The sequence below is a fragment of the Muscardinus avellanarius genome, assembly GCF_963383645.1.
Source record: "Muscardinus avellanarius genome assembly, chromosome: X".
Taxonomy (NCBI): domain Eukaryota; kingdom Metazoa; phylum Chordata; class Mammalia; order Rodentia; family Gliridae; genus Muscardinus; species Muscardinus avellanarius.
Genome location: NC_137792.1, coordinates 129,735,501 through 129,796,448, shown reverse-complemented (window position 1 = coordinate 129,796,448; position 60,948 = coordinate 129,735,501). Strand labels below are relative to the sequence as shown.

Sequence of the window (60,948 nt, the reverse complement as noted above, 5' to 3'; positions counted from 1 at the left end):
AAGAGGTTCTTATGGGTGATAGCATATTATGTGGTATTCACTGAAGGGTTAAGTACCTGATTCCAAATGACCGACGTTCCTTTAATAATTTTCCTGTAAGTTCTCCATGGTAGAACTGATCCCAGTTATCTAAAGTTATTCTGGAAGGCCTGTAACTCATGCCATAAAATGGGCTCCTCAAGAGATGAATTGGCCACAGTAGAAATGTAAATGCCTGGTCTGTATATGACACATCTGTACTTTCAAGTTTTTTGTTTATATCTTCCTCCTACCTCAGTGACTGTATCCTGGACTAATACATTACCAGATTGACTCAAGGGATTATCACATAATCCAAGAATAGGCAACTCCACCCAAGAGAAGCTCCACCAAGCACTGTCACTGGAGTAGAGATGGGGAGAGAGAGGCAGAGCTTGCTTACAGAGGTGAGAGGGGAAGGCCTCCATAGAAAGAACAAAGAAAAGGCCGGCGTGGTGGGCACGCTTGTCATCCCCGCGCTTGGGAGGCGGAGACAGGAGGATCGCGCAGGTTCAAAACCAGCCGCGCCGGCTTAAGAGACCCTGTTTCCAAATAAAATATAAAATAGGTCTGGGAGTGTAGCCCGGAGGTAGAAGGGCTTCCAGGAACCCCAGTACCACCACACAAAAAGAGAAAGAACAAAGAAAGTAAACCTGAAAGTAGCCCCTTTTCCCCGCTGTTGTCCACTGAGTTGGGTGTGTTGAGTCACCGCGGTGAGAAAATAAGCCACAGAAAGTGGGGAGCCCCACGGGAGCCTGGAGGGAGAGCGAAGAGGGTGTGAAAAGAGGACGGTGCGCTCTCCTGTTACACTTGGGCCCTGGAAAGAAAACACCGTATCTTATTCGTGTTTGACTTCCTCCCACCTTGCATAGGACAGATATCCCATGAATATGGAATATAAAATGCAGTTCTCTCTGACAAAGACAAGCCGTCAACAAGATCAGAGAGCATAGTTTGGTAGATGCCAACCTTTCCATCACCCAGGACTTTTTTTCTTACATTTTGCTCCATAGGTTTTACATTTTGAAAAATATTGTCTAACATGAATTAAGTGGTAGTATTTTTTAAAATGATGGTGAACTCTATTAAGTTTTATACTGTAGAGTCCACAAGAATGCTTAGATAAATGATTAGAATTAAGAAGAGTTGAGCTAGGTTCCGGAATACTAAATAAGAATATCCATCAAATCCAAAAGACACTTGCAATCCTGGTACTTGGGAGGCTGGGACAGGAGAATCCGAGGGTCAAGACCAGCCACGGGAACTTAGGGAGACCCTCGACAACTCAGTGAGACCCTGCCTCAAAATAAAATGTCAAAACTGTTCAGGATGCATCTCAAAGTAGAATGCCTCTGGGTTCAATTCGCAGCACCAAAAAAGTTATCTATTTAGATGAAAAACAGATAAAAATAAAATGAAAAGAACCATTTTAAGTGTCAGGCAATGATAAATCTGAACTATTAGCAATAGAAAAATACAGAAAAATAGACTGTAGAGAGTTAAATAACACTTCATAGAATGAAAGTCTAAAAGACCATATTAATGTGTTCCCGCCCTGGGCTTTAAGCTTGCACAAACTCTTTCAGGACAGATGTGGAAGCTCACCCTCCCTCCCCTGATAGATGTCAAGGTCTGATGAGTACCAAGAACTGTAGGACCCAGAGCTGAGCATGCCGACACACATCTGTGTGCCGAGCCATTGAGGCTTTCCCCTAGATCGGTGTCTCTGACTCAGCTGACTGGCCTTCGCCCAGAGTCAACAAGGTTTGGGGAGAAGATCAGGTGGTGATGACACGAGGGTACTGATAGGCCTATCTGTAATGTATGTGTTGTGTATTGGTCTTTATTGTATTCCGGTGGTGATAGCACGAGAATGTCGATTGACCTGTAGCTGTGTATAAATACCTCTGGAAAAACAAACCCAGCGTCGGCGCAATGAAGATGAGATTGACCCAGAAGTAGGCATCGGCCAGGAGCGTCAGTGCAATAGAGAATACTGACCCAGGCGTAGTCGTCGACCAGTAGGAAATATTGACCCAGGAACAGGGGTCGGCCAGTAGAGATAGTAGGCTGGCGGCTCCCCCACGTTAGGGTTAAAAACTCTTCATCCTCACGCCTCACTTCAGAACCCCTACTCTTGCCGGCTGGCTCCGGCACATCTGTAATCCCAGTACTTAGGAGACTGAGAGGAGGATCACAGGTTCAAGGTCAGCCTCAGGATTTAGTGAGACCCTGCCTCAAAATAAAAATGAAAAGGAAGGACTGGGGTGTAGCTCAGTGGTGTAACACTCCTAGGTTCGATCCACAGTACTGCAAAACAAAACGAAGCAAAACAACCGGACATCTGGGGTTTTATCTTCCTTATAAGCTCGTGAGCGAAACTAACTACCCATACCACGGATGCTGGCAAAGACACAAGACTCCTGGATCAAAGATGTAGGACTGACCGAAGGCACAGCGAGCAGCGTGAGCTTCGAGTCGGTTTGCACTGGCACCCCTGCCTTTCTGATCCTACAGGGAAAGATGGCAGCTGGGTGGAGGAGGGCTCCGTGGTGCTGTGCACAGAAGGGGTTGCTTGGTGGCAGAGGAACACTCAGCTGGAGGGACTCACTGGTCTACAGCCAGCACAAATGAGCCCACTGTCTCTTTGTGGGGAGATGTTCTCATCTCTCCAGGCTGCTCACTGCAAATAGAACCTGTGCAATATCATGAGTAAAGAGTGCTTTGAGCCAGCTGGTGGCGAAGCAGACCTTTAAGCCCAGTACTTGGGAAGCTGGAGCTGGAGGGTCATGAGTTCAAGGCCAGCCTCAGCAACTTAGTAAGAAAGGGCTTGGGTGTAGTGTAGAGGTATAGTGCCCCTGGGGTCAACCCTCAGTTGCCCACTCCACACACGATCTTTTTTTGATAGCAAGGAGAGCTCAGTCTTCAAAATTCAAGCAGTTCCATCTCCCCATTTCTCTGGAAGGAAGCGTAAATGTTTGCTTTCTGTTCTGGGAGGGGGCCTTTCCCTCAAGTATGAGCTAAGTGCTGCTGATACAAGAGAAGGAAATGGTTTTCTAAAAAGCAGTTGCATTTCCTTATTTAAAAGGTCTGTCATTTGCATCCTGCTTTACATACAACCCAAACACTTCTATTTTGTTATTCTATCTACTTACTTATTTTGCGGTACTAGGGATCGAACCCAGGGGCATTCTACCTCCGAGCTACACCCCCAAACTTATTGTGTATTCTTTATTTTGAAACAGGGTCTTACTGAGTTGCAAAGGGCCTCACTAAGTAGTAGCTGAGGCTGCCCACAAACCACAATCTTCCTTTCTCAGCCTCCTGAATGCTGGGGTTACAAGTGTGTGTGCTACCAAGTCCAGCTTTATTCTATTTATTTTGAAAAAGAGTCTCACTAAGTTGTGGAGGGCCTTGCTAAGTAGCTGAGGCTGGCCACGAACCACGATCCTCCTGTCTCAGCCTCCCAAGTACTGGCATTACAAGTGTGCGCAACCACACTCGGCTCTGTTTTTATTTTGTGAAAGAGGTTTTCACTAAGTTGCAGAAGGTGTCCTGAAACCTGCTCCTTCCTCAGCCCCCAAATTCTGGATTACAGCTGTGTGCCACCACACCTGGCTGGAATCTATATTTCTAAACTTCATTCCCCTTTGGCGTGTTGAAAGGGGGGCAAAGTGTATTTTGTTGTATTTGTTTTATTGTTTGCAATTCTTTTTACTTTGGAATCTGTCTGATCCAGATGTGCCCACGCTCCCATACTGCCTTGCTGCCTTTTCCTTCCCCACTCTGCCACCTGCCCCTTCTCTATGGAGAAGTTGGGAGCTACCCAGCTTTACTACACTGTAGTGTCTTTGAGAGGCTACTTGGATGAGGTCTGCTTCTGTTTCAACATAGCAACAAGAATTGATTTTAAATGATTTGACCCATTCTAGTTGGAGTCAGGTGAAATCTCAGGGTAGTTTTGATTTGCATCTCTCTGCCAATGATGCAGCAACAGATGCTGGCGAGGGTGCGGAGAGGTGGGAACGCTAAGACACTGTTGGTGGGACTGCAAATTAGTGCAACCACTTTGGAAAACAGTATGGAGAATCCTCAGAAGAATGGGAACAAATCTCCCATTTGATCCAGCAATACCACTTCTGGGTATCTACCCAAAAGGAAGGAAACCAAACTACCAAACTAATGCATGTGTATCTATGTTCATAGCTGCACAATTCACCATAGCCAAACTATGGAACCAGCTAAGGTGTTCATCAACAGATGAATGGATTACAAAACTGTGGGATATGTACACAATGGAATTTTACTCAGCCATCAAAAAAAACTCAATTACATCATTTTCAGGGAAATGGATGGAACTGGAGGACATTATGCTAAGTGAGATTAGTCAGTCACAAAAAATAAGAAATCAGATGCTTTCCCTAATATGTGAGAGCTAGTGAGAAATGGGTCATAGGAGGAACTCTAGATGAAAAAGGAAATCCTATAGAGGAGCAAACAAGACAACCTAAAGGAGGAGAAAGGAGGGGGGAAAGAGGAAAATCTCTAAAACACACAATGTACTTAAACATATCGAAGTCAACCACTAAGCCGAGCAAGGGAAGGAGGGATAGGGAGGGAATGGGGTGGGAATTGGGTAGGGGTTAAATCAGTGATGTGTACATGTATGCACACACAAGTTTTTTACCCCAATATGATGTTTGAATATAATGCACCAATAAAAAATTTTAAAAAAATGATTCGACCCTGGGCATGGTGGCACACGCCTATAATCCCAGTAATTGGAAGGCTGAGACAGAAGGATCATAGGTTTGAGACCAGCCTCAGCAGCTTAGCGAGACCTTGTTTCCAAGTCAAAAAATAAAAAGGGATGAAGATACAGCCTGGGTGTACAATGTCCCCGGGTTCCACCCCAATGCACCCCAAAATGACTTCACATATCAATTGCTCTTATCATTATGGAATGCTTCCTTTGGGGACTCTGTGATTGAGGCCAGACGAATACTTTTAAAGGCTTTAAGTCTAAACAGAAATGTAAGTCCTCCCAATACCATCTTTTATGGATTCCAATGAAACAATAGAACACATAGAACAGAGCACCACTCTTTCTTCATCATGACTACATGCAATTTTCTTTTTAAAATACCAACCATTGAGCTGGACATGGTGGTGCGCCCTTGGAATCCCAGTACTTGGGAGACTGAGACAGGAGGACTGCAGGTTCGAGGCTAGCCTCAGCAAGTGGTAAGACTCTCATCAACATAGTAAGACCCTGTTTCGAAATAAGAAATAAAAAATAAGGTTGGGAGTTTAGCTTGGAGGTAGAATGCTCTTGGGTTCGATCCCCAGCACCGCACACTCAAATATAATAACAAAATTAAAATATAAATATAAAAATAAAATAAAAATAAAAATATAAAATAAATACATAAGATACCAACGCTTGCTGGGTGCGGCGGCACACACATGTGGTGCCGGTACTTGGGAAGCTGAGCCGGGAGCACTGCAGTTAGGGGGACTGTCTCGGCAAGTGCGCAAGACCTCAGCCACTTAGCAAGACCTTGCTTCAAAAAGAAAAGTACTAGGGTGTAGCTTGAAGGTAGAATACCCTTGTCTTCAATCTCCAGTACTACAAAATAATATATGATAAAACCAAATACAATACCAACCATCAGATTCTTTTAAAAAGAATAATTTTTGGTGTCCTAAGCACATGTTTAAACTGGAAAGTAATTCCACAGTGTCCGTTACACATCAGTGCCCGTAAAGGTGTGCGGGAATGGCCACTGCAAAGGTCAGTCTAGAGCAAGCGATGATCCAGATAAGTGACCAGGAAGAAGCCAGGGCAGGAAAGGCAGGGAGGAGCTCTGTGCTACAACTTAGAAGAATTTACGCAACACGGGTGGCAGCATCGCCTACCGGAAGTCTTCCCCGAACACTGTCTACGTTACGACTGTGGAGCGCTTACTGACGATGTTTAAGTGCTCACCGGGTCCCTCCAGGAAGCGGCCGACTGCAGATTTAATCAATGTCAATAATCTATAAACCTGGGAAATGCAAACACTGGGGCATTTGGGGGAAATAACACAGGGTATAATGTCTGCAAGCAACAGAAGGAAAGCAATTCTTATATAATTTATAGAAAACGACATTGACAGTAAAAAGTAATGTTTCAAGCATCACCCGGGGGAGAGGGGTCTCGGATTTGAGGCATGAATATTTTATTTGCATTGACTGGTATAATCTTAGTTCGGAAAGGGTCAGCTGATGCTGCTGTGGCATTTTACTGATAATTTTCCATTAAGATAATCTGACTAGCTAGAAATGGCGACACATTCCTGTAATCCCAGTAGCTGGGAGGCTGAGACAGGAGGACTATGAATTTGAGGCCATCCTGGACAACTTAAATGAGACCTTGTCTCAAAATAAAAAATAGCCTGAGACTGGAGAAATGCAGGTTTGCAGCCAGCCTCAGCAACTTAGTGAGGCCCTCAACAACTTTAGAGAGACTCTGTTTTAAAAAAAATAGCTGGGAGTGGTGGCATACACCTGTAATCCCAGTACTTGGGAGGCCGAGACAGGAGGATAGCAGTTCATGGACAGCCTCAGCTATTGGTGAGGTCCTCTGCAACTTAGTGAGACCCTGTTTCAAAAGAAAGACTAAAATAGAGCTGAGAGTATAGCTCAGAGGTGGGGTGCCCTGGGTTCCACCCTCAGTATCACAGGATAAGGAAAATAAAGTAGGGATGGGGGTATGTCTCACAGTTAGCGTGCCCCTAGTTTTAATCCCCAGTCACACACACACACACACACACACACACACACACACACACACACACCATGGGACTTCGATTCAGTTCAATGCTCAGCAGCTTGTCAACTGACTTCCTAGAAGTGGGACAGCGGGAGTGGGCCCACCACAGACACAAGGACACTTTTAGTATGGCATGTGTAATCATCTAGATAATACAGAAGGTCTCAGAGGGAGTTTATGTCATTCTTTTACAAATCATAGGATCTGGAGGCTAGAGGATCCTTAAACGATATTTAACGAGCCTTCCATCTGGTGCCGATATTTCTGTTGTGAAATCGCTGGCCAGGGACTGAACGTCTCTCCCTGAACACTTCAAGTAACAGGAAACCCATCATCTCTACTTCTTTAAACACGTGTGTTAGAATAGTTGCTTTATTCCGACAGGAATGTGTTACGTTAGAGCTTCCTCTTGTAGGCTGACTCCTTGGGTCCACAGACAAAACTCTCTAAACCTCTGAAAATATTACACATAATCTCATTTTTTAAAATTTTTTATTGGTGCACTGTATTCATACATCATAGTGGGATACAAAAAAAACTTTTGTAGACATACATGCACACATCGCCCAGTCAGCCCCCACATGATCCCCAACCCTTTCCCTCCCCATCCCTCCTTCCCATGCTTGGCTTAGTGGTTGACATCTAGTATTATAGCAATTTATCCAAAATTAAAAATGATAATCTCACATAACAGTTTCATTTGTCTGATACCAAGCTTTTGATAACTTAAAGATAACATTTCAATATTTCTTTTTGCTTTCTTTCTTACCAGAGAATATTTTTTTAGGTGAAACTATCATATATTTATATATTTATTTTTCAGAAAAAAATCTTTCCTAATATGGAATATGGACTCTAGATACCCAAAACGATCTTGAAAAAGAACAAAGCTAGAAGATATATATTTTCTGATTTCAAACCATATAAAGCTACAATAATTGAAACAGTGTAGTACTGTTATAAAGGCAGATATATAGACCATTGGAGTTAAATAAAAGCCTAGAGCTAAATTCTTCCATATATTGTCAAGTTATTTTTGACAAGGTTTCCATGAACATTTGGTGGAGGAAATAATAATCTTTTAACTAAATATTGTTGAAAAATAATAATTACATGAAAAAGAATAAAATTGGACCCTTACCTAATCCCATATACAAATATTAACTCAAAATAGATAAAATACCTAAATATAAATCTTAATACTATAAACTTTTAGAAGAAAATCTGGGTCATAAAACCTCACAACATTGAAATTGGCAGTGATTTCTTGGATATGATTTCAGTGGCACAGGCAACAGAAGGGTACACAAACTCCCTAAAAAATACATAAAAAATATTGTATATCCAAAGACAATGTAAACAGAGTTAAAAATTACTGATAGAATGGGATAAAATATTTCCAAATGCTATATCTGAAGGTATATTAATATTCCAACTAGAAATCCTAAAAATTAACAACAATAAAGGCAAACAATACCCTTTAGAGATAGGTAAAAGACTAACATAAATAATGAATCTCCACAGATAACCAATCTTAGTTGTTTGTTGGATGGAAAATCTTGTTTCTCTGGTTCTGATGTGTGTTACCTATTTCTTCTTTGTAGTTAATCTCTTTGAGTATTTTCTCTAGCGCTGGTTTTGAAGACATAAATTCCTTCAGTTTCTGTTTGTCATGGAAGCTTCTTATTTCTCCATCTAATTTGATAGAAAGTTTTGCTGGGTAGGAAATTTTTGGCTGGAAGTTGTTTTCTTTAAGAGTTTGGAATATGTTACTCCAAGCCCTTCTGGCTCTCGTGACTTGGTTTGGGAAGTCTGGAGTGATTCTAATTGGTTGGCCTCTGAATGTCACTTGGCCCTTTGCTTTTGTTGCCTTTAAGATTCTCTGCTTGGCTTCCACATTGGTCATTTTGGCAATTATGTGGCGTGGGGATCCTCTTCTCTGATCCTGTCTAAAGGGAGTTCTATAAGTTTCCTGGACCTGTGTATCGACCTCTTGCTCTATGTTTGGAAAATTTTCTGCTTTTACTTCCTTGAAGAGATTGTTGATCCCTTTGGTTTCACCTTCTTTTCCCTCCTCTATTCCAATTATTCTTAGGTTAGCTCTCTTAAAATGGGTCCATATTTCTTCAATGTCAGATTCCTGCTGTCGGATATTTTTTTCTAGATTAGAAACTATGCGTTCATTTTTGGGTTGCTCATCTTCTAAGAGCGAGATTCTATTCTTCATGTGGTCTAATCAGTTGTTTGTACTTTGAATTGAGGCCTTTACTTCATTAATTGCATCCTTTATCTCTTTTTGGCTCTCTCTGAATTCTTTTCGAAACACTTCTACTATTTCTACAGTTATTTTCCTGATTTGATCTTCTAGAAATCTCTGAATTTCTATTTTATCGGGTTCTGATGTTGTGGGGTTGTGGGCATTCATTGCTCCATTGTTATTCCTCTTTCCCATGATTTCGGAAGTTTGTGCCTTCTCTGGGTTCTTTGCTGGGTCACTACGACTTCACTTAAGGTGCTCTGGATCTCGAGTCTGTGGTATCTCAGTCACCACTACTCCTTTACTGGGTTGTATGGCAGAGTCTCAGACCCAGGGAGTCAATCGATGCTGTTTCAGACCATGGGGGGTGACAGGTTGGGTGTTCTCCTATGGTGTGATATCTCTGCCACCACCACTCCCCCACTGGGTCAAGTCCCTGGGAGTCAGTACTGGGATTTCTCCTCTGGGGCCCGCAATTTGACTCACTGTCGTTGAGTGCGCAGATGGAGCTGTAGTGGACTCGGTGAATTCGCTGCTGCTGCCACTGCCGCTGGTGGCAATATGGCGCTGCTGCCACGCCCTCGGCCGTGAGGCTGGCGTATTTCTTCTCTGTTTTTGAGCTCCGCTCTGAGTCCCAGCAGTGTGTGCTGAGCCCAGCCACTGGGAGCATCTAAAGCTCTGATGAATCCCGCCGGGCTCTTCTGCAGCGGCTCACCTCGGCTCGCTGTCCGCCGCTCCTCTCTGGAGCCTGGTGGGCTGTTGAGCGCGTTGGTCTGTAGCCGTAGCCGTCCAGTGAACTCGCCGTCGGCAGTAAGGTGCTGCTGCCGCGTCCTCGACCGTGAGGCCGGCGTATCTCCTCTGGCTCTGAGCTCCGTTCTGAGACCCCCTCCTCTCTGGAGCCTGGTGATTTTTTTGTTTCTCTGGAGATGGTGTTTTCTGGCTATGAAAGGCGCTGATTTTGTGGTAATAGAGATTGGTTGTTAGCGGGCTCTTAAGCCCCGCTTTTCTCCGTCGCCATCTTCCCGGAAGTCTCACATAATCTCATTTTTAACTCAAGCCTCTTTTCCAGGCCAGATTCCCTAAATTCGTTAACTCCTAATATAGGATATTTTATATTATTACACTATAGGCTTTAGTTGCTTTTCTTTTCTTTTCTTTTTGTGGTACTAGGAATGGAACCCAGGGGCATTCTACCTCCAAGCTCCACTCCAGCCTGATTTTTTATTTTTATTTTTTGGTGGTACTGGGGTTCCTGGAAGCCCTTCTACCTCTGGGCTACACTCCCAGACCTATTTTCACATTTTTATTTGGAAACAGGGTCTCCTAAGCCAGCACGTGCGGCTGGCTTCGAACCAGCATGATCCTCCTGTCTCTGCTTCCCAAGCACGGGGATTACAAGCGTGCGCCACCATGCCCGGCTTTATTCTTTATTTTGAAACGGGGTCTCCACTAAGTTGCAGAGGGTCTAAGTAGCCGATGCTGGCCTCGAACCTGCAATCTTCCTGTCTCAGCCTCCCGAATGCTGAGCTGACAAGCATGCGCCACCACGCCTGGCCTCTTTTTTCTTTCTTCTTCTTTTTCTTTTTTTTTTTTTTTTTGTCATCTTTGGCATGTCAAATGTTTTGATTCAATTTGCAAAAGTATGATTTTTTTTCATGACAAAGGGTTGAAAATCCCTATCTCTTTCCATATCAGCCTCCCTCTGGCCCTGGCCCTCACATCGAGTGACCTTGGGGCAGCCATGAGCACTGCAGGATACAGCTGAAGGAAACTGTACAGATGATACCTTTAGTTTGGGTTTAGGGGATATACACTTTGTGGGTTTCTGACACATCTGCATATGGCTAACAGATTTCTAGCTACCTTAGTCTAAAACTGGCTTCCAGAAAGCTGGGGGTGGTGGCACATGCCTGTAATTCCAGTATTTGGGAGGCTGAGACAGGAGAATCTCAGGTTTGAAACCACCTCCAGCAAATTATCAACATCCTAAAGCAGCTTAGCAAAAAAAAAAAAAAAAAAAAAAAAAAAAAACCCTTATTAAAAAAAAAATGCCGGGCATGGTGGTGCACGCTTGCAATCTCAGCATCTGGGAGGCTGAGACAGGAGGATTGCAGTTCGTGGCCAGCCTCAGCTACTTAGTGAGCCCTTGTTTCAAAATAAAGAATAAAAACTGGGGCAGGGGGTGTAATGCCCCTGGGTTCCATCCCCAGTACTGAAAAAATAAAATAATAAATAAATAAATAAGGTCTGAAAATATAACCCAGAGGTAAAATGCCTTGGGTTCAATTCCCAGGACAAAACAAGCCAACAAACACACATCTCCCACAGCACTCCTCCCACACCTGAGCCACTTTGCTTTGTGTAACGCTAAGCTGCAGGTGTGTTAGGCACCAGCAAAACAATGTTATTTTATGGGTTTTGATGTTGAGATTTTTCAGGTTTTAAAAATAAATATAGCATGTATTGTGTATTGAGCTGACTCCTACACTGAAAAAAATTTAAAGTATATAAATTATACCTTAGTAAAGCTGTTAATGTTGTGGTTTCTCTTCTTTTTAAAAATAAATATTCTCTTTTGTGTCCAATGCAAAGTAAAATAAGACTAAGTAGTTGCAAAAACCTGCAGGAACGTTCTATTTAAGGGTGAGCGGGGTGTGGTGGCTGAGGCTATAATCCCAGTTATTGGGAGGCTGAGACAGGAGGATCGTAGGTTCACAGCCAGTCTCGGCAACTTAGTGAGACCTTGTATAAAAATAAAAATCAAAAGGGCTGGGAGTGTAGCTCAGAGGTAGAATGCCCCTGGGTTAAATCCCCAGTAACACAACACACACACACTCACACAGAAAAAGAAACATTCACACAATACATAAAATATCAACTCCAGGTGGATTTAAAACATAAATGTAAAAGGCAAAAATATAAAATTTTAGAAAAAATCTAAATACCAAGCCAGGTCTGATGGCACATGCTTGTAATCCCAGTACTTGGGAGGCTAAGACAGGAGGATCGAGGTTTGTGGCCAGCCTCAGCTACTTAGTGAGGCCCTCTGTAACTTAGTAAGACCCTGTTTACAAATAGAGAATAAAAAATAAGTCTGAGGGTGTAGCTTGGAGGTACAATGCCCCTGGTTTCAATCCCCAGTTCTATGAAAAAAAAAAAAAAATATATATATATATATATATATATATATATATATATATATATATATATTTTCCTCCTGAGGTAATCTTAGTATAGCTTCAGCTAGTGGTTTTTGCCATGCAAATCTCTTATCAAGGAGATTCAAGCTTCCCCTTAAGTCTTGTTGATAAGGTGAGAACCAAGACTGTTTTCTCTCCAGAAGACTGCTATTTCCTGCAGGCGTGAGCTACAGGGAAAACCCCTTCTTCTCGGTAGGGCTGGTCTGCGGCAGCTGGAAAGAGGGATCCAGAAGAGGGCTGGGCACTCTTAGTCACTCTGCGGCCTTGCTAGGAGGCTTGGCTGGGCAGCGTCCACATCTTAAAGCCTCACAGCCTCCGAGCGCAGAGGTCCCAGCCCTGAAGAGCTCCTCCGCATCCAGGTCACCCAGTCTGCCCACTGCCTGCCCCAGCCCGGCGCTCACATGGGGAACTGGGTGGTCAACCACTGCTTCTCAGCTCTGTTTCTGGTAAGTGGTGTTTCCCATCAAGTAGAAATGTCAATGGACTAAAAAGACAGCATGTTTGCTAATATTCGTAAAGCTGGTCAAGACGAAAAGGGTTCCTGGCAATTATTGGGCTCATCAAGGCCAGTTCTTACTTAACAACCCAACCTTTGCCCAGGCAAGAGGACCAGACGACGCGCGGTGATTGTGCTGCCACACGGGTGCTGGGCGCTTCAGCCTCTCACATCCTGTCTTTTCTCTTCGCTTCAGTACTGTCGCCATGGAGTGCCAGGTTCTTTCTATTCTGACTCTATTGCTGGCATCAAAATTCTATGGCCTAGTTGAATAGTTGAGATGAAAATGATTTTAGAGATCATCTTGACCCAGCACTGCCCACTAGAAATACACGGTGACCCACTCGTGTAATTTCTAAATGATCTAATGCCTACACTGAGAAAGGTAAATGAAACCGGTGAATTCCCTTTCACTGGATAATTCACTTAACCACATATGTGTGTGTGTATATATAATTTTTCCAGCATGTAATCAATTGAAAATATTGAAATATTGATGAGGTCATTTCTATTCTATTTTCCGGAGTCTTTGAAATCCAGTGTGGATTTAAGTGCCCGCAGGTGTCGGGCAGGAGAAGCAGTCGCACGTGGACAATGGCGAGCGTGTCGCACAGTGCAGAGAGGCGGCAGCTCGTGGATTCCACGGAGACAGTGGATCGCTTGATGCGCCATCGCTCAAAGCCAGCTCCCCAGTGCGGGGCCAGAACTCGATCACCTGCACGCAGTCCTTTCCTACACAGACACACGGTCTTCCTCCTTGAGCCAATCCAAGCCCGGGGCTCCCGTGTCCTTTCGTATTTCCTCAAATCCCACTCACTGGTCTCCCGGGGCTCTTTTCTCTCGCTTTTCCTGGGGGCCCACAGGACTGGCCAGGGCTCCAGGAAGAAAGCGTGGAGCCCCCTGGAGGGTGGTTTGTTTGGCATTTAACGAAAGGTCAAGTTCTTATTTCGCCAGGTTATTTCATGACCTACATTGAGTATTTTCCATATGCAATGTCTTATATTTAGTTCCTTTTTGTCACCGTAGCAGAAAGAGCAGTTTAACTCGCCTGTACTCTGAGTTCTGCTACCGAGAGACCCGGATCACAGTCTTTATTCTCGCTGGACTCCAGTCCTGCGTGCTAGGGGGAGGCGGTGGGTGGGCTGGTGGGCACCCAGGGATTACTGAAGCCGCTGGAGCAGCTGCAAATGGAAAGGCATTCCTAGCTCTGAACACCACCCTCATTTTTGTCGACGGAATTCATCACCCATGGCGGTGACTCACACTTAACTCTCAGGCTTTGAATTTCCGCCCACCCTCTGAAACTCACTGGCAGGCTCAGACTTCTTGCTATTTCTGACATACACTTCTATGCACTATTTTTTTCTTTTTCTTTCTCTATTTCTTTCTTTCTTTCTTTATTTTGTTCTTTCTTTTTTTTGGGGGGGGGTACTGGGGATTGAACCCAGGGGCATTCTGCCTCTGAACATGCCCCCAGCCCTTTTTTTTATTTTTTTATTTTTGGTTTTGAAACAGGGTTTGGCTAAATTATTGAAGCTGGCTTCACACCTGTGATCCTCCTGTCTCAGCCTCCCAAGGACTAGAACTATAGGCCTGTGCTACCATACCTGGTTCTTTGTGCTATTTTTTAAAATAAAGGAAAAGTTACTAAAAAACTGTCCTCTTCTTTTCTCTCAGGTCTTGTGCTGCTCTTTCTTTTTCATTCCTAGTGGAGGTGATGATGGCCAAGGTGCGCAGCTGCACTGGAGTTCATCACTTGCCTTTCCTGTAATCGATGATGGTCTGCTGCAGGGCTCTGCTCCTGGGTCCCTTGCAGATCCTGGCAAACTTCTGTTCTTTCTAAGTGAGCTTCTCTCCTGTCTTCCAAATTCCTGAGGTATTTGGTGGCTTTCAACTCGCATTTTCCACTGGGGTCAGAGTCTCTAACAGACACTGGACTCTGAAAAAGGAGTCTGAGAAAAAGAGGTCAAAAGAAATGGATTGATAAAGCTTAACTCTACCAGATGGGTGTGGTGGCGCACGCCTGTAATCCCAGTACTTGGGAGGCTGAGACAGGAGGATCGCAGGTTCCAGGTCAGCCTCGCAATTTGGTGAGATTCTGTTTCAAAATTTAAATGTTGAAAACGTGCCAAGGATGTAGCTCAGCAGCCAGCAGTAGAAGGCTCCTTGGACTCAATCCCCAGCAACACACACACACACCTCTGCAGCAAGCATTTATGTTGAGCTCTTAGTGTGCACCAAGTATTACACTTTCCATGCATTATTTTATGTCAGCCTCATAGCATGGCTGCGCAGTCGATTCTATTATTACTCTCCTTTTACAGGTGGAGAAATTGCTTTTTGGAGGATTTAAAGCTAAGATTTCAGGGCCAGTAAGCGGTGGTGCTAGAAATGGGGAATCACTGCACTGTGGCGTGCTGCTAGAGAAGACCCAGAGGCCTAGAGCGCACGGCCAGGCTGAAGGCCCTTTCCCAGGGGGCTCAGGTGGCCCTCATCCACCCAGATGCGGGCGCGGTGCCATAGAGACCTGGGGATTCCAGGCCAGCGCCTCCAGGTTCGGGCTGGAGCTCGGGTGGCTGGTCTCCAAGGCAGTAGGCGCTGGGTTCCAAACTGCCCTTAGCCATCGCAGCTGAGCTCAGAGTCTGGGACGGGCAGAAGCCGTCTTCAGAGCTCTGGAAGACTCCCGGTCTAAGAATGGGCAAATGTGGCAGGGTGTCATTAAAGAGGCAGGCCCTTCCAAAAGAGGGGCGGCCCTTTCCAGATGCTAAATTTGTTCTCTGTTCCTTCAGAAAGCCACTTACTCACCTCCATCTTTTTGGTGCAATCGTTTGAAAGCTCTAGTCCAGGAGCCGGCAGATGCACCTGGAAAGAGCTAGATAGAACAGATTTTTTTTTTTTTTTTTTTGGTGGTACTGGGGGTGGAACCCGGGGGCTTTCTCCCTCCGGGCTATACTCCCAGACCTATTTTTTATACTTTATTTGGGAACAGGGTCTCACTAAGTAGCAGAGGCTGGCTTCAAACCTGTGCGATCCTCCTGTCTCAGCCTCCCAAGCACGGGGATTCCAAGCGTGCGCCACCACGCCCGGCGGTAGTACAGATTTCTAACTGTGCGAGCCACATGGTCTCTGTCCAGCTACCCAACCCTGCATTGTATCAACAAGACAGCCGCGAACAATATGCGAATGAGTAGGTGTGGCCAAGTTCCAATAGCACTGTATTATGGTCACTAAAATTGGAATTTCATCTAATTTTCATGTCATAAAATAATCTTCTCCCGGTATTTTTAACCATTTAAAGTGAAAAAAAGCTGGGCGTGGTGGCACCTGCTTGTAATCCCTGTACATGGGAGGCTGAGACAGGAGGATCTCAGGTTCACAGCCAGCCTCAGCTATTTAGTGAGGCCTCTGCAACTTAGTGAGACCCCACTTCAAAATAAAATAGAGCTGGGCGCGGTGGCGCACACTTGCTGTCCCAGCACTTGAGAGGCTGAGACCGGAGGATCGCAGTTCGCGACCAGCCTCAGCTACTTAGCGAGGCCCTCCCTGTTTCAAAATAAATACAAAATAGGGTAGAGGGTGGAGCTCAGAGGTCAGCTGCCCCTGCGTTCCATGCCCAGTACCTATAATAGTCATTATAATAACGTGAAAGCACTCAATGGCAGATTGCTTGCCTAGCTGGCATGAGGCCCTGAGCCTGCAAGCTCTGAACACATTTGGCCCATGGGCGGTATCATTGGTGTCTAAGGCATGCCCCAAAGCGCCCGCTCTCTTCCTCCGAAGCAGCTTAGATACTGGTAAGATTGTGCTCGCTGAAAATGCAAACAGTTTAACATAAATCAGTCAAAATGGCGCGCGTTTCCCACCCCTTACAGACTCTTCGCCTTACTTGCTGTCTCTGCCAGGTTGTTTGGTTGGGGCTGAACGTCTGCCTCTTTGCGTACGCCTTCCTGACGTTTGAGAAGGCTGACAAGTACTACTACACGAGAGAGCTCCTTGGCGTGAGTATTGCAGTCACGATACGACAGTCTTGTGTGTGTAAGTTGCCGAAACTGGTTTCAAACCTGCGATCCTCCTGTCTCGGCCTCCCAAGTACCAGGATTCCAGGCCTGTGTCCCCACACCTGGCTTCTACTTATTATATTTTATTATGTTTTTTTCGATAGGGTCTTGCTGAGTTGCCTAGGCTGGCCTCAAACTCACAGTCTTCTGTCTCCGCCTCCTGAGTAGCTGAGATCATAGGCATATACCAGCACGCACACCTGGCGTGTATGTGTACATGTGTGTTTATCTCTGATTCCAGTTCCTTTGTGACCCAATGCTCTGATTTTCTCTAAGGCCAGGATTGCCAGGAACAATACAGGGTGTTCACTTAAATTTGATTCTCAGATAAACAACTTACCATGTTTGATAGAAGTATGTTCCGAATATTGCATAGGACACAGGTACAGAAAAATATTTTCTCTTGATTCTTGAGTTTATCTGGGCATACCGTAGTCTTAGTCAATCCGAATCCTTCCTAGGGCACATTCCCAGGCCCCATAAGGAAAACTTACAATCAACTGTCGGGCAGTAGTCGCCAGCTGATTCCCACACCCTCAAGTGCTCCTATACGGCGTGAGAGGAAGTCTACTTGCAGGGCTTCTGACCCTGCCGCCCCCTCAGCTAGCACGACCCCTTACAGCCTGACCCCAAGCTTTCAAGTTTTGTAGCCTGTGTGGTGGCGCACACATGTAATCCCTGTACTTGGGAGGCAGAGACGGGAGGATCACAGGTTTGAGAACAGCCTCAGCAATTTGGAAATTAAGCCCTCAGTAACGTAGGAAGACTCTGTCTCAAAATAGAAAGTAAAATTTTAAAAAGGCTGGGTGTAGCATACCCCTGGGTTCAATCCCCAATACTAAAAAAATAAAGTTTGGTTAGGAAAGCGAGAGCGCCGGGCGTGGTGGCACTTTCTTGTAATCCAGCATCTGGGAGGCTAAACAGGAGGGTCACGGTTGGTGGTCAACCTCCGCTATTTTGTGAGGCCTTTTGCAACCCAGTGAAATCCTGTTTCAAAATAAAGAATAAAAATAGGGCTGGGGGTGTAGCTCAGAGGTCAAATGCCCTTGGCTTCCATCCCCAGTACCATAAGAGAGAGTGGGGAGGGAGGAAGGGGAAGGGAAGGGGAGAGGACCGGCCAGCCTGGAGTGGTGGTGCATGCCTGTAACCCCAGTACTTGGGAGGCAGAGAGAGGAAGATCACGGGTTCGAGGCCAGCCTCAGCAGCTTAGCAAGACTGTAAGTAACCTAGCAAGACTATTTCAAAACAAAAAATAAAAAGGGCTAGGGGCAGAGCTCACAGGTAAAATGGCCCTAGACTCAATATCTCTACTACAAGGAAGGAAGAAGAGGAAGGAAGGAAGGGAGGGGGGGGGCAAGAGAACAGTCACCTGTATGGAGCAGAGGGCTCTTTGGGGTCAGCAGGGCTGGGTGGTGCTCACGACTGGAGGCCCGCAGAAAGTGGAGGTGCTGGAGGTGCAGGCAGCATAGGGAATGCGGGAAGCCGGGAGAGCGGCCCTCGGGAGGGCGGCAAGCGGAGGGCGAGCCGGGCGCAGAGAGGCGCGGGAGGAGGCTCCAGGTGAGGCACAGTCCGGCACGCAGGCACGGGTAAGGGACTTGAGTCACTTTCATCTTAATGCGCTTTTTTCAATAGCTTTCCACAAAGACTCGCTCACTGTACATATTTAAAGGTAGCTTTTCCTTTTCCAAGTCTGCCTTTTCTCCCCAGCATCAAAGGATCCGTGTTGAGATCACAACGAATTTGAACGTTTTGTTCAGGACTTATTTTCCCTGCTGTGTTCCACTTCAGATGTTCATCCTTGATCTCTCTTTAGAAATCAAAACTCCAAAGCAAGTGTTAATTTGTTTTAAAAATAGCTGTTTATTAAGGGAAAGATGCAATAAATGTGACTAGTTATTAAGAACTCGATAGTCAGCAGCAGGGAAATGAATCATACCAATATCCTGTAGATGTTTTCTTTTTAAAGCCTTCCTTTAAAAGTTAATGATAAATAATGCTGCTTTCAAAGAGATCGACCCCCATCGAAGTATAGAGGTAAAGTACGAACCCCTCCTGCCCCAGCCTCCGGAAATGAGCACGGTCAACAGTTTGGTGTGTACAGGCATGCTGGCACGGGCGCACATTGCTTTTGAGATGGGCACTCTCTTATTCACTATTGAATCGCCATGTTAACACTTGCTCTCCTTTGGTCTGCGGTTCTGAGCTGTGATAGACCCCACAGACTTTTCTGCATTACTATTACTTTTCCTCATGCATTTAGTGTCCATGCTAGCGAGAGTCCTAGTGACGCACTTGCACACGCACATAGCATTTGGCTTGCTTCCTTCCCCGCGCTGCCCTTTCCCTCCCTCTCCTCCCAGGACACACACGTCTCCTCATGCTTAGCCTATCTCAGGTATCTTTCTGTGTGAGTATCTAACCAGGGCCGTGCTGGAACCAGCTCACACTAGCGCACCACGGCCAGTTGTGCCCACGTCCTCCCAGCTGTGCATTCGGTGGCGTCACCTGACATCCTGAGATCTGCTCTGATAGGAGTCGGCACATCATTAAACTAAGAACATGCCGGCCACTGGGGAGCTTTCTCTCCTCCCAAGGGGTGGCCAGTTAAAGCACAGAACTAGCTCTCAGCCTGAGAAGGAAAGAGCACTCCCGGGCTCCGAGGCGCCACAATTGATTTAATCATCCCGCCGGTTATTTCTGAAGTCCATGCTCACGTGGGAGAAGACGGCGAGCACTTGGACTCACTGGGAAGCGGAGCGATAGAATAGCAAGGCAAGCGTTCAAATCCATAAGTCGGCGAGGCCTTAATGGCAGCACGGTTTTAATTAGAACGGCAGCAAGAGCTGATATAGAAATGAATAGTCCTTGGGATGTCGAAATGTGCAACGGGAAAATCAGAGTTTCTCTAAAGACAATTCCTCCCATGTATGGGCCGCGAAATTACAGTCCTGTTTTTTTTTTTTTTTTTTTTTTTTGTGTGTGTGTGGGTCTGGGGATGGAACCCAGGGGTATTTGACCTCTGAGCTACACCCCTGCCCTATTTTTTATTCTTTATTTTGAAACCGGGTCTCACTGAGTTGCAGAGGGCCTCACTAAGTAGCTGAGGCTATCCGCGAGCCGCGATCCTACAGGTGTCAGCTTCCCGAATACTGGGATTACAAGCGTGTGCCACCACGCCCGGCTTTACAGTCCCGTTTTTTTTCAATTCACTTGCCATTTTTAGCTTTAAGCAAACTCTGTGGCTCAAATAAGCACGCTGCAGGAACCAATGTGGAAAGGCAGGATGTCTGCGAGGAGCAGAGAGAATTCGCTCTGGAATGGAACAGGCTGTCTCCACCAGAAGCCGTGAGAGCGTGAGTCAGCGGAGGGGGAGCACGAACCCTGCGGAAGGGCAGAAACAAGAAACAGCGGGGCAGCCCTTGGCCATCGCCCTGCCTGCGCTGAGGGCCATGGACACTGGGCAGATGGTGACCTGGGCTAGCAAACGGATGTCACATTGTTCTGAGTTTCAGTTGTATGGAAAAATGGGTTTTGCACCTTCAAAATTACTAAGCAAGCCATGCATGGTGGCATGCTTGTAATCCCAATACTTGGGAGGCTGAGACAGGAGGATCACAGGGTCGAGGCCAGCTTCAGCTGCTTAGTGAAACCCTCTACGACTTAGTGAGACCCTGTTTCAAAATAAAGAATAAAAATAGGGCTAGGGGTCTAGTTTGGAGATAGAATGCCCCTGGGTTCCATTCCTAGTAACCGCAAAAAAAAAAAAAAAATTATAATTATTGGCAAAGGCTGAGAAATCATTAACTTAGCCCACAGATGTCTTTTCAGCGAGTCTTTGGCAGGCACACCTGTAAGATGGGCCGGTTAACCCAAGTGCAACACAAAGCGCTTGCACAGCTGCGTCCCATGGCACACACCTGTGAGCCCAGCACTGGGGAGGCTGAGGCAGGAGGATCTTGGTTCGTGGCCAGCCTTAGGTACTTAGTGAGGCCCTCTGCAACTCAGTGAGACCCTGTTTCTAAATAAAGAATAAAAAATCAGGCTGGGGTGTAGCCTGGAGGTAGAATGCCCCTGGGTTCCATCCCCAGTTCCACAAAACACCTTGAACATATTCAGACCAGCCTATACCTAGTTAGGCTTGTTTTTTTCTTATCTCCTTTTCTAGCAGCTTCTACGGCTGGACCAGGTTGTTCTTGGTTCAGGATGCCTGGCCACCTGAGGAAGTTCTCGAAGTCCTGCCTTCGCAGGGGCTGGGGTTGGAGTGGAGCGCCTGCCTAGATGCGAGGCCCTGGCTTCGATCCCCGGAGCCCCTCCCCCCAAGAAGTTCTCTTTCTCAAGTTTCTACTTAAGTTCGGATTTGACCCCAAGTCAGTGTGCTGCTCTTGCCTAAATTCCTTCACTTTCAAGACATCATAAGTATTATACAATGATCACATGCTTATAATTTCAATATTAGAAAACCTAGAAGGCGGCCACGCGGCGGCTCAGGCCTGGGCTGTCTCGGTGGGAGGCTGAGGCGGTTTTGAGACTGGCCTCGGCAGAGCCTAGTTTGCAATTTAAAAAAGGGGGAGCTGGGGCGGAGCTCAGTGATAGTGCACCCCTGGGTTCAGGTTCCAGTACCATAGCCACGTACACGTACAAAAGGAAAATAGAGAAAAGAAAAAGTCGCCATCAGTAATACCTTTAACGTGAGCTTTATCTAGCGTGAATGTAAAATTATACATGGTCCTCAAGGTCTTTTGTTTTTGTAGTAGTGAATGTGGAACTCGGGGCACTCTACCACTGAGCTACACTCCCAGCCCTTTTTATTTTTTATTCAAGACAGAGTGCCGGCCTCCCAAGTACCAAGATGACAGGCGCGAGCCACTGCACCTGGCTCTTGAGAATGTTTTCATGAATGACGTAGAGTAAAATCATAATTAAGTGTATTAAAATGCTCACTGTAAAATGTTCCAGCCCTAGAATATGTTTGCAAGCACGGTATCATTCGGTCCTATCTCTTTCATATTAATAAATATATAAACAGATCCTAACCACCGTCTAGGGAGTTTCTCGTCAGTGTTAAATCCAGCGCACCTTCTGCCTCTTGCAAACAGACTGGCCCGATTGTGCAAGTGAGGAGCGCGCGCTGTCCCTCTGCCCCCTGCAGCGTGGGCTGGCCAGCGCTCACGCCAGCCTCTCTTCTCTACCCAGACGGCGCTGGCTGTGGCTCGAGCCTCTGCTCTCTGCTTGAATTACAACAGCATGCTGATCCTGGTTCCCGTGTGCCGCAATCTGCTGTCTTTCCTGAGGGGCACATGCTCAGTGAGTCCCAGCTGCTCCCGGGTCAGCGTTCACCTTGAAGAAAGGCGTGGCGGCGTGCACCTGCCTGTAACCTCAGTATTTTAGCCGGCCTCGGCAGCTAGGTGACGCTCCCAGCCACGAAGCGAGACCCTGTTTCAATATTACAAAGTCAAAACAAAGGCCGAGGGTGTAGCTCACTGGTCGAGTGTCCCTGCAATTCAACCCTCAGTACAGGAAGGAAGGAAGGAAGGAAGGGGAAGAGGGAGGGAGGGAAAGAGGGAGGGAGAGAGGGAGGAGGAGGGAGGCCGGGCTGTGGTGCCAGCCCACCCCTAGCTAACGGCAGCCAGAGGTGTCCTTTGGTGACTCGGCGGTAAGGAGGGGCTATTGGCATGCTACATCTGAGGCGTGCTGGCTGCGGCTTCGTGAATCTCTTGGCCAAGCCTGAACACGATCGCTTGGCATTTGTAGTTTTGCAGCCGCACATTGAGGAAGCCATTGGACCAGAACCTCACCTTCCATAAACTGGTGGCGTATACCATCTGCATCCTCACAGGTAACAGGTCAACCCTGAAACGGCAAGCTCCGGGCCATCGGGAGTCGAGATCTGCTCATCTTAGCCCGTGGACATTGGACGAGCTGGGAGCACCAGTAGTCGATCCTCCTGTCCCAGCCTCCCAAACGCTGGGATTACTGAGCATGCGCCGCCACACCCGGCTTCCACGCTCTTTTTAAAAAGACCGACTCAGTTCCCCAAGGAATAGAAGGGCAATCAGGTGTGGTGGCTCACGCTTGTAATCCCAGTACTTGGGAGGCTGAGACAGGAGGATTGCAGTTCGCGGATAGTCTCAGCTACTACTTAGCGAGGCCCTTTGCAACTTAGTGAGACCCTGTTTCAAAATAAAGAATAAAAAGATAGGGCTGGGGGTGGAGCTCAGAGGTAGAATGCCCCTGGGTTCCATCCCCAGTACGGAAAATCAATCAATCAATCAATCAATCGAGCGTGGAAATCCCGATGTGGTGGTGCACACTTTTAATCCCAACTTTTGAGAGGCTGAGACCGGAGGATCGCGGTTCGCGGACAGCCTCAGCTAACTTAGTGAGGCCCTCTGCAACTCAGTGCAACCCAGTTTCAAAATAAAGAATAAAAAACTAGGGCTGAGGGTGGAGCTTGAAGGTAGAATGCTCCTGGATTCCATCCTCAGTAACACACACACACACACACACACACACACACACACACACACAAAGAGCGTGGGTCCTTGCACTGCACTGTTGGGCACCTAGTAGGCGGCGTGTGTCCGACCCTGGCGGGCACGCGGGGCTGCTCCTGAGCCCCCTCTCCTTTCTGTCCTCCTTAGCGATTCACATCATCGCACACCTGTTTAACTTTGAACGCTACAGCCGAAGCCGGCAGGCCGCAGACGTCTCCCTGGCCTCCACTCTCTCCAGCCTCCCTCATGACGGGCAAGATGGGGATTCTTGGCTAAATCCCATCCAGTCCCCCAACACGGTGAGTTAGTTGGCTCAGTGGCAGCGTCTGGGGTCGGCGAAGGGCGGCCCCTCCATGGACGTCGGCGTTTCCCTCGCAGACCGTGCTGTCTGCGAGCTTCGGCAGCGTTGCCGGGCTCACCGGGGCGCTGGGCACCGTGGCCTTGGTCCTCATGGTGACGTCGTCGGTGGAGTGGATCCGAAGACATGACTTCGAGCTCTTCTGGTACACACACCATCTCTTTGTCATCTACGTCCTCTGCTTAGCGCTCCACGGCCTCGGGTAAGGTGCACAGAGCCGGCCCCGCGCCCCAGCACCTCGCAGGGCTCTTCATCACCAACCCGCCTTTGTTACAGCGGCATCGTCCGGGGCCAGACGGAAAAGAGCATGAATGAGAGTCACCCCCATAAGTGTGCGCAGGCTTTTGAAAAGTGGGGCGATCGTGATTCTAACTGCAGGCATCCTCAATTTGAGGCTCACTCCCCTGAGGTAAGGACCCTGTGGCCAGGCTGGGCTCCTGTGAGCTGCGTTAAGGTTACTGTAAACACTGCTCCGGGATGCTGGTCCTGTGAAGGCTAGCCTAAGATTCCTTCCGTCAAGGAGCTTCAGTGTCACCGGCAAGAAGCAACGAATAGGGTCTCTCAGGAGAGAATGACTCAGCCAGGCGCAGTGGTGCAAACCTGTGACCCAATACTTGGGAGGCTGAGGTAGGAGGTTCTCAGGTTCAAGGCCAGCCTTAGCAACTTACTGAGCCTCTCAACAACTCGGCAAGACCGACCTTCCTTCCTTCCTTCCTTTCTTTTTCTTCTTTGTCCTGGGAATTCAACCTCTGAGCTGTATCCCCCAGCCCTACTTTATCGTTTATTTTGAAACAGGGTCTCACTAAACTGATGAAGGCCTTGCTAAGCTGCCGAGGCTGGCCCCAAACCTATGATGCTTCTGTCTCAGCCTCCCAAGTTCTGGAATTACCACCACCATGCCTAGCAAGACCCTGCTTTAAAGTAAAAAATAAAAAGAGCTTGGGGTATAATGTTCTCCAGAGGGAGAACATTTTTTAAAAAAATTAGGAAAAGAAAAAGCAACTCGTAGTTGTTGAATGTTGTGTGACCCACTGTAAAGGCAACAATGAGAGCTCACGTTACGAATAGGTGTCTGTCTGTCTGTCTGTCTGTCTGTTTGTATATATGTATGTATGTATTTGACACCGGGGATTGAACCCAGGTACATTCTACCTCCAAGTTTCATCCCCCTTTTACATGCTTATTGTAGGAAGATTAGAAAATACAGAAAATATTTAGAGGTTACTTAAAATTTTGTAGAGTTCTGCCACCTAGAGGTAACAATTTGTTTCTCCCCTTAGTCTGAATCATGAATGCTTTCCTCGGTTCTCAAAGTACTCTGAAACATTTGCTTTGAAACAGCTACATGTAGCTGAGCATGGTGGCGCATGCATGGAATCCTAGCACCTGGGAGGCCGAGACGGCACGATGGCAGGTTTGCAGCCAGCCTCGGCAACTTAGTGAGGCCCTCAGCAACTTGATGAGACCCAGTTTCAACGTAAAAAAATAAAATGGGGCTGGGGTATATTCAGAGGTGGAGTGCCGCTGGGTGCCATCCTCAGTACAAGCGAACCAACACACACAAAAACCCCAACCCAGCTGTACGTGCCTTTTGAGGTTATTTTCCGAGTCCGTTCGGGGCCAGCACGGTAGTCATCTACTGTGTGCGTCTTCATCTTTCCACCTCATCTGCTAGACGTGCGATTCCAGAGCAGAGCGGCTGTAGAGACCGTGGAGACGGCTCTCTGGGAAGGCGCCCCAGCTTGTACGCGTTTCCCTGAACCCCAGTTCGCTCTGGCCGTTGTTGCTCAAAGTTGTTTTCCAATTCGAGATGCTCAGATGCTACCTTGTTGTGGCTCGGAGTTAGAATGTTTGGAAGGGGCTTCAGTACCGAACGTGCTCATTTCTGAGTCGCATCCTCACCTTGTTTTAATTTTTTGTTTGAAATAGTCTCGCTAAGTTGCTGACACTGGCCTCGCACTTGTGATCCTCCTGTCTCAGCCTCCCAAGTACTGGGATTACAGGTATGTGCCACCACACCTGCTCTGTCTTGTTATTTATTTATTTATTTATTTATTTATTTATGTATTGGGGGATGGAACCTAGGAGTATTCTATCTCTGAGCTATACCCCCAGCCCAATTGATTGATTGATTGATTGATTGTAGTGCTGGGGATGGAACCCAGGGGCACTCTACCTCTGAGCTCCACCCCCAGCCCTATCTTTTATTCTTTATTTTGAAACAAGGTCTCACTACCTCTCTAAGTAGCTGAGGCTGTCCGTGAACTGCGATCCTCCTGTCTTAGCCTCCCAAGTCCTGAGATTACAAGCGAGTGCCACCATGCCCGCTTTTTACTTTTTATTTTGAAACAGGGACTTGCTAGGTTACCGCATCCTGGGCTCGAACCTGCCATCCTCCGGTCTCAGCCTCCCAAATGCTGGGATCACAAGGCGTGCGCCACAGTCCCAGGCTCCAGACTTGTCCTGTTTTACATTTGCCTCCGTTTCACGTTTCTGTTTCCTGATGTGTTTCAGCTTGGATGGGTTGTCCTGGAAGATAGTCTTAGATTCGAAACTTCGATTTGATAAATAACGTAAGAACGTGTCCGTATGTAGATACACACATACACAAAACCATGTACTTCATTTCCGCCCTTTGCTTCTGCTTCCCAAGTGCAAAGTGTTTACCCTTGGGCTCTGGTGAAAGTAGTAACGGTGACGCGTCAGAAGGCTCGGTGGGTATCGATTGACGCCGGCGCCCTCCTCCGGCCGGTCAGCGGGTAACCTCGCCTTTTGCTTACTGTCCGCAGTCTTGGAAGTGGATCCTGGCGCCGGTCATTCTGTATATCTTTGAAAGGATCCTCCGGTTTTATCGCTCTCGCCAGAAGGTTGTGATCACCAAGGTAAAGAAATGGGCACTTCCTTCTTGCTGTGTCAAGGGTTCAGTTTGGCCGTTGTCATGCCACGTGCCTGTAATCTTAGTACTTGGGAGGCTGAGACAGGAGGATTGAAGGTTTGAGGCCAGTCTTGTCAACTTAGCGAGACTCTGTTTCCAAATAAAAAATGAAAAAAGGGCTGGGGCGTGGCTTGGAAGTAGAAAGCCTCCTGGGTTCAATCCCTAGCACCAAAATAAATAAGTAAATAAAATATAAATAAATGAGCAACTAAATAGCGAAAGGACGGACGTGGCTCGCTCACGGTCTGCCTGTCCCCAGCCCCGGCTTCCAGCTTCGTGCCTTTACTTTCGACACTCGTCCTTGTCGCCACCCGAGTTCTGAGTTTGTTTTCTGCGCAATCTCACAGGTTGTCTTGCACCCATCCAAAGTGCTGGAACTGCAGATGAAGAAGCGCGGCTTTCACATGGCGGCGGGACAGTACATCTTTGTGAACTGCCCCTCAGTCTCTCTCCTGGAGTGGCACCCCTTTACCCTGACCTCTGCTCCAGAGGAGGAGTCCTTCTCCATTCACATCCGAGCCGCGGGGGACTGGACGGAAAACGTCATTCGGGCTTTCGCAGAACAGCAGGCACCCCTGCCCAGGTAGTGGCCACGATGCACACTGGCGGAAAAGAGAAGATGAGTCCTGGGTGGAGCTCAGGTCTGGAAGCTGGAATGCGATAGAAACGGATTGGCCGGCGGGGGCCATGGTGCGCACCTGTAATCCCGGGCTTTGGAAGGCCGAGGCAGGGGGATTGCAGGTTTGAGGCCAACCTCAGCAACTTAGCAAGACCCCCTTAGATACTTAATGAAACCCCGTTTCAAAAGAAAAACTAAAAGGCATGGGGGTGTAGCCTGGCTTCAATCCCAGTACCAAAGAAATAAGAAAATAAATTAAAGCAAAGGGCAGAAGTGAGCTGTGGGAACAGTTGCGTTTCTGCGGGTGCTTGAGTTCGCAGGGCGAGACTTCACTGCTCTGCTGTCTCCTGCCCTCGGCCAGGGTTGAGGTGGACGGTCCCTTTGGTACGGTCAGCGAGGATGTTTTTCAGTACGAAGTAGCTGTGCTGGTCGGAGCAGGAATCGGGGTCACCCCCTTTGCTTCCGTATTGAAATCCATCTGGTACAAGTTCCAGCGTGAAGACCACAACCTCAAAACCAAAAAGGTACCCTCTGCTTATCGCTGTGCATGGGCCCACGCGCCTGGTGCCCTAAGCAGCCTTTGGCGTTCGAAGAATGACCGCTTCTCTTTGCCAGAGCGTCTGCTTCTACACATTGACTAGAAATACAAGATCTCCTTTTCAACTTGGACTTTAAAAGCATCCCAAAGGACAGGCACGGTGGCCCATGCCCGTAATCCGTTTCTTGGGAGACTGAGACTGGAGGGGTGCAGGTGTGAAGCCAGTGCATGGTAATTTAGCAACAAAATAAAAACCAAAATAGGGCTACAGGTGTGGCTCAGAGGTAGAATGTCCTTGGGTTTAACTCCCAGTACCACAAAAATAAATAAATGAAAATAAAATCACCTTGAAGCAAAGATGACTGCAGAGGGCTCGTTTCATAAGAGAAATCGTCAAAACTCTGGGCATTAATGCTACATAAGGTCTTCCACTTTGCACAAGTGACTTGTCAGGTCACCCTTAGACTTGAACTATGTGTGTGTGTGTGTGTGTGTGTGTGTTCCTATTATCACAGTGCATGTTGTGCTGGACACGTCTCTTAAGGCTGTGATCTCTTTTGCTGATTCCAGATCTATTTCTACTGGATCTGCAGGGAGACTGGGGCCTTTGCCTGGTTCAAGGACCTATTAACTTCCCTGGAGCAAGAGATGGAGGAACTAGGCGAAGTGGGCTTTCTGAACTACCGACTCTTTCTCACTGGATGGGACAGCAACATTGTGAGTTCAAACATCATATGAATTCCCATGTTAAATATAAGATGTGTCAGACAAAAAAATAGTGCATGCTGATTACAAATAATCGTTTCCGTCACGCATGGTGGCGCACACCTGTAATCCCAGTACTTGGGAGGCTCAAACAGGAAGACCACAGGTTCAAGGCCAGGCGCAGCAATTTCAGCAGTTCACTGAGTTCATGTTGCAGAATTAAAAAAGCAAAAAAGGAAAAGGCCTGGGCGCATAACTCAGAACACCCCTGGATTAAATCTCCAGTACAACACACACACACACACACACACACACACACACACACACACGACTGGGAATATAGTTCAGTGGTAGAACATTTGCCTAGCATACATAAGCCCTTGGGTTTGATCACCAGCACCCCAAAATATAGCATAATGTGGTGTGTGTGTGTGTGTGTGTGTGTGTGTGTGTGTGTGTGTTACTGGGGGGTGAAACCCAGGGGCTTTCTATCTCCAGGATACACCCTAGCCCTATATATACATTTTGAAATTTGGAAACAGGGTCTCACTAAGTTGTTGAGCCGGGCTTCAAATCTGCAATCCTTTATCTCAGCTTTCCACGTGCTGGGATTACAACTGTGCCACCACACTTGGCTAAAACACAACTTTATTTTTTATTATTTAGTTGTTTGTTTGTTTGTTTATTTTGTGGTACTGGGGATGGAGCCCAGGCGCATTCTATCTCCAAGCTACACCCCCAGCCCTATTTTTTATTTTTTATAATTTTTTGTGGTATTAGGGGTGGAACCCAGGGGCTTTTCTACCTCTGGGCTATATTCCCAGACCTATTTTCTAAATATTTTATTTGGAAACAGGGTCTCACTAAGTTGCCAAGAGCCTCACTAAATAGCTGAGGCTGGCTTTGAACCTGTGTGATCCTCTTTTCTCAGCTCCCAAGCGCTGGGATTACAAGCGTGTGCCACCATGTCCGGCTTATTTTCTTTACTTTGAAACAGGGTCTCATTGAGTTGCAGAGGGCCTCACTAAGTAGCTGAGGCTGTCCGCGAACCGCGATCCTCCTGTCTCAGCCTCCCAAGTGCTAGGATTACAAGCGTGCGCCACCACGCCAAGCTACACAACTTTAATTTAAGCGCGCACGCACACACACACACACACACACACACACACACACACACACACAGTTATTTCTTAGGATTTTCTAGCTCCCCTCTTCACACCCAAGACTGCGTGCGGCTGAGGGAGAGGCCCGTGAGCACTTGGTTTTTCGAGCTCCTTTCTCTGACTGCAGGTTGGTCACGCCGCACTGAACTTTGACAAGGCCACTGACATCGTGACAGGTCTGAAGCACAAAACCTCCTTCGGGAGACCAATGTGGGACAACGAGTTCTCCTCCATGGCCGCCGCTCACCCCAAGTGAGTACAGTCTCCTCTGGTTAGTTGAGTCTGCAGCGTTCAAGTTTAGGACAGGTACCACAGTATGGTGACGCTCTGGGGCAAAGATCTCCAGGCAGAAATTGTACCAGTCTTAGATCCTTGTATGAAATTTCATCAGGGGTTTTAGCTAAGTAAAAGTCATAATCTGATCATTGATGAGCAGACATTTGCAAGCCCAGCGAGTGTCCATTCAAGCAGGCGGAGAGACTCCATTCAGATCTCTACTAGCAAACAAAGTAGAGAACTGGAGCTGTTGGAATGTACTTCCGAGGGCCTCTGTGCACAGCAACAAAGGCGTGGAATCTACTGTCTAGTTCACTCACCAACAGAGCTCAGGCTCTCTGGGGACCCTTTAGGGTGTCCAGGAAGACCCGCTGCTTTCCAATGGGAAAGACACGAACCTGGTGGCAGTAGATAAACTCCCTCAACAAGCTGGCAGGCGAAACCCCACAAACATTATTGGTTGCTTCTAGAAGCTCTAGAAGCTTCGGAGGTTGAATGGGAAATAGGTTGTGGTTCTTGCCCTCGAGGGGCACACATTAGAATAAGAGATGCGTACAACCATTTCAAAGTAGAAGGACGTCTGCCATGAAGCAGGTGCGCGGACACCCAAGGAAAGAAAGGTCTAAGGACACAAGGCGGTCAGGAAGGGTGAGCCCTGACTGGGGTTTGGACGATCCTGGGCCCTTATGACGGCTTTGACACCTGCCCTTTGGATCAAGAAAACCCTCCGATCGCTGGGTTCTGTGTGTGAATGGGGGTTGTTAGTGACTGCTCTATTCCCTTGCTAGGTTGTCGAGATTAAGTGAGAATCTATGAACATGCTCTGTAAATTGTAAATCAGCATAGAAGCAAAGGAGGCCATACCGATTATCGTGGCTGAGTGGAGTAGAGTTGAAGCCTGAGAGGACATGAGGTTGGAGCACCTAGGGGAGGCTCTTGACAGTTTCCATACGATCCAGTAATTCATTCCTTGGTACAAAGCCAAGAGAGAAGAAAGTCTGGGTGCACACAGACTCCGGCGCGTACGTGCGGAGCAGCGGTGCTCCTAAGAGCCAGCGTCGCAATGCTCTTCCTTTGTAAAATACTGGTGCGTTAGAGCCCCACACCGTAGTGGAAAGCATGCCGACAGGGACATACATGGGGAGAGCGCTCCGAGGCCGCTTCCCCGGACGGCGTACAGGTGACACGGCATCTCACACTTACGCGGTGCTGATGCAGTAATGCTCTTCGTGACCCTCCCTGTCCCCCATCGCCTTCCCCTTAGATCTCCTCCCTGGCTCCACTGTTTCCCCTCCATTAGCTGGAGGCCCTCCCTAGCTTGTGCACATTAGAGAAAACGCATGTCCCTTTTCTTGCTGTGCCTGGCTAATCTCACGTAACATGACGTTCTCCAGGTCCTTCCATCTTATGAACGGCATAATTTTGTCCCCTTTTGATTGCTGAGTAAAATTCCATTGTATTTCCCACGAGTTTGTAATCCATTCATGTTGCTGGACACCTGGGTTGGTTCCACAGTTTGACTATTGTGAATTGTGCTGCTCGGAACATGGTTATGCACGTTACCGTAGTTCTCTGATTCCGGCCCCTTTGGAAAGATACCCAGGAGCGGTAGAGCTGGAGCAATGTTATTCCTAGCAGCCAGCCAAGTGGAACAACCCAAGCGTCCATCAGTGGATGTGGACCCACACAAAGGAGGTGCATCCAGCGATTAAAGGGAAAGAGAAGCCAGATGTTATGGTACACATCTGTAATCCCCGTACTTGAAAGAGACAGGAGGATCACAAGTTTGAGGCCAGCCTCAGCAACTGAGCTAGACCCTGTTTCAAAATAAAAAATATCAATGATACTGGCTTGGGGGTTACTGCTGTTACCCTAATGATGCTGAGGTAAGTTCCTTCTATTCCAATTTCCGGCAGTGTTTTAAACACGAATAGATGTTGGATATTGCCAAATGAAAGGTCTGGAGGTGGAGTTCAGATGTAGAACGTCCCTGGGTTCAATAAGAGAGAAGGGGGCAGGGGGAGACTAAGCTACCAGACACAAAAGGTAACTTATTCTCTGATTCTGTTTATAGGAAATGTTCTGAACAGGCAAACGCATACACAGAGAAAGTAGATTAGTGGTGGCCTGGGGTAGGGACTGGTCGGGAGGACCTGGGGCGCAACTGCTACAGTGGATGTGGTGTACTTTTGGGATGATAAAAACGTTTTGGAACTAGTGATGATTGCACAACTCTGTGACTATAGTAAAAAGTAATAAATGTCCACTTCAGAAGGGTGAATTTTATGGTTATGTGGGTTGAACCATAATTAGTCTTAGAGAAGAGGAAGAAGGTGAGACCGCGAGCATCATTGGAAAGGTTAGCTTTGGCAGGAACATCTCTTCGGGGTGGGACGTTCTGAGGTGGGGATACGCTTGTAGCGGATGACTTGGCCATCAGCTAACACATAAGCACTTGCTGTGTGCCAGGCATTTTGCTAATTGCTTTATGTTTTAAATCTCAAAACAACCCCATGAGGTAGGTACTATTTTTATCCTCACTTTAGAGAGGAAAGCTGAAACAGAGAGGTTAAGAAAGCCACACAGATGGGATGATATCTCAGCTGGGCTTTGCACCCAGCCAGATCACCATACTGTTTCACATGGGTGCGTGTTCTCGATAAAATGGGCAGAGCTGAGTGCTGAGTGCGATGAGGGCTGAGAGCGTATTTGGGGCTGCCAAAAGAAAAGCTGAGACGAACTACTGTGGAGAATGTGGGAGGGAGGGAACACCTGGCCTCCGCCCTGCGTCGCTGGGAGTAGAGGCCTCGCAGGGGCGGCTTCTCCCTCGGCCCAGTGGCCTTCGCTGCATCCCGGCCCTCACTCTGTCAAACCCCACAGGTCGGCGGTAGGGGTTTTCTTATGCGGGCCTCCGGCTCTGGCCAAGAGCCTGCGCCGATGTTGTCACCGGCACTCCAGCCTGGATCCCAGGAAGGTTCAGTTCTACTTCAACAAAGAGACTTTCTGAATTACAGGAATAAGCAGGTGTTTACATTTCGTCCCTCCTTCGTATCTCGAGCAACTTTCTTGGTCTGGTCGGGTTTGGACAGACACTCGAGGATGATACTGTGCCCCTCAAGACTGGCATTAAAAAACTGTACTCAATGCCATTGTACTTGGGCTGCACCCGCGAGAACTTCAGAGCTCACGATACCGGCCAAGCCCGTGGATCCTTCCAAGGAAAGGCAGCTGTATCCTTCCGGAAAGCCATGAGTGCAGCCAAGCTCGGCGTCACAACTTGGTGGCTGGCAGCTACACAACCGAACCCCAGGTGCCTTTGCCAATTGCAAGCATTACGGCCGCCTGGACTGTCATACATAATCTCTTCTCTCCGCCCTCACAGAAGATTGCTAAGTAGGGTGAATTTTAAATAAGCATTTATTGAATCAAGGACAAGACAAAATCACAAATAAGAAACAATAAAAATGAAATGACCAAGACTCCCCATCCCCACATAACGCGGGCTAGGCACATCGTTAAACATCTTATTCAGTGTGAACAGCAATGTAACTTTCCTTATTTTTTCTTGTCAAAAATGAAGGGTTTTCTTTGCTTAATGAATGGCCTTTTGTTACTTTTCTGGGCGTTCCATTTGAGAAAGGAAATCTTGAAAGCATGCTGATTGTAATTGAACCGTTCATCTTGTATTGTTCTGCTGGAAAGAACTTCGTCCGTCAGAGGATGACTTAGTCAGCAGAAGCTCTTTATCTCTTTTTATTAAAGGGTTCATTAGTGCCTATTGTAAAAACATATTTTACAAATTTTGATAGATACTTTTGGCTCCTAATTTCCTCACTAAAGAGCCATTCACCCAATGTAATGACATACGCAAAATGCTTTCCTCCCATCAACGATTTATCTTTTGAGCTTGGCGTGCACACCTGTAACCTCAGTACTTTGGGAGGGAGACGGAGACAGGAGGAACACAGGTTTGAGGCCAGCCTCAGCAACTTAAGGAGATCCAAACAAAAAAAAAAAAAAAAAAAAAGGTGCTAGGGTGTAGCTCCGAGGTAGAATGTCCCTGGGTTCAATGTCGAGTCCCACAATTTTTTCTTTCTCCCATCTATCTGAGGCTATAATGGCCACACTGGCACTGGGATGTTAGTAGTCACAGTGAGATCACCAGGAGGAAAGAAGCCTTAGGCTCCCCAAGGGGAGAAAGCCCACGATGCACGGTCCTCCCTAACAATTCAGCTCATTATAGATGTAGAGGGTTCCTACCCAACTAGCGCTAGAGCACCTATTTTTCTATCATTAAGTGATCAAGAATAAACAAATGGTTGTTTTTAATCGCCCAGCAATGTCTAAGGCTTGAAGGACTAGTAAGATGGCTTCCCTTTCCCAGTCCTTAGTCCCAACACAATAGGTCATGAACTTGTGGTAGCTAACTGTGTCATTACACCAGCAAAAATTCCTGATGAGTGTTTCTGTGGGGACACGTGGGGATGCCAACTGCTCTTGCCAGTTTGTTCATCTGGATTCCAGCTGTCCAGACGCAGTTTAATAAGGCTTTGGGAAAATATACAACGAAATCTTAAACCTACGATTCCTATTAAGACAACTGCTTGCCAAATCGTTGCAACTTCAATGACCTTGACTTGGCATGGGTTCCTAGCAAGAAATGCTTCAGTGCTGGTCTCAAGGTCTAAATATACTGACACTGAGATATGATGGGTGTCAAAAATGAACACATCAAGGAATAAATATTCAAGGACTTAGGCAGGAAAGGCAGTGAGAACAGTAAGCCCCATGTATAATTGACATCCAAGCTGAACCGGGGATGAGCAAGACACCCAGAAAGCTGATGTTTTCTCTTGCTAACTTGGCATAAAATATTCAGCAAATTTTCTTGCAAATGTTTTTATACTGGAGTAGAAAAACCCCTCAATTTTTTGGCCTCTCACAAGTTGATTACCTTTGCGTTCTTTCGCTTTCTCTAAGCCTAGGCCAAGGTTTTATTTCATCTGACCATTACCGTGGCCCAGAGGCTAGGCTTTTACACTAGGCTCCAAGGTAGTTCGAGTAGAACTTACCAATTAAGGCAACTCTTAACCTCTCGAGGTCAGCTTGAAGGCAGGGGCCCATGGTCCTCCTAACGCCACTGTGCAGCAACAGCACGGCCGCAAGGCAATCCACAGGGGAGAGCTGGCTAGCGGCACCGAGTATGCAGGGAGGGCAGACCTGACGGGCCATCTGCGAATGCTCTACGTGTGGGCCTCTTAAAAGTGCCAGGAGAGTGGAAAGCTTTTCGGGTTTTCTATATTTAAGTTCCCAGAATAATATGGTTATAGGGTTGGGCTACAAGTTAGTCACTTCCTGGAAGATAGGATGAAATGTATTCTATCCATTTGCTATCTGTGGCTTCTCATTCATCTTAAACTTGGTGGAGAACTAGTGGCTTTTGAAACCTTTAACGCTGACTACTTAAGACTGCAGAGGTTCAGAACAGGAGTATATGCCTGGTCCCTCGTGCTGCTGACATGCACACTCCAGCCAGTGCCAACAGTTTTTCAAAGGGCAAAGTCTTAGGATTCTTGCTCGAAGCAAACTAAGTTCAGAAAACAAAGCCACAAATACCAAGAAGACTAAATGGTAAATGGAAAATAAAAACAAGACCTACAATGTTATAGAAAGGGCACTTCGTTTCTCACTCTTGGTGTTCAGCTTCTTAAAAGCGAAAGGCAACGTATATCCATTTGCAGTGTACTAAAAGTGTGTTCCAAGTTTATTTCAAGTCACAGAAAATATACAAACTAAGACAACAAGATGAACTGATTTTGTTCTGAGAAAAGGCGATGGGAGTCCTCCACCTGGCACCAATTTGATTTATTCAAGGGTTAGGATGCAGAAGTCACCTTTTTTCAACATTTCCAGAAAGTAATGGAATTAATTTCCAGATTTGCTGCCAGGTATTTCTGAAAACCTGTAAGAAAAGTTAGGAGACAGCCATGAAAAATAAAGACAAAGTTCTCCTTCCCAAGTATCAGGAGAAGCCCCAGGACAGCTGGGGAGGGTGGATGTACGATCAAGTGCAGGCAGGACTCTGCCCCACTTCCCAAGCAGGCACCCTCGTGCAGCGGCTTTGCGATCTCAGCACTACACTGACATTGTTTTTGTGCGGTGCTGGGGACTGGACTCAGGGATGTTCCACCTCTCAGCTACACCCTCATGCCCTAGTTTACCTTTTATTTGGCAACAGGGTCTTGCTAAGTGACTGAGGCTGGCCTCAAGCCTGTCATCCTTCTAGTTCAGCCTCTCAAGTAATGGAATTACAGGTGTGCGCCACCACACTCAGCGAGAGCATTCTTTGCTATTATGGGGTGAAGAAGATGCCCTGTGCATTACGGGATGTTCCGGAACAGCTCTGATTCCTCTCTACTGAATGCCACTGACAAGGCCCACTCCCTCAAGTTTTATAAAAGCAAAAATGCCCGCAGACATTGGCGAGAGGTCCTCCAGGGCAAAACTGGCCCTGCTTGAGAGCCACATGTCCCGCAGGGTGATGAACAAGTCTGTCTGTGATGGCGGACAGGGATCACAGCTGGTTAGGTACAGGTGGAAGGAAGAGCCAATGCTCTGGCCACACTATACACCGACACTAGCAGACCTGGTCAGAGCGTGCCCACTGATAATTGCACACTTGCGGTCTCACACACACAGGCAGAGATCACCGTGGATTAAAAAATGGTGAAAACCAAATCAGGTTTGGAATCTACTTTGGAGTGATGTACCAATGTCATTTTCTTGGTTTTATACTACAAAGCAAAAAGGAAGTATGTTAAAATGGGGGGGGGGGGAGCTGGGTACATGAGGCTTTTTGTAATATCTTTCCAACTTCCTGTGAATCCATGATTATTTCAAAAGGTAAAAACAGACAAAAACATCGTGCAAGGCTTTAAATTCTGTGTTTTATAAGCAAGAATATACAACATTGTAGATAATGCCTTCTCTGGCAAAAGTGAATCAGAAAAAAGTCCATGTTTTTACTCAAGAACAAAGTATTTGGAGTATCTGAAAAAAGTTGAACTGGTGATTATACCAAAAGTGCGATAGCTTCCAATTACAGTTCATTCAATTCGACTCTAAATACAGACACACATGGGGGCCCAAGTGTGTACGTTTGTCATTGTCAACATGATTTACAATATGGTATGAGACTACAATGCACCAATAAACGCACATCAAAATGTAGCTATGATACACGTCTGTGATCCAAACTTTTGGGGGGGAGGAGGGCGGTACTGTGATGGAACCTCCAGGCCTTCTGTCGCTGAGAAACACCCGTAACCCTTTTTATTTTGAAAAAAGGTCTCACTAAGTTAGTGTGTTGTGTGCTGGCTTCATAGCTGAGTCTCCCGTCTCAGCCACCTACGTACCGGGATTACAGGTGTACGCCACTGCACCCCGCTTACCTTTAATTTCCTGTATTTCTGTATTTGATTACTTCTGTTAATATGATCACATATTGCTTTTATCAACAGGAAAGGTTAAAAACTATTACAAGCAATTCAACAACCAAACAAATGTCCCATTCCCAGAGGGCCTGACTATATTCAAAGGTAACCAGGGTCTAGTTTAAGAGGACTAGGGCCTCAGAGAGACCAGTGCTGTGGGGAAGGTTGCGAGCGTACCTCCCCAGAGGCCCGGCCGCCCTGCCGCGGTGGAGTCTCCTCACCTCTCAAGGTGCTCCAGTGGATTTCTGGATCTGTTCCTTCAGGATGAGGATACTCTGCCTCTGCTCAGGAGGCAGCATGGCAATCTGGTCTGCAGTCAGCTGAAGAACCTGCATAATTAAAGCAGCCTGCACAGGGGAAAAGAAGGTAGTGAGTCTCAGTGGGGGCAGCCAAGGCCAAACCACCCCCCACCAGCTTCTGTCCAGAAAGCTGCCGTAGCGGACTATGGAGCCAAATGGAAAAAAGGCAGAAAGGGGAGAAAGAAGGGCTTTGGATTTCCAGCTCAATCTGGCCTGGACACACAAAACTCTGTAACTGCTACATGAGTCTGAAATGTAAGACAAGCTGCCATTAGAGCCGCTTAAAAACTTTCCGGCCACAAGATTATGAAACAGTTCAAAGTCAGAGTAAACATCACCTCCAAAGGGCTGTGATGAGCCAGGCTTGCCACCCGGTAAAAGAGGAACCAAAACACTGGAGCCGCGCACCCGGGCCGGCCGGCCAGTCCTTACCTTCTCGTGGTCCTGTGGGGTGACTTGGTTCTGCCCGGGACTAAAGCCCCCAGGCTGGCTTCCACCTTGCATGCTTGCCCCTTGCAAGCCCGTTCCCTGCATCACTGGGACCTGCGTGCACACAGAGGGGAGACGTTCTCAGAACTCCCAACACAAAGGAACGCCGAAGACAGCAATGGTGAGGTGCAAAATCATGATCTTTACTGATATGAGTAAAAAAAGCAAATCAATGACTCTGGAGATCAGTTTCTACTGTTAGCAATGGCAGAAGGCAGAGTGGAGCCAGAGATCAACTAGCAAGTTAGACATACTTGCTTACAACAGCTCTAGCGTCATCAACAAATATCACACAGCACAACTGGAAACCATCAAATTAAGCAAAATTCAGCCAAATAAGCAAAGGGAAAACTGAGAGCACTCTAGAAATGAGTGCTTAGTGGAAACAAATGAAAGCCAACAGATTCCAGAGATAATGTATGCTGGGCCACTGGAGAAGTTACATCCACAATAGCCTACCTCTGGTTCAATCACACATAGGCAGTTCGTCCCAAAGGGCCCTATCCCACAAGTAAGGTGGAGATGATCATACTGTCAGAGAGGCAGAAAAGAGATGGGAAGGCCTCTGGGGGAAAGATTGCTATTAACCCAACATTTGCTTTTCATAGCATTCATCGAGAACATTCAGCAGATGCTTTCTGCTTCAGTACGGACCAAGAAATGTGACTGACCTTTAAAGGAACACAGTGCAGTTATGGCATACTTATTGGCACTTAAGCTCTTCGGGGAAGATTAGTGGGATCCAAGCACAAGGCCTCGAGCGCCGAGTGCAGCCATTAGGCGGCGCCCACCAAGAGTTACGGTCACACTCAGGCATCTACCCAGAGCTTGGGGACTTTTATTCAACACAAATTGTTAACAAACTCGTTACCTGCTTCCCCAGCAGATTAGAAGCAGCAAAGCATGAAAGAAATATAAACAACTGTTAGGAACAGATATCATGGCGGCAGTGTTAAGAGCCAGGCGACGGCCTGACAGTGAATGTGGGAGAGATCTCCACTTCGGACTGCGGCACAGACGGTCACGGACCTACTTATGATGACCTTGGCGATCAAGAGTAAGACAACGTTTGCATCCTATTTAGGAAAGGGAGCATAAATATACCTTGTGAATAATTTTTTGTTAACAGTTTTAAAGTTTGGCAGAAAAGTTCTATCATCTGGAGCACTCACTCACATGTGTTAGCTCCTGTCCCAGACACTGGGTGGGGGACCATCAGTGCCAGCTTTAAAATACCATTGTCACCGGGCGTGGTGGCGCGCGCTTGTCATCCCCGCGCCTGGGAGGCGGAGACAGGAGGATCGCGCAGGTTCGAAGCCAGCCGCGCTGGCTTGAGACCCTGTTTCCAAATAAAAAAGTGTAAAATAGGTCTGGGAGTGTAGCCCGGAGGTAGAAGGGCTTCCAGGAACCCCAGTACCACAAAAAAAAAAAAAAAAAAAAAATCCCATTGTCCTTTATTAATACTGTGTTGAGACACTGCTTTGAACCTAAATGGCCTTTCTGTTCTGGATATGAAACATCTTTGAGTATCTTTTGAAGCTTAGTAGAACTCACTCACAATGGTTTGAGGTACCGCAGGGGAAATACCATTGAACAATGGCGATTCCAAGAGCCCTGCTCGAGCAGGGAAGCACTAGCAAGACTGCCCTCCACCCGAGTCTGCCCGCGGCGCTCAGTCGACGCTCCTGCCTCAGGGAAAATTAGAGCCGCATTCTCTTCCATCCTCAGAGGCTCCAGATTTGGACGGCATGTTATATAATCACCCTAGCAGTTACGGGGCTTCTACCAACAAGTTCCCAGCTAGAGGGACTCAAGTGAAAGTTTAAAAATCGGGTTTAAAATGAATTAAAGACATTTTGTTCAAGAAAACATACAGAACAGTGAAAGGGGAAAATAAGACTACATATTATATATTTCCAGCATGTATATGTGCTAGAACACTAAAGAGCTAGTAAGTGATGATGGATGGGAGCGATTATCACCGGTGAGGAAACAAAGTTCTTAATATATTATATATGCTTATTTAGAAGTGAATAAATACATTTAAAACATTTTTAAAAGTTTTTTTTTGTGTGTGGTATTACACATGGAACTGGGGCATTCTACCTTCAAGCTACACTTCCAGCCCTATGTTACTCTTTGATTTTGAAACAGGGTCTCACTAAGTTGCTGAGGTTGGCCTTGAGCCTGCGATCCTCCTGTCTCAGCCTCCCAAGTACTGGAATTACAAGCGTGCGCCACCATGCCCGGCTTTTAAAACTTCTTGGAACTGGGAATTACCCAGTACATCCTCAGATTTTTCATTCTGTCTCAGCCTCCTAAGTACTGGCATTTTACAGGCGAGAGTCACCACAGCTGGCTAACAGTTTTGAAAAGTTTGAAGGTACATGTTTTGTTTTCTCTACCTGAGACCTAACTAGCTTCACAGACTCTGAACAAAAGCATACTGGGTTGGGGTTATAGCTTGGTGAAAGAGCTTGTCTAGCATGCACAAGGTCCTAGCATTAATCCCGGCACTGCAAAACAAAAGCCTAGTATTACAGAACGAGTTGGAGCACTTAGAGAAGAAAGTGGAGCGAGAGCGCACTCCAAAATGGCCTCCCACTTCAGTGTCTTCCTCCACAGACGCCTCGGGGCAGCAGCAATATGCAGGAGCGTGTGGTCTGTCTCCCTTACTAGTAGGAAACTCCACGGGGCAGTGACTCTGCTGTTTACACTGCTATCCTCCCATAACCTACATCGCTTTCATACATACGTGGTGCTCAATAAATGTTGAATGCATTTATTATAAAATACTTCTATTATGGGGCTACTGACCATAAAGGGAACAATAAAAATCAACGTCCTGCTGGGTGTGGTGGTACCCATCTGTAATCCCAGTCCTTGGGAGGCCGAGCCAGGAGGATCACAGGTTCGAGGTCAGTCTCAGCAACTTAGTGGGACCCTGTTTTAAAATAAAAGGGCTGGGGGTGGAGCTCAGAGGTAGAACGCCCGTGAGTTCAATTCCTAGTAGCAAAATAAACAAAGAAAAGCTAAACTTAATAGTAGAGAATACTTTTCTTCTCCATATGCCAGGAAAAAAGCTATTTGGATCTCAAACTAAAGAAGAGGTAGGTGTACACACACACAAATGTGCGGAAACGGGCAGAGCAGCAGAGGAGAAAAAACAGCGGGCTCTGGTCCTGGCTCTGCTGCTGCCGACACGCGAACTGTGTTAAGTCACCTGAATCTGGGGCCTCAGTTTCCAAACCTATACAATGAAAGAACTGGACGACTGATATGTTCCATTCTAGCTCTCATGTTCTCCTCCTCCCCCTCTTCCACCCCACCTTACACACACACACACACACACACACACACACACACACACACACACACACGAAGACACGTATACATATGTAAGAGGGAAGAGAGAAATCCAGAGAGGAATAAGCGGAGGGCCAGATGGAAATGATGTGAGCACACGGACCTCGGGAACACCCACACGGCCCACCTCCCAACCCGATGGCGATGAGGACGCGGCGACGACCCTAGAGCGAGACACACACAGCTGGAGAGAGCCGAAGAAAGGAGAGCTGGCGCTCACAGCCCACGTGGTTTAGGTTCTGTGATCGCACTGGATTCACACAGCTTCTGCCAACCTAAGCTCATCTACACGGCCGAAGCTCTGCACATGCGCTAACCTGCTGGTTCTTAGGGTTGCACGCTAGAACCATCCGCGGGAGGAATTTCTATTCATCCATGCCCAGAGTCCAGATAAGAGATGCTGCGAGCCAGGCAAGTATGTTTTGGAAAAAGGCCTATGTGCTGTTGCTTCTCACCCCGAATAAAAGTCCTCCCTGACCCCTAAATTCTCAGGGCCTCTTTTCTGAATGGAGGAGCTACAGAAATTGTAGGGCAATAATGTTCTTTTTGAATGACAATCCTGGAAAGACTGTCATTCAAAAAACCAGAAGACTCGCTTTCCTAAGGGACAGAGAAAGTAAAGGGACATCCTAGTCTTATTTTTCCAACAAGCTAAGAAACAGCTCAGGTCAGAGGTCAGTAACACTCAGGCTCAATGACCGTTTCCTAGCAGGATGGCACTTTCACCCAGACGCTAGAAGCATTACGCATACCTGTCTGGCTCCCTGGGGGCCTACTGCCCCCATGTTAAGTGGACCAGGACCCTGGATTCCACTAGGTAGAGGACCTCTAGGGCCAGGCACTGGGCCCCTGGTGTCCATGCCTCTGGCTTCCATCCCTCGGACTTCCATGGCACGGGCCTCCATGGCGCGAGCCTCCATGGCGCGGGCCTCCATGGCACGGGCCTCCATGGCACGGGCCTCCAATCCTCTGGCATCTAGTCCTCTTGCCTCCATGGCTCGGGCCTCCAACCCTCGTGCATCTATTCCTCTGGGATCTCTTCCACCTGCAAGTTGTAAAACAATGGTGTACCTACTCGCCTGTACCGTCAGTACTAACGATTTAAGAAAGATGGGAATCGATTCTTCTAGTCCCATCTCCCCTCAACTATGAGGCTGTCGTCATCTCGCTAGTTTCACAGATTTGCAGATAAACCTTGAAGACACCTGCCAACCCCACTGCCCGGGCAGTAATCCCAGAGTAGAGCCCAAGGTAGTCTTGTGATGTGGTGCCCCCTTACCTCTGCCATCCAAGGGTGGGCCCCTCTGATCCAGCATGGGTCCTCTTGGTTCTGCCATTAGAGGCCTAGGCTCGGCTAACGGCCCTCCCCGCATCTCATGTGGGGGTGGTCCACGACCTTCATGGCCAGGAACATGGTGCATGGGTGGACCTTGATGAGGTGGTCCCAGGTAACCTCTAGAGGTGGAGACAAACGTACTTCCAAATAAAACATAACAACAGTAAAGTGTCAACCAGAAGGTCGGTGAGGAAAATGCCCGACAAGGAACTGATGCCAACCTCAGGGGACCTTCACTGCGTGCATAACGAGTATGCGGTATAGTGCCGGAGAACGCTCCGGCCATCAGCTGTGTGATCTTTGGCACATTGACTTCGTTCCTCTATACCTTCATTGCTTCGTTGGCAAAATGGGACTAATTATATCCACTTTCTAGGGTGGTGTGGGTTCATCTCTTTGCGGGTCTGGAGATAGGGGCCAGGGCCTGTGTGTGGTAGGCGAGTGTTCTGCCCTTGAGCTATTCCCCTAGCCGGGGTTGTGTGCATTTAATAAGATGATCTAAATCAAGTTTTAGCTCAGAGCACAGATCGAGGCACGATCCCCACTGACATGGATTACTATCATTGCAACTAACATCACCAGTACCACACGTTTTCCTTGCTCGGGTATGCATACCAAAACTTCCCATTCCTGAACATACAACAGTCATGGTTAGCTCAACATGACATACTTAACCAGAGCCGTGCCTGAGGAGAAGTGCTCAGTCTTGTTCAGTGGCCATAAATATTTATCTTCTGAAGTGGGCAAACAGGTACGAATGGTATGGAAAGCCTATTTCCAAGCAAGGCGAAACCCAGACTTCTCAGAGTGTTTTAGTCTCTGCCAGTGCTTACCTAGGCTCGACCTCGCCAGTTACAGAGAGTAAAGTGCCTCCTCGCGGGTCATTGGGAGCATCTCCTAACAGACCTCGAGGAGTTGGGACGTTGGCAGGCAAGGCTCCCCGCTGCATGGCTGCTCTGGGGTCTTGCATCGGCACTGACGGGGAAACAGAGAGGGAGTTACTGCTGCGAAGGACACGGAAGACAAGAAATGGCTCGTTATACCACTGCCAACAGAATTCAGACACCTGAGAGCGGGTGAAAGCTCACCACAGCAGAATCCTCTTGCAGCTTGAGAACAGAAGCAGGGTGTAGGCAGAATCTGGGCCATGTCAGAGTACGGATGGAATTTATAAAGAGCAAACGGGTGCAACCTGCCAGGGACTAGCGCTGTGACCTGAGGAAACTTTGGCTCCTGGTTTTCTTTCTAATCAACCTTAGTTCAAAGACCAGAGTCACAAAAGAGAGGCGGGGCCCGGGCATACGTGAACACTGCCAGGGCTCTGCAGGAACCCTCGGTCTCCTTACAGACCGCTGTTCCATCCGAGCCTCCTGACACCAGTAGGGAGTATAGCCTCGGACAGATGCCGTATCATCCATGTTCTCTGCTCTGTGTGAAGAGGGCACTCTTAGGCTTGTGGCCTCCACAGGGAAAAAGAGAAAACTAAAAGCCAAAAACCCCAAAACACTACCCGTTCGGGTTCTGAACGTGAGGACGACTGCCAAGCAGCTCCTTGCCTCTTTCCGTCCCACCCTGAACACCACAAGCGACAGGAAGCCCGCAGATACAATGGGTACCTTGAACTCGCTCAATTGATGCAGGCCCGGCGGGTCCCACGGGCGAGTGCTGCAGGGCTCCTAGGTAAGCAGTAAGTTCAAAAGGAGAAAGCAGACACTTAAGAGAGCTTGCACACACACGCACAGACACACACCCATGGAAACTGGACATTTACACACTTAAGTTAAGAAAGCTACAAAATCTTCCTAAGTTCCACTAGCTTCTGTGGGCATCTGAAGTAGTTTCACTTTGACCAGGCAGCTTCCTAGAGGGAAACTCATGAGTCACTGGGTTTATCTGGGCAGGAATAATCAATGATTTTCGAGTTATCCTCTGCTACTGCTACAGTCTCCCTTCAATTTATGATGTTCTTAAAAAAAAATCTTAAAAGGGTGGTTTAGAACCTCTAGTTGATATTTTCAAAGGGAAAATATGAAGATTTATTTAGAGGCCATAACAGAACTGTGACAGTACTACTGTCAAAAAGGTTTGCTATAAAATAGCTACCAAATCAGGGGAAATGCAGCGAATGAATTTTCCATAAGGAAAGAGAGTAGCAGGTCACATGAAATCATCTGCCACAGCAAGGTTCTGTCTGATAACAAGCGAATCTGATGAGGGCAAAGACAAATGAGATGACAAGGGCACGGACACTAAACAGGGAGACAGGAGAAAAGGAGGCGTCTTGGCAAATGTACCGCTGTCTCCGTTCACCATGACACGTAGGCGAAAGGTGCGTGGACTCTGGGAAAGGGAGGTAATCTGGGCACAGAGGAAGGGAGTCCTGCTTCCTCTGCTGGGTACTGGGGACTATAAAAGAAAGCTCATCTCCGTGTGTGTCTTCAAAGAGTTTCAAAAGGAGAGTCACTTCCCTTTACTGTTGTTGTTATTTTGCTGCTGGAGCCGGAGCCCAGGAGCATTCTTCCTCTGAGCTACATTCCCAGCCCCTTGACATTTTTGAGACAGGGTCTAGCTAAGTTGCCAAGGCTGGCCTTGAACCTGCGATCGTCCAGTCTCAGCCACCCAAGTACTGGGACTATTAAGTTCATCACTGTACCCAGCGGCTGTCACTTCTAACCCGGAAGACGAAGATGACTAGAGCAGGAAGGGAGGTGTCAGGGAAGCACGCGCTCCACAGCTAGGGCCGGCAGACCCCATCGATGGGAGCCTAGTCCCTTCTCACCACCGCACCATCGCTCTGGGGTGCGGACATGACTACTACAGTGCTGGGGGCATGACAGCACAAAGGCGCGGGATGCCGTTAGAGAGCTAATAAGAAAACCTGTCACTCCAACCACCGACCCCAGCGTACGAGCCATTGGCCTACATCTCAACAGTGTGCTGTTTAGGTGGCTTTTACTTGTAGGCCCTCTGTTAAGAAGAAAAACTTAAGCTTTTTGTGCTTGTGCAAGCAGCCTCTCCCCATCACAGGGGTCCAGTGAATGCAAGTAGAGCACACTGAAAGTTCTGTTTGGAAGCTGTTAGGGGCAGCGTGCAAGGACAAAGGGTGGAGCCGGACTCTCGATCTCAGCTCCGCCACTTACTGGTTGGAAGAGGGCAGCAACTCCAGGCCCCGATACTGGACGCTAGTACTTATTTACCGTGCCCCCTGACTACCTTAAGACTCCGAGCTCCTAGCGCTTTTCCTGTAAGACGGAGGTGCTGCCAGCTAACTCACGGGGTTGTGGATGAAAATGAAAGACCCCGCAGAGAGGATGTGTTCAGTCCCTTGTCTCTCTCACCTGTTCTCCTCCTACCTCTGCTTGGAAGTGAACTACTTACTGCATTTTCTTTTCCTCCAAGCTCTCATAACATGGAGAAATACAGTGCCTCTGCTGTGGTGTACATAGCGTTTCTGCCATAGTGCAGGCCACTTCTCAGGTACTTCTCTTGTACTGAGACAACAGATAGGGGACTTAAATCTAGCCTTCTACATGCTCAGTCGCACAGTATACGGTCACTGTTAAATTCCTTACTAAGCCTGCAGATATCCATATAAAGAGGAGAGAGAACATGTCAGTGCACTCACAGGTGGCAAGGAAACAGACTCTTGGGAAGTAATTTTGTTTCTTTAACAATTCTTGTAGAGCTGAGCTCCGAATCACTAGATAGAAGTCTAGACCGGCACTTTCCCAGGAGGAATTTCTGTGATAGAAATATTCTCTATCTGCAACGTCCAGTGTGGTATCCACTAGCTCCACGAGACTACTGAGCACTTAAGAGTGTGGTTTAGGAACTGAATTTTCAATTTTCCTGAATTTCAACCTATTTTTAAATATTTAAAAAGCTACTGGCTAGGGGCCGTCCTATTAGAAAGTACAAATATGAAGCAGCCCCAGGCCTAGCCCATATTAATTGGGCGCTAATGCCGGCTTACCTTGTCCCCGTTCCATAGACACCGGCCCAGCTCCTGGCATCCCAACCTGAGCCTGCATCCCTCCTGGAAGATGAAGGACAGGAGGGGTAACACAGATTAGACAGCGGGAAAACCGGAATGGTGGCTGGCTTGCCGAACTACCTCATGCTGCCCGACAAGGAGAACCACAACGAAAGCTGGACACTACCACGCAACATGCAGGTAGCCAGACTGACAGGGTCTTTTAGTACAGGTGGTGCTTCAGTGACTCCTACTTCACCTCTCTGACTACCAGAACCAGGCGGAAAGCTCTCCCACGATACAGGGTGTAATAGGGTTGAGAATCACCAGTCTGTTCTCATCAGCTGGGGTATGATGACAGCTGTACAAAGAAAAATCCTGCACCATAAGTCTGCTCCGTTCTATAGAGCAAGAATTAGTTTTTCTTCAAAGGAGCAATATATGCCCTGAGTGGGGAGAAGACACAAGCCGATCTGTTTGCAGTTCATGAATACTTTCATAGAAAAGCTTGTATGCATCACTCCCCTGAACTTTATTTAATATGCCAACCACCAAAGAGCTGTGAACTAAGAATGCAAAGAACTGGTCCTAACCCTGCACTTGCTACTAAGTAACTGTGACTTTGAACAAGTGATTTAATAAAATCAACGCATTCTCAGGCCTCCTTTTTTGTAAAAGGCACGTATTGTTCTAAACAATGGTTCTCAGAAGGTGGTATGCAGCCTAGCAGCCTTGACATCCTAAACTCCACATTCTCAGTCCCCCGCTTGGGACCTACTGAATTTAGTACGGGGAACAGGAGCAGCAATCTTTGTCTTATAAGCCTTTCAGATTATTTGAACACACATTAATGTCTGAAAACTACTGGTTTTCAGCCAGGCGTGGTGGCGCACGCTTGTAATCTCCGCGCGTGGGAGGCTCAGACAGGAGGATCGCACGGCTTCGAAGCCAGCCTCAGATCCTGAGTGAGGCTCTCAGCAACTTAGTGAGAGCCTGTTTCCAAATAGAAGACACTGTGGGCAGAATGGCTCACATTAGACATGATCACGCGTCATGACTTTGTATGGGCTACATTCACAGAAAAGGAAGTAGGACGTCAACATGTGTATCAATTTTAATAATAAGAGTACTGTGTATGTGTGTATGGCTTACAAGGAGTTGAACACGGGGCATTCTACTACCCAGCTGCTAACACTCCCAGCCCCTTTTTTACGTTTTGCTTTGGAACAGGGTCAAGCTAGGTTGCATTTCTTCTGGCTCAGCCTCCCAAGTATTGGGATTACAGGTGTGTGCCATCACGCCTGGCACGCCTGAAAGGCTGAAAAACTTCACATTTCTGCCATCTAATGTTGGAGTACCACTTTCTCCACCAATACTGTCATCTCTCTTAGGAACTTGCTAGTCTGCTGGGCCTAAGGGAGATGTCATTGTTAGTTAATCTGCAATCTTCAAACTGTAAATGAATTGATTTTTATTGGCCCTTTAGTGTTGCTTTTTTATGAAGTTCTTATACATTTTCTTTGCCCACTTTACCACTAATTATTTCCTCCCTTGTCATCAAATGTCAAAGGGCTCTCTACAAGGTATCTCAAAAATCATAGTTTTAAGTTTTACTAAGTTCAGAAGTATAAGTGTTACAAACCACCAAAATACCACTTGAAACTTTCACATGTTTAATGATTTTACATTATATTAACTTTTATCTTTCTTCTTTTGCGTCTCTTTCTTGCTTGTTTTTGCAATTTCTTAAAATTGACACATAGAATTCCTTTATTTTAAATACAGGCATTTACGGATATTCATTTTCCTTTAAGCAGTGCCTTCTCTATTTTCTATATTTAAAAATATTTTTTGTGGTACTAGGGATTAAATCCAGGGCATCCTACCTCTGAGACACACTGTAGCCCTTTTTTTTTTTAATTTGAAACAGGGTCTAAGTTACTGTGTGCCTGCCTCAAACCTGCGATCCTTTTATAACAGCCTCCCAAGTACTACGATTATAGGTGTGTGCTACTATGCCTGCCTATTTCCCGTACTACTTTTTGTTTTCCTTTATATACCTTATAATTTTTATTTCTTTTTAATTCAAGGACTTGCTATAGTGTGAGCCTTAATTTTTCAAGTAAAAATTTTTCTCAGTTGCTCTTTGATTTTTAAAGATTTTTTATTATTTTTTGCGGTTCTGGGGATTGAACCCCAGGGACACTGTACCTCTGAGCTCTACCCCCAGCCCTAATTTTTATTCTTTACTTTGAAATAGGGTCTAAGATGTAGGTGGCCTAAGTAGCTGGAGCTGGCCACAAACCTGAGATCCTCCTCCTTAGCCTCCCAACTAAATTGGCTTTTAGTTAGTTTTAATCTCCAGTTTTCTCTATTTGTTAAGGATTTATTCTGCAACTAAATTAACATGTTCTTAAAAAACAGGTCCATGGTCATCTGGACTGGGGAATGTATTACACAGTCAAAAGACATAAGGCTCCCTCCCTCTATTGTCAGCGAAGCGTGCTGATCTAATTCCTCACTGTGCGTACTTATGTTCTGTCCACTAGCTCACTGCTACTTCAAGTGTGGCCCACACATGGTGCTCATCTGTACGCCACATGCTACCAGTTCATGACGAGTACAGAAGAGGAGAAGAGACATTTGAAAGCCTCTACAGCGATTCAACATGCTATGACTTCTAAGTGTGTGATTCGTGAGTCAGGGCGCTTCCAGTTCACGTAATGGGCCTAAGCCATGGGGTGCGCACTTCCTGTACAGTAGGACCATGCTATGACTTGTGCCATGACTACATTTTATTTGTAATACTTTGCCTGATGCATCATAATTATACATCATAGTAAGATTCAAAGCCATACAAACATGCACACAGGCCTTGTGTTTCCTACTTACCCCTCCCCACACTTAACAGTGAGATTGGCGGTGCCATTTGCATACACAGACATAGCACTATTTGAACTGTTCCTTTCAGTTATTCTTCCTTCCCCCTCCCTCCCTTCCTCACCCCATCACCCTCTCCAGTATTCTACTGGTCTCTCCCTCAACTATCTAGTTTCCCGTTTCCTAATTTTTTGTGTGTGTGATACTGGGAATGACACAGGGGTAGTCTACTTCTGAGCTATGCTCCCAGTCCTATTTGATTCTTTATTTTGAAACAGGGTCTAAGTTGCGGAGGGCCTCACTAAGCAGCTGAGGCTGACCGCGAGCCTGTGGTCTCCTGTCTCAGCCTCCCAAGTACTGAGATGGCAAGCGTGTGCCACCACGCCCTTTTGTCTAACTTCCACGTATGAGACAAAATAAACAATCCTGACTTTCTGAGACTGTCTGATCCCAAATAGTTAAATATTCTCTAGTTCCATCGCTTTCTGCAAATGGTGTAACTACTGTTCTTCATGGCTGAGCAAAATCCCACTGTGGATATATAGTGTGGTGATACTTGAAGGCAAGTCACACACCCACAAATCAAGAGCGTAGACAATACAGAATCCATTTCTTTCATTGAGAGATAGTAGATAAATGAAAATTGTGCTTGCTAAAATTTCTTTCAAAATCTATTCCTTGTAAACTCGGCTGTGCAGACTGGTTCCTCTAATATGGATGTGTTCCTGAAGGATGTTTCCAGTGGGGAATCACTGTTTCACTCAATGTCTTGAATTACAACTGCTGAACAACAAAAAGTTACAAGTACAGTAGCAAGGGTTCACAGGTGGCTACCCACATGCTTTCAATGTGTGAGGAGCATGCGTGTGTACGTGTGTGAGACTGGGGATTGAGCCCAGGGGCATTCTATTTCTAAGTTACTTTTTTTTAAATTTGGAAACAGGATCACACTAGGTTGCTGAGTCTCACTACTTGCAGAGGCTGCCCTCAATCCTGCAATCCTACTGTCTCAGCCTCCCCAATACCAGGATTCCAGACATGCGCTCTGACATGTGGCTCTACGTGTAGTTCTTCTTTTCTCTTTGTGTTTGTTTGTAGTCCTGAGGATTGAATCCAAAGCCTCACCCACGGCAGGCAAGTGCCTACCACTGAGCTCTATCCCCAGCCCTTCTATTTCTTTTCAGTTGTTAGTTTTTAATGGACTTTGGGCCTGTTTTCTTCGTGAGCTTACCAAGCTAATGTAATAGTCCTTGGTTTTAATGGAGGATTAGAAACGAGGCTAGCTTCTCTTCCATCCATCCCATTCCACATTCGTCGCTTCCTTTCCGTTGTTCTTTCTCTAATTTGCTGGCTCGACTCCGTTTCCAGTCATGCCGCTTGCCCCGCATTAGTCTTACCGTCACCTTTCCCTGCTCTCGTAATGGAACACAGAGTGCATGTAAGAGAGCACCGGGCCAGGGGCGTAGCTCAGAGCGCTTGCCTTGCATGCTGAGACCCGGCCCTTGATCTCCAACATGCCCCCGAACACGGACCCTAGGTTTCCTACGGATTCCTAGCTGTGCGTTCGTCTCCTCTCGTAATCCTACCATCGCATGATGGGCTGCACTGCGGGAGTGGCTAAGACAGAACTTCAGCGAGGTAACAAAATGGTGAAGGTGCTAAATGCTATTTACCTCCAGGAGGTAAGGAACCAGGGCCAGGTCCCGGTACAGTAGCTGGCATCTGCCCCGGTGCTGGAACGCCACCCTGCATAGAAGCTTGCATCAGAGGAGGTGCGCCATTGACGTGCATTCCACCCTGGCCAAGACAAAAACCGGAGGATGGTCGTGACTCTGCAGACTCAATGCTAGAGTAAGCCAGTGATCTCAAAGTCCTCGTCACTCGCAGCCCCAACAGGCTACCAAATACCCTTTGGCTCAGCACATCTTAAGCGGCATGAGATTCACCACACACTGTACACTCCGTAGACGCAAGCTGTGGTACGTGTCATGAGCCTTGTTACGTGAGCACAGTTAAGACGAAGCCGACCTTCAATGCAGAGACTGACTGGCCTATCTGTATAAGAAGGCGGCACAGGCATCTACTCCTGCCTTCATGACGGGCCCAGCAGTAAGAGTGAAAAAGTGCGGGAACCCAAGAAGACAAAAAGGGGACTGGGACTTTCTGAAAAGCAACCGCTACCCGGGCATGGTGGCATATGCCTATAATCCCGGTATTTGGGAGGCGGAGACAGGATGATCGCAGGTTTAAAGTTAGCACATGATAACATAGTGAGATTCCATTTCAAAGTAAAATAATTTAAAATAAATGGCTTGAGCTGGGCATGGTGGCGCATGACTGTTATCCTGATATTTAGGAGGCTGAGACAAGAGGATGGCAGGTTCATGGCCAGCCTCAGCAACTTAGTAAGGCCCTCCACAACTTAGTGAAACCCTGTTTCAAAATAATTAAAAAATAGGGCTGGGGTGTAACTTAGAGGTAAAATGTCCCTAGATTCAATCCCCAGTAACACACACACACACACACACACACACACACACACACGAAACAAAAGGGCGGAGTGTACCTCAGAGGTAGAATTCCCCTGGGTTCAATGCCTAATTTCACAAATAAAGCAAAATATAAAAGAAGAAACTATAACGGAGATGGTTAGGAGAAAACAGAAGTCACACAGAACTATATTCAGTTCTTGAATTTGCCACTTAGAATTCTATTTTGGGCCGGGCGTGGTGGCGCACCCTTGTAATCCCCGCACCTGGGAGGCGGAGACAGGAGGATCGTGCAGGTTCAAAGCCAGCCGCACTGGCTTAAGAGACCCTGTTTCCAAATAAAATATAAAATTAGGTCTGGGAGTATATACCACCAAAAAAAAAAAAAAATCTATTTTTGGAACATTTAACCTCCCTGGGTCTTATTCCATTTTTTTTCCCACCTTTTCTGGAAAAAAAAAAAAGTTCATATTTTAGAGCAAGGGATGGTAAACTATGGTCCATGGACCAAATCTGGTACACTGCTTGGATTTATAAAATTTTATCCCAACATGAACGTATATACTTGCAGAGTTTTTTCAATGACTGATTTGTTTGTGAACCTCTGCCCTGTTACTTTGAAATACCAATTCTTGTTGTTTACTGATAAGTAAAGAATGACAGTTTATTACAGCTTCCATTTCCATTTATCTTAAGACTGAATACTTTTTCAATATTTACTATTTCCAGTTCTATGAACTGTTCATGTCCATTGCCCATTTTTCTCCTGGACTTTTCTTACTAACTTGGTTTAATATAGAAATTCGTTATAGAGGTTGTACAGAAAACACAACCACTCGGCCTAGCAGAGAATGTATACAGACTTCCTCCTTCAATCGCATCCCTACCCTGTCCCCGTAGACCGCCAAGAACTCTTACAGCTGCTTAAAGAGTCTTTATGAATCGTTGCATACTAAATGTATTGTTTTGCAAATCACTTAACACTTTGGGACTTTGCAGACACATACACCCACATTTTAGGAATGGCTCTACATTCACTTAGCTTTACTTGTATATGTTTTTGAGTTACCTCTGTTGATGCCAAGTTCCTCGTAATGCTATATGGTTATGTATTTGAAACTCGTGTCGCTACATGGAGTTTATTTCACTGTAAAGTACTCCGTTTTCTCCATTCCTCCACTGATGTACATTGAGGATGTTTCCAATTTACACCAGTACAAATGTGGCAAGAAACATTTTTGAAGAGAACTCTTTATTAAGTAATTTGCCTTCTCTCCCTGATATGTATGGCAACTACTTTCCTCTTGTCATTTGTCTTTGGTGCTTGCTTTCTCTGTACAGAAAAGGTTCAGTTTTCAAATGTATCAATTTGTTGCGGCTTCAGGGTTTTGTGTCCTGCTTGGAAAGTGAGCTTTACTTTCTTCACTGGTGAGAATAAGAGTAAGAATGCCTACCTCATCTATCTGCTATGAGGATTAAACGAAATAATGCATACGGAATAGAAAGATTCCGACCACAGGGTCAGGAATACGCACACACGACGTCTTGTAAGTTAGCTTATAAGAAAAAATCTGTTTTAGAAACTAGGAACCAAATCTCTTTTCATTCAGATGTCATGTGTTCTACACCCCGGGAATTGTTTTTCTGCCTGGAAATGATCATCTCTGGTTTTTGACCATTCTCCTTTAAATATATTCTTCTAACAATAGAACAGTCTAGGACAAATACAAGAAAGGATAAGTAATGAAGTCCTACCAGAGATGGGGCCTGAGGGGCCTGAGGATTCGGCTGGTTCATTGGCACACTGGATCCCGAGCCAGGACCGGCACCGTGGACTGGCTGAGGGTTGCCTGCAATCAGCGTTGGGATATTTGTCTGGCGATGCAGAATTTTCTACAAAGTGAAAAAATCTTATGAGCCAACAAAGCAATCAGGCCACTCAATTCAAGGTGCCGCTCAGGCTTAGCCAAGCGCTCTAACACAAGGAAGCAGAAGCACTCACCAGGGCAATCTCCGGGTCCACAATTCTCATCACTACCTGTGCTTGCAGCAAAGCGTACGCCAGCTGTGGGTTCTGAAGCAGCATGTTCCGTGCTTCCTGGGGGCTATTCTGGACACAGAGCTGAGAAGGCAAGCAGATTCATCATCACGCTCAGTACTTACTCTTTAAAACTCATAGTGACTTAGAGCTAGTCCCATCTGAGGAACATGAGTTAAGAAGCTCTTTAAGATATTGTTGCTTTTTATTTATTTAATTCTGTGTGTGTGGCACCGGGGGCGGAACCTAGAGGCTTTCTACTTCCACTCCACCCCCTGCCCTGTTTTTTATTCTTTGTTTTGAAACAGGGTCTCACCGAGTTGCCAAGAGCCCAAGTAGTAGCTGAGGCTATCCGTGAACCGTGATTCTCCCGTCTCAGCCTCCTGAATGCTGGGATTACAGTGCGCACCACGCCCGGCTTTAGGGTTGCTTTTTACATGGCACACAAAATCATGGTAATGGCGGGTAAGAAGGGGAAGAGGCATCTCAAATGCCATAATACCGTCACTTAGGAGAAAAGGCCACCTTTCAATACTCATACCTGATATTTTTGGGGGAGCACAAAAACCCAGCTTCATTGTTTGGGTAGGTGTGCTTGCGTGAAAAAAACAGGAAGCTTTGGGCACAAGCTGCAAAATATTCTGTGTATATATGTGACACCGAAGGGGCGAGAAATGGTGTCTGGGGGCACAGATGCTATCTGCGTTCAGAGGACTAGTCCGCTGACTCATCAGTGAACTCCGTGATGTGAACTGCTTGATTCGTAACCGAGAGCCCCTCCCACCTTCATCTGCTTCATCAGCTCAAACATCTGCTCTGGCGGGAGACTGGCGACTGCCTTGCTAATGGACTCGGGGGCGTCCTCAGGGCTGATGCTCTCTCCATACGGCGACTCGATGACAGGGGCCCCCGTGCCAAGGCCTGACCAGGGAGAAAGCACAAGAGAGTTACGGATGCCAAACAGAAAGCGCGCTCATTTCAAGTGGCCATCCTGTAGGGCTGCGGTAGGCACCATCGCTAACTTAACGCTCCGGGGCGGAGACATAGCGACTCGTGGAGAGCTAGGACCGTGAGCACACAGGTCAGCAGTGAGCCCCGTTAGGGAGGCAGCCACACGGACTTCTCTTGGCCAGCTAGTCCAGAAGAAAAAGGTTTAAATAGAGCTGTTAATTTCAAGACTGAATTCTTGGTTCCATTACCTCATGAAAAAGCCATACACATGCCTTAATGCCCCCTCCACTTAAAGATCTGGCAACACGGTCACAGGAATGACAAATGACAGTTGGCAGTACTAACGGCTTGGTGGACCCGGAAACCACCCCCTTAGCAACAAGGATTTTCAAAAGCAACTTCACCTTGTTTCTCAGATACACACGTCCCTAATTGAGGGCCCTCACGCTGCTCAAGTAAAGCCGCCTCGCTAAGCATTCTGGCACGTCCCCGAGCACCTCGCCAGCCCTTTTCGTCTCTAGGGCCCCACTCTCGCCTCGCGCAGCTCGGGGTGGCACTCACTCTTCAGCTCCTCTTTGTTCTTCTCGCTAGCCGCGTTGTCTACCCGAAGCGCCCTCCCGCTGAACTCGCGCCCGTTCAGGTTCCGCATCGCACTGAGCGCCGTCTCCTGGTCTTGGTATTCACAGAAGCCATAACCTTTGGGTTTGCCCGTCTCTCTGTCATATACCAATCTGGACAGCAAAAGCAAGCGTCAGGGAAGTGCTACACGTATTCGGGGTTCCTGCTGACCGCCAGGTTCCAATATGGCCCACGGTTAAGATGAATCACTTCAGAGCTCTGACGGCCTCGTTGCAGTATTTTCAAAACATTTTCATGAACAAATCCGATATGTTTTAGATAAGAATGAATGTGAATTGTATGGCATGTGAATTATATCTCAATAAACTGGCTAGCAAAAATAAAATGCATGTGAGAAATTACCAGTGAAAACAAAACAAAGTAAAAAAGCAGGTCCCTGCCATCATTAGCGAGGGCAGAACGTGTGAGGTTTCTTTAAGAATCTGTCACCAGGAAGTACAAGATAATCTCACCTGAAGCTAACAACGGGTCCAACCTCAGAGAAGATGTCCTTCAACTGTTCTTCAGTAGCTTCATAAGGAATGTTACCCACTAAAGAACAGACAGCGTATTAAAGTCTGAATTTACACCAGTATCTTTAATGAGAAAGTAACCGCAGATATCTACTCTCTCCGAAACACGTAACTGGCTCAAAATAGGGTTTCTTCAAACCTCTCTTTTCTTTTTTTGTACTGGGAAGAAAACCCAGGGGCATTCTACTTTTGAGTTATACCACCAGCCCTTTGATTTTTTTTATTTTGAAACAGGGACTAAGTTTCTGAGGCTGGCCTCAAACCTGTGATCCTCCTCTCTCAGACTCCCAAGTACTGAGATTACAGGTGTGCACCACAACAGCAGGCGCCTCAAACCTCTTAACAAGGCATGTCGGAGTCTAAATATAAAAGGTGTAGGTACTGTATGCTCAAAAAGTTCTTAGATGGATCTGACAAGTATTAGGTTTTCCTTAACTTTGAGGAAAATACTTCAGCAGTGCTATTTATCTGAAGGTCTGAAAGTATTACCAGTGATTACTAAAACATATTTGTGTTAAAATCAGGTTAAGATGTCCTACACATCCACACTTAGGGATATTAAGAGTTATACTGAACTGATCCAGGAGTGGTGGGGCACATCCATCATCCCAGTGCTTGGGAGGCTGAGACAGGAGGCGCACGGGTTTAAGGGCGGCCTCAGCAGTGTAGTGAGGCTGTTTCCAAACAAAAACTAAAAAGGGCGAGGGGCATGGTTGAAACTAAAATGATCCTAGATTCAACCTCCAGCACCACACGCACTCGGCACAATTATACCCAATCGTTTTGTCTCGTCCCTTCCAAAAGGTGCTTGAAAATCACGTCTAGCTTCAAAGTAGCTTATCCCAGCAAAAAAGATTCCTCAGAATAGACCTAATTTTCCTTCAAAAGATTCCTCTGATGGCTTAATCATGCACTCATTCATGCGTCCGTAAGCCACCTCAAGATTCCGGGGCCACCAGCACCGCGGGCGAAATTCAAGCGCCGCGGGGAAAGGTGAAGGCCACGGACCCCAACGAGGGCGGGCGCGGACGGCGGCCGCCGCCTGGGCACGGGACCCGCACGCGGGGCGAGGCCGCGGCCAAGCGTCCCCGCTCGGAAAGGCCACTGCGCGCTCGGAAGCGGGAAGCGCGGAGGCCCCGACGATCCCGCGGCCAACGCCGGAGAGCTCGGCGGCGACGGGGACGCCCTCGGGCGCGGGACCCGCCGGGCCGGGCGGGGAGAGCGGCCCGCTCCGCCCAGCGCGAGGCGGGAGGCCCGGGGGCGCTGCTCGCCGCGCCCGGCCGCTGGGGTGCCTCCCGCCGCACTCCTCTCACCGAACACAGAACGGAGAGAACGATCCACCGCGGGATCCCTAACGGTCAGACCCGCCATCGCTCTCGCCCGCGGCTTCCGGTGCGCTCCGCACGCGGCCGCGTCTCGCGCGAGCCCGCGCCCACCACGCCGCCGTCAGGCCCGCGAGCCGGAAGCGGGGAGCCAGAGCAGGCCCCGCCCCGCGCCGTGCGGCCTCCGCGCCGCGTTGGACCCGCCCCGCGTTGGCCCCGCCCCCGCCGCCGTGTTGGCCCCGCCCCGCGTTGGCCCCGCCCCGCGTCGTGCGCGGCCCCGGGCGCGGTCCGCACGAGCCGACGTCCGGGCGGGGCTGCGGCCCCGAACGCCTCGGTTCCCAGCCGCCCAAGGCGGGCCTATGCTAATGACAGCGTTTGGTCCTCCGCCTTCCTCACGATTCCTTTTCTCTTCGGCGGCCGCCGCGGCCACAAAGATGGCAGCTGCGGCTTTGCCTCGCGCCCGGGGAGTCGTTTTATCCTCGACACTTTCACTTAGCTCCGCCCTCTTGGGGAAGGGAGGCGAGCGGCCAGCGTCCTACTTGCACCAGTTGCGGGAGGGGGAGCCGTGGGAGGGCAGTGTGGACCGGCGGGAAGGACTGGCCGAGCCAATTGTCAGTCCGAAAAGCCACGCTGACAGCTTCGAGCCTGGGCCCAAGCACCTCTGCTCGGCAGATAATGGCAGGGCCCGTCTTTTGTTAACCCCTCCTTATACAGCATCTTGTCACAAGGTCATTAGTCATTCTATCAGCCTGGACATTCTTGATATTTACAACTTGTAGACTTGAAAAGCAACCATAAAGCACACCACTGACCTGGGAACGGGTCCCTCCTCTTATGGTATGTTTTCCCAGATGTTGAGGACTGAGATAACGGGATGTGTGAGCCGGGCTGCCGCTTTCATCTCATCTCTCCCAAGGACAGCCGGGGTTTCTTGCCCGGACTGTCTTTTGACTGTTAATTAGAGTAAACGAGGGAGAGCGGGCTTGGGAACGGCATTTTAAACTAAGCTATAATATCCTAGACATTTTTGAAATTTATAACTTCTATGTTTAAACTGCCCGACGAACCACAGATGTTTAGGGGTTTGCAAGGGCTCACAGAAGAGGAGGGTCTTTTATCCTTACTCCCACCCGGTGTCCGGTTCTTCTTTTAAAACTGTTAGGAGGAAGACAGGCTTTAAGATGGAGTCAGCATTATTGAGCTAAAACTCTATTGAAGGTACACTGATTCATTGGTCCCATCTTAACACCTCTCTACTATTAATTCGGACTAAAACCTTAGCATTTGATTAAAGGCATATCATAACATTTCTTCACTTTAGAGCAACTTATACCGGCAATTTTAAGATAACAGGGGCCTTGAGGTGGAGGATCCCTTATCTGATGTAGTTCCGACACAGGCTTTTGTAGCGGCCTTGGGAATTTCCCTGTAAGTTATTTCCCGCCCTGTGCCTGGGCTTAAATCTCAAGAGGAAGTTAAGCTAATAAACTTAAACTTAAATGGTCATAAACTTAAACTTAAATGGTCGGGCGTGGTGGCGCACGCTTATAATCCCCGCGCTTGGGAGGCAGAGACAGGAGGATCGCGCAGGTTCGAAGCCAGCCGTGTGCGCTGGCTTAGGAGACCCTGTTTCCAAATAAAAATGTAAAAAGAGGTCTGGGAGTGTAGCCCGGAGGTAGAAGGGCTTCCAGGAACCCCAGTACCACTAAAAAACAAAAACAAAAACTTAAATTTAAGACTAAAATAAGACTTATAGGATAAGACTCTATTATGATATAATTTTTTAAAAACACAGTAAATTATTGATCCTACTAATGATTATAACAAATTTTGTATTAGCAAAACTTAAACTAAGCCTAATACCTAACTAAAAACACTTAAAGCGAGGCACAACAGGAGGAGCGTCGCTCGAGGTCTGGGCGCAGACCTACTGAGACGGGAAGCAGAGCCCACAGGCCCCCGTGTGCTCAGGCCCCCCGGGGGCCCCGCGGCTTGGTAGCGGCAAGTGAGCTGGCAGGGTTTGTGGTTAACAGGAAACCTCGCCGAGCCTTGATAGCACAATCTGATGCCTGCGCCCTGGCGACTTGGCGCGCAGGAGCTAGCCATCCCCGAAAAGAAAGGCCCTGCCGGAGGTGGAGGAAATCCAGAGTGGGGTGCCCAAGGAGAACAGGGTTAGGGGAAGAAAAAAGGATGGATTTAAATGAGAATTATCTATGCGGAAAGCGCTGTCTAAAAAAGGAAGCCAAAGACAGTACAATAAGCACAGCATTTGAGACGGGCGTTTTTATTCATTGCACGTGGATTAGGAATGTGCTTAACCACTTGCCTGAAATGTGAGAACCAGTTAGAAAAACAAGTGCTACTTTACACCGTGAAGAATGTCATTTCAAGGAGTAATGTTGGCGAAGAGAGAAAATTGTAGTAGTCGGGTGTGGTGGAACGTACCTGTAATCCCAGTACTTGGGAGGCTGAGACCGGAGGATCGCAGGTTGGAGGCCAGCCTCAGCACTTAGCGAGACTGTCAGCAACCTAGACACCCTGTTTCAAAACAAAACAAAGCGTTGAGAGTGGAACTCGGAGGTGAGCTCCCGGGTCCAACCCCAGTTCAAATTACAATCCCTGTGTGGCCTAGAGGACGTCTTGTAAAGCAGAACCGTCCCAAGTAAGGTTTCTAGCTCTGTGAAAGGCACAACCTCACAGAAGTCTGGTATGAGTCAGTGTCCAGTGTGGCGAACTTCGCCTAATGTAGGCATGGCTGACTGGATTTTTTCTTTTTCCTTTTTTTGCGGGTCTGGAAGCCAGGGGCACTCTACTCCGAGCTACACCCCCTGCCCTACTTTTGATTCTTTATTTGGAAACAGGGCCTCACTGAGTTGCAGAGGGCCTCACTGAGTAGCTGAGGCTGGCCCCGAACCGCGGTCCTCCGGTCTCTGTCTCGACCCGAAGGCCCTGACCAGCAGAGCCTCGGGAAGAAACACGGACGCCGCCTCGCTGATGAAGCTACTTCCCCTCTATTCCCCGCAGCAGCTTCCTTATATACCATACCAAGCCTGTTCCCAAATACCCACCAATCCCATTCCGCGCCGTCCATCCCGTGCTCCCTAGAAGGTACCTCATAGGCTACTGGCCTAACCACGAGGCATTGCGTCACAGTCCACGCAGGAGGCGCTGATACTGACAACAGCGCATGCGCCAGCCAAGACCACCACCCTTGGCAGTCAGCCCGGGCG

At 47.4% G+C, this 60,948-nt stretch overlaps 2 protein-coding genes across 8 annotated transcripts; one reads left to right on the top strand and one right to left on the bottom strand.

Annotated features, from left to right (window-relative positions):
* Positions 1 to 12,690: 12,690 nt before the first annotated feature.
* Positions 12,691 to 32,938, top strand: NOX1 (NADPH oxidase 1; the record flags this gene model as incomplete). 3 transcript variants are annotated; one of them, XM_080719515.1, is made up of 13 exons in its annotated part: positions 12,691 to 12,735; positions 16,688 to 16,783; positions 22,037 to 22,147; positions 22,595 to 22,679; positions 23,485 to 23,636; positions 23,716 to 23,897; positions 23,972 to 24,104; positions 26,485 to 26,577; positions 26,978 to 27,213; positions 27,611 to 27,773; positions 28,358 to 28,504; positions 29,783 to 29,907; positions 32,812 to 32,938. In XM_080719515.1, the coding sequence occupies 13 exons, from the start codon at positions 12,691 to 12,693 to the stop codon at positions 32,936 to 32,938; spliced, it is 1,695 nt and encodes a 564-aa protein (XP_080575641.1). The 3 variants fall into 3 exon arrangements, with proteins under 3 accessions (XP_080575641.1, XP_080575642.1, XP_080575643.1); XM_080719516.1 differs by lacking the exon at positions 22,037 to 22,147; XM_080719517.1 differs by lacking the exon at positions 28,358 to 28,504.
* A 4,710-nt stretch (positions 32,939 to 37,648) lies between these two features.
* On the bottom strand, positions 37,649 to 57,767 carry CSTF2 (cleavage stimulation factor subunit 2; the record flags this gene model as incomplete). 5 transcript variants are annotated; one of them, XM_080719357.1, is made up of 14 exons in its annotated part: positions 37,649 to 37,771; positions 38,156 to 38,266; positions 42,331 to 42,623; positions 42,858 to 43,033; positions 43,748 to 43,889; positions 44,531 to 44,590; positions 46,888 to 46,950; positions 51,441 to 51,564; positions 54,012 to 54,149; positions 54,259 to 54,378; positions 55,079 to 55,215; positions 55,807 to 55,976; positions 56,337 to 56,415; positions 57,710 to 57,767. In XM_080719357.1, the coding sequence occupies 14 exons, from the start codon at positions 57,765 to 57,767 to the stop codon at positions 37,649 to 37,651; spliced, it is 1,794 nt and encodes a 597-aa protein (XP_080575483.1). The 5 variants fall into 5 exon arrangements, with proteins under 5 accessions (XP_080575483.1, XP_080575485.1, XP_080575484.1 ...); XM_080719359.1 differs by having other exon boundaries at positions 43,748 to 43,811; XM_080719358.1 differs by lacking the exon at positions 44,531 to 44,590.
* Between the last annotated feature and the right edge of the window lie 3,181 nt (positions 57,768 to 60,948).